Here is a 72,089-nt window from a genome sequence, read left to right as displayed (position 1 = left end):
AGGTGTTGGTATTGCCATTGAATTATAGTAACATTGAGGTCCACTTGTACAGTTCTTAGATCAAAATTCAAAAAGGTGATTGTCACACTTCACAACAAAGTCAATTGCTTGATTCAATGTTTGAGGATCAGGTAAGTTGAGCATTAATTTTTTTTACCTCATATTGTAATATATAGAAAAATTGGCTAATAAATGCAGCATCATCCTACTTGATATCAGTTGCATGTTGTCGAAATTGTGAAGCATACAACGTTACTGATAGATTGCCTTGTCGTAAAATACGGATCTTATTGGTTGCAATACGAATTGCATCATCTTTTCCATACATGGATCAAAACTTTGCCAAAAAAGCCTTTGAATTATCCAATATTGGATCCAATCGTTCAAGAAAATATAAAAACCTTGATAGTGTTGAACCTGAAAGAAGCATACCAATGAATCTAACTTGTGATCTTGGACTTGGATAGCTTTGGGATTGAAGTTCAATTACAAGTTGCACTTGATTGATAAATCCTTCAAACTTGGATCTGGTGCCATCAAACTTCTCGAGTAATACAATTCTTGGTTCTCTAACACTGGAAGGACATTCTACCATAAGAAAAAGGACATGATTTGGTGCAGATGTTGAAGCACCTCCAACCATTTTTATATCTTCACTTCCTACAAATCTTGTTGCTCCTTGTCATAGTAAGTTGAGTTGATGCATCGCAAACATTAACTCCCTCAATTGCTCTTGTATTTGTGCCATTGCACTCTTCATTTTAATAAGTTTTGTCACGATAACACTTAGAAAAGAAAAGATGTCTTATATCGCTCAAGACAAATAGAAGAGGGGACTTGAAAACAAATAAAATACTAAGGACAATATCAATTTAAAAGAGGGTAATCTACAACTTCTAAGATGCTTATATCTTATCAAGAAAAAGGAGTAATCCACTCTTAATCAAGATTAGACAAAGCTCTAATATTATAGGTATACTCTTCTCAATCTGTCAAGGACAAGACCTCGATGAAAAAGCAATTCAGACAAGTGAGCCTTCACTCAAAGAAAGGTAACAAAATATAAATAAATAAGTATGTATATTGAAAGAGAAACTGGAATGGCTATTTCCAAAAGATAAAAAAACTAGGGACCCTTGAAACTAGACTGGAAGCAAGAAAAGAGTTGATAAGAGTGAAGAAGGCTTCACTCTTGTCTCTATATATACTATTTAACTAGAGACTACGTGGCAACATTCTATAGGACCTCCAATATGTGTTGACTTTGTAGGACACATGCCTTGACTTACAAGGCAAGTTTTTCTACGTGTGGGCCACATAGTTAGCTTGGTCTTCAAGCTAAGAACATTTGTGGCACATTGCCAACTTGTTGACTACGTTTCTAATCCAAAAAGTCAATTAAAGATACCTATGAAGTCAAAGAAGCATCTATGAAGCTTCTAGGAAGCTTCCATATCATATACTATAGAATTAACTTGCTTTTATCTATTTTTACTTACTTCTACATATTTGTATATGTAATTATGAGTATGTCCGTGACACCTTATGACAAGTTAGACTATCAAAGACTTAGACTATTTTCTATTTCTGCACAAATCAATCCAGTTGCATATCGTTTATATCTATCGGAGTCATGAAAATCCATCCAGTATTCTATGTATCTCTTCTTAATCCATACAAGACAATGGACATACCAAGAAGAAGACAAGCTCCACCTCCTCCTACAGAAGTGGATAATAATGAAGATTTTGAAGTGGAAGAAGTCTTAGATTCAAGGCGGTGCCAAAATAAATTAGAATATCTTATCCATTGGCACGGATATAACATTAGTGAATGTACATGGGAGCGAGTAAAGAATCTAATAAATACAGCAAAGGCGGTAGAGGCTTTTCATCAACAACATCCATCAAAGCTAAGATAAAAATCTTCTTTATAAAAGAAATACATCGAGAGAAGGTAACATTCTACTTTTAATCCTTGTTTGTAGCTTCTTTATAGTTGTGATGCTAAGGAGATGGAGAACCAACAACCAGTGGATTCAATTCAAGAACCTTCATTTGTTGACCTACCGGACAAGATATTACGATTGTCATAACCTTCAAGACGATGCAATCGAGATAAAGATCTTCAAGAATGACATGTTCTTCCTCAAATAGATGGCAAGATACAACGCATTTGGTATCACGACCTCGAAAGGGACTCTCGATGTTTGGTGATTTTACTAGAAGTACGAACAACTTTTGATGGTGTTCCAAATGTTTTATTCGAAAGAAGTTATGAAGGCCTCAATAATGACCAAATAACTGGATGGTCTTCCATTCTTGGTATAGGATACTACCAATGGTTGAAAGGCCCTATCAATCATCTTCAAAGAGAACAAAGATCAGAGTATGTGGCGAATATAATTCGTCGCATCATAGATTTCGTCAACATATGATGACTGCTCCTCGTGGAACTTGTGTCTAGAAAAGGGGGTAATGTCATGGACATACTCATGTAAGCTATTAATTACATATATAAATAAGTAGAAGTAAGTAAAACTAGATAAAAATAAGTTAATTCTATAATATTTAATATGGACGCTTCCTAGAAGCTTCATAGATATTGCTTTGACTTCATATGTGTCTTTAATTGACTTTTTGGATTGGAAACGTGGTCAACAAGTTGGCTATGTGCCACACATGTTATTAGCTTGAAGACTAAGCTAACTATGTGGCCCATACGTAGAAAAACTTGTCTTATAAGTCAAGGCAAGTATCCTACAAAGTCAACACATATTGGAGGTCCTATAGAATATTGCCACGTAGTCCTTAGTTAGATAGTATATATAGAGACAAGAGTGAAGCCTTCTTCACTCTTGTCAACTCGTTTCTTATTTCCAGTCTAGTTTCAAGAGTCATCATATTTTTTAGTCTTTGGCAATAGCCATTTTAATTCAATGTATTTATCACCTTTGAGTGATTTCTAAATATTTTCAAGTGACACAAGAGTGTATTGAGATTTTCTTTCTTTGGAGTTCATGTCCTTGATATTACCTTCCAATTGACTTCTTAAAAGTAGCTTATGGTAATTTCAAAATAGTACATGATATGACCATAATAACTGACCTCCAACTAGAAGATGGTTATCATTACACTATCAAAGAACAAACTAGTACTTGTTTTGATACCAATGAATCGGAACTAAACTATCTTTAAGATCTAAGATCTTTCTAATCTATAGTAATATAAATTCCATCACAATATAGGATAATATAGATTTGAACAAAATTGAACAAATCTAAACATAATAGAATATAAAAGGTAAAATATAGCAAAAGAGAATAGAACAAAATTGAATAAAAAAGTGCAAAACCAAACTTTACTAAGAAAAAGGAACCAAAGCCATACTTGACCACGCATCTAAATGGCCTTGGCAAGTCCTATTTATACTTTGTCTAACCATCATGGAACTTTCTAGAATATTCTTAATGCTAGGCTCTACTTAGATAATCGCCTTAAGTCCTTTCTAGAATGTTCCATAGTGGATCCAACATAGACCACCAACCTAGTCTCAATTCTAGAAACTTTCCAAACATGGCTCCAACTACCTATCTCTATGCATTAACAATACCAATATGTTATCCATATTCCATTATACTATAAGATTTTACTACTTGCATATCTTTTATCTATGGTTTTTTATTACATATTTTTAATTAGGCTCTTCTATAATAAAATACTTTCTTTCTTCTTTCCAAAGCCAACAACACATACCTTTTGCCGATACTACACAAACCTACAAACGTGTGTGGAGATATACACACACCCGCACGCATGAGCAGACAAAACGTCTTGCTGAAAATATGTGATTTTTATTAAGAGAATAAAGCAGATATTAGAAAAGATGGGACCTGGAAGTGGCTCTCGGTGCACAATTCAACGCATCCTCTTCGGGAGAAAAGGGGATGACCTCCGAGAGCTTCCCAAGACTATCCACAGAAGAACGACGGAAAAGTGCATGAACGCCACTCGTCGCGCATTAAGACGTCTCATCGACCCAGAACCAACCCTAATCTGATGATACTGACAAAACCCACCCTGTGCTGATCGACTCCATGAATGCTGTCTTATCGGATTTACATCCCTCGGAAAATAGAAGCTACATCGACGGCGCTTGAAGGGTTCATCAACCAGCTGGCGAGCAAGTCCGCTCCCCAATTGTGGGTTCGCAAAAATGTCTCTTTCCCCTTTGCTCACGAAATGCGAGACTCTTGCCTCGGACTCAATCAGCTCCGCCCCATCTTCTATCTTCGCAAACCCAACCCAACTTTCAGTTCTCTGCTAATATTAGAGTGAGACAACGTGGAGCAGTATTCCGAGAGTATCTTTTGAGTAACTAGAGCCGAGTTCACACATCCGAAAGTTATCTCAGTGATGGAGAACTGTGAGTCTTTCTGAGGAATGTGGAGAATTTTGCATCCTCGGCACGTGTGTTGGTTTGTTTTTCCTATGTTTGCAGCGATGGTGGTATGAAGTAATTGTTTTCTAAAACAAATAATCACTATTTTAATGTCAATTGTTTTTTGACGCAAATTATGTCTTGGCATCACACACAAGCTATTTTTGCGAAGTCCCAAATGTAGATTATGCAATTTAATTACACAACATATGAAATTTTCATCCTTGTCTTCCACCGGTTGATCCGGTATTAGAGTTGTTGAAGGAGATGCAATTTTATTTTATTTAGAAATACAAGTTGTGCAATTATTATTATTATTATTATTATTTTCTAGGTGTGGATTATAATTCCATGGGGTTGAGCTTCTTGCAACCAGTGTAATCAACTTCCTATCTCATACTTAAGTCTTCAATAACTTTTTTAAGTACTTGGATTCTTTTAGCAATCTTTTATATATTAGGATTTTTGTTTTGCACCAATATTTTCCATAATCAATTACTATAAACCATAATATTTTTTCTATTTTTTAAATTATTACTTGCTAAAATGAATTTGTATTCCATTGTTTGTAGATTGTTCCAAAACATGTTTTAACAATTAAAATCCATTGAATTTGTATGTTTTTTTATATTGATAAGTGCTTCATTCAAAATTCCTTGTTTAAGTGTGAGTGTCAACTACAATTAATTTTTTGAATCTTATTTTCTATAAATAGTGATATTATATAATATATATTGCTATAAATAGAATTATTATTCCACTCTAATACTATTATTTCAATTATGTTGTAACTCTAAAATAGATAGATAAAATTCATTATGACATATTTATTCAATGAATTATAAATAAAATTAACAAAAAATGCCAAGGATTGTAATTTTAATTAAATATATAATATTTTTTAAATTCATATATGTTATATTTTTATATATATCTCTTATATCTTAAAAATATATTTGGTTAGTTGTATTTAATTTTAGTAGAGCTTTATTACTTGTCATTATTGGATATGTATTCTAAAAAGAAAATAATTAAAATTTTGTAAAAACAACCAATTCTATATCTTATAAACAGATCCTTGAGCTTTAACATGTATGTTTGAAGTTAATTTATTCTAAGCTCAATTAATTTAGTTGTAAAATTTAGATCTATGATTTCATTTAATAATTAAGAATAAAAGCTCATATAAAGTTTGACACCTATTGACCAAGTGCCTTAGATTTTAGCATGAAGTACAAATCTAATAGATTGTTAAATTCCTAATTTGCATCATTGTAGTCATCTAAGTATCAATTTTTTGAAATAATAGAACCAATTTTTCTTACAAATCTATAATTCTAAAAACTCTTTATGATTTGATTATTTAAGAGACATTTTACATAAGTTTGATCTAAATTAATAAATAGGTATTATCTTATTTTTTAAGAAATTATATTGTTGTTATGATATTTAAATAATTTAATTTTAATTAATTTATATTAAAATTAAAAAAATAAATTTAAAGAAAGAAATTATTATTCATTATCAATGCCATTTCAACCATGTCAAATTTTGTGAAGCACCAGTAGTCTAATTTATTTATTTATTTATTTTTTGTTATTTTTTGTTATTTTTATTTTTTATTTTTATTTTTATCTATGTTGTATGTCAATAATTTAAAAAATAATTATAATTAATTTCTTACCTTTGGCATCATTTTAAATTTTGATGTTAAGTATATCAAGATAAAAAAAAATATAGATCTAAGAAAAAAATTCTTATTATTATCTTTAACATGAACATACTCATTAAAATTCCAATTATACAAAGTATTACTTCTCTTTTTTTAATAATATTTCATTTTTATCTTAATTTTTTTAGATTAAAAATAAAATCCGTATATTTTTTATTCTTTAAAATAATAATAATCCTTAGACTTTATTATACTTATAAATTTTAAAATTAATAGAATTATTTAATTTAGGTTCATTTTTCTATAAAAATTATGTGTATTTTTCTTCGAGTGTCTTCATATAACTTTTATAATAGTCACCAAGTAACATAATAGAATTTTAACAACTAAAGTGTTTCTTATGACTTTTATTATGACTTTTATTATGACAATCTAATTTTGATACATATTATTTTCCCTTAACATTAGATAATAAATCTTATTCTTTCAAAGTAAGTGGTCAAATTCAATTACAACTAATTAAATGTTTATCTTGTAGAAAATCATGTCTACTTTAGAGTTTAATATTTTCTCATTGTTTGCAAATTTATTTGAATTATTTCACGTATTTTAGTGCAACTCCAAAAAGAACTTCTTTCAAGTTTGTTAATTAGAAATATTATTAATGAGGATATTTTATAACTCAACTAAAAATGATTACAGATATATTTTTTTTTTATAAATATCTCTAAAAAACACTTAAAAATATTAACCACTATAAGTCTTTGAAGTTGTTGATTCTTAAATCTTTAAATTTAATTTTAATTTTTCTTTAATATTTATTAGATACTAGATTATCAAGTGTTCTTATTGAAATATGAATTATACTATTTTTAAATTATTTTATTTATTTTCAGCTTCAATATATCATTTAGAAGTAAATTAAAGTGTGCAATCTTAAAAAACCATATTTAAATTATTTTTTCAATTTAATTCAAAGTTTTCTATTATACCATATTATAGACCGATTTTTTTTAATATCTAGACATACTTTCTAAGATATTTTAAAATAGAAACATATCTTACATATAAATATTTGACGTAGAATATTATAGAAATAGATAAAAGACTTTAATATAAGATGATTTAGCAAGACTACATCTTTTATAACTTTGTACAAATAAATTTTAATTAGAAGTAAGAAATTAGTTTCTACATAAAATTTGTAAAAAGTAGTAATTATTCTATCTACTAATAGTTCATATTTTTGTCAAAATCTTAAATGTCTATGAATTAAAAAATCTTTTTTCCAAATAAAATCTTAATTTAAATAAGTGTCATGTTTTTAATTCTTTTAAAATAATTTATCACAACTTAAATATTAATTATGTAGATTTTGAAATAATATTAGTCTTATTCAACAAAAATTACTACTATCTTTAATAAAAAATCCAATAATTTTTTATATAAATTTATTATATTTTAATATTCAATAATTAATATAATTTTTTTATATATATATGTTTGTATATATGTGTCACAAACATATATATTTGCTACAATAATAACCTAGATAATATAAGTATGTAGAAGTATGTAAAAGTAGATAAATAGCTAATATCTTGTATTGAAGCTTTTTAATAGTTTTGTAGATGCAGATTTGCCTTAATAAGTATCTACAAGTGATTTATAAATTAAAAAAATAGCCATGTGCTACATTTGTTGGCCACTTGTGGTATAAGTTTGACATGTAGTATACATCTAGGAAGATTGCTTTGTAAATTAAACACATATCAATGAAATCCCAAAGAATGTTGCCATATAATTTTTAATTAAATAGTATATATAGATGCAAAAGTGAGGCTTTTGTCACTCTTGTCAATTCTTTTCTTGTTTTTAGTCTAGTTTTAAGAGTTTTTAGTATTTTACTTTATGACAATAAATAATATATATATATATATATATATATATATATATTATTTATTTTATGTCTTTTTATAAAATATGTTATTTATTTATTTATTTATTTATAATTTCTAAGTTCTTATCATAAACATATTGACAAGAATTCTCTTAAAATATCAAAGTTTTGTCTTCTTTTGATCAAAAGTAAATTATTACTTTTTATTAATAAGACATAAGCACATTAAAAGTTGTATACTATTTACTTTTAAATTCATATTATTCTTAGAATTTTCTTTGTTTTCATGTCCTTTTTTCTATTTGTTTGAAGTGAAATTAGACATCTTATTTTTTTCTTTTGTTATTATAGCATACTACAAATAGCAACAAGATTGTAGGAAGTGAAGATATGAAAATAATTGGAGCTGATTTAATATCTACACCAAATTATATTATTTCTCCTATGAAAAAATATTTTTCAAAGAAAAGAAAAGCAAGACTTGCCTTACCTATGAAATTTAATGGTACAAGATCAAAATTTCAAATATTCATTAATCAAGCAAAAATAATAATTGAACTTCAACCTCACAATGATCCAATTCCAGAATCACAAGTGAGGTTTACTAAAATTTTACTATTAAGTTCTATATTATTAAGGTTTTTATCTTTTTTTAAATAACATAATCTAATATTAGATAATTTAAAATATTTTTTGGCAAATTTTTTATCCATGCATACGAAACATATTGTGATTTGTATTACAATCAACAAGATTTGTATTTTGTAAAAAGGCAATTAATTAATAATGTTACATGCTTCACAACTTTGATAAATTATAACTAATATAAAATGTAATGATGTTGCACTTATTAAAAAAATATTCTACAAATTATAATATGAGATAAGGAAATTAATACTAAAATTATTTGATTCTTAATAATAGGGTCTAACAATTGACTTTGCTATGAAATATAACAACAATATTTTTGAATTTTGATATTAAAGGTGTATAAGTAGGCTTCAATATTTTTATAATTCAATAGTAATACCAATATATTTTCAGTACATATATTTCAAAAGAAAAGTTACACAAATTGATGTGGTATGTTTTAAACTTTTTACTTAGCAATAAAAGACTCCTTGTTGTCAAGAAGGATTGTGGTTATATTTTGATGAATCTAAATACATTTTTCAACATTTTCCAAAGAAACAATACAACTAAAAAATAAAAAGTATGGCTTTCAAAGAAGATAATATATTGAAAAACAAGTTTGCTCAACTATATTAGGAATCATGCATTTAAAATCTTATACAACACCTGATAAAGGTTCTATTTTCTTCTTTAAATTCTTTATTTGTTTCATAATAGACATTTCTTTAGATCTTAAAAATAAAAAATGCTTCTAGCTTGTTAGATTTTTTTATACCACTTTTATAATATATCAAGTTCTTCAATGTATATTTTATTAAAAAAAATTCATTTTAACTTTGTTTTAGATGGAATATTTTTTTAAATAGAAGTAGATGCCAAACTTCACCTTATTGTTTTTTATTCAAGAAACTTTTTAGTAGCAGAGATTAACTATTAGATCTACAAGAAAAAAAATCTTATAATTGTATATTTATTTTAAGAATAGCATCATTATCTAAAGGGCACTTCAATTTTGGTGATTGTTTATATAGATAATAAGAACCTCAAGTATTTTATATTAGTACACATTTTAAATTGGAGCAAAGTGTATTGGAGCATAACTTTGTTAAGAGTTGAATTCAAAATCATGTATTAGCCATAAAAATAATAAATTTTTTTAGATGCCCTTTCTAATATTCTTATTTTGAGCCAAAAGTAAAAATTAGAGCTTCTAATTAAAAATAATTGATTCTTTTGAAGCTAAAATAATTTCATCTTTAAATAGTAGAGTTTATACTTATTATTAATTCAATTTGTTTTAACCAAGTCTAATTAAGTATGTCCTTAGATCCTATTTTTTTTTATTGTAAGAACAATTCTTCTAAGTCTCATGATATTTCTAAGTTTAAGTTTAAAAATAATCTACATTATTTTAAAAGACATCCATACATTCTAAAAATGAAGCATAGTTAAGTATTCTTCAAGTTTTTTCCAACTTTCTAACTTTATGGCATTTTGGATTAATTTCAACATTAATTTTATGGGCTTTTCCAACCATTACCTATACCAAATCAACACATTGCCTATACTACAACAAACTATGGTCTTTTCTTTCTATATATTTTATTATAAATCTTCTAATTTTAATTTCTTATAATTCTATATTTATGATAATAGGTTATTTTACTAAAATAAGAAAATTTTTACTATGTATAAAATCTATTACATGTGAAGAAATAACTAAATTTTTCCTTGACAATATTTATTATTATTATGGATTGCCAAACAATATTATATCCAATAGAATGATCTAATTTATATCAAGGTTTCAAAAAATCCTTTTTAAAATATTAATAATCAATATGAAATTATCTTTGAAAATTTATCTTCAAATTAATGGACAAAAAAAATGGATGAATCAAGTTTTACAGTGGTGTATGAGATATACCATCAACTATGATGAAGATGATTCAACAATTCTTTTGCCGTTGGCAAGGTTTTTTTTTTTTTTTTTTTTTTTTTTTAATAATAAAATGATATAATTTTTATTCAAAAAATATTTTTATTTGCTAATTATGATTATCATCTAAAATTTATACTTTTGACTTTTTAAAAATTAATAACTTCTGGCTTTTAATTTGGCAAATCATTTATTAGAGCTATATACATTAATAAAGGTAAAATTACAAAAAATTAATGTAAATGCTGATAGCAAAGAAAATATTCAATTCCACATTGGCAACAAGGTATAATTACTTCATTGTAATATCAAGACTAATTACTCTTGTAATAAATTGAATTACCAAGGAATAAGACTATTTTTAATTTAAAAATAAATAAATCAAGTTACTTATATTATAATAAAAATATATGATAAAAGATAAAAATATGGCTTATACTATAAAAGAACCTAGTTGAAAGATATAACAAGAAAAGATAGTTAAAAAATATAGAGGTAATAAAAATTAGTAATGCTAATATATTCTATTTACTTTATATTACTATAAATAAGGTAAAACAAAATAAATTAGAAAAAATAAAAATATAGTCATAACGAAAAAATTAAAAGTAATTTGTTATAGAAATTATCTTAAGAAACTAAGAATTGATGCATGAAAAAGATTGGTTATAAATCAAAATCAAAATTAAACTTTGAGGTACAAAATTATATATATATGGCGATTCTTAGGTTTTATAGTTGATTAAAGAGTGGATTTTGAGAGAAAACATGAAAAAACATTGATAAGTATTAATTTTAGATGATTTGAATTTCTAATGACTTTTTAAGGGTTTTACAAAGTAATTATTATTTTGGAGTAAATTTGGATTTTTTTTAAATATAAAAATTTATATTTTAGAAATTTTTGTAAGATTAATAATAGATCTATATGTGAAAATTTATAATTTAGTGAATATTATTGTGTTAAATATCTGTTGTAAATTTAAGCTTAATCAAATGATTTATTTAAAGATAATTTGAATTTTAAAAGTATTGTGATCTCAAAAATTGGAATTTAGGAAATCAATGAGCATCCCTATAATTTGCAAAAATCTGCCAATTTTATTAAAACAAAAGTCCATACACTAATAATTTACTTTATTTTCATAAACTATGCAAATTTTAGAGCCAATGGATGGTAAAATTAAGAGATATCTGTATTGGAAAATTAGCATTGAAGTTAGAAAAGGAAGTTAACCAACACCAAAGCTAATAATAGAGTTTATCTTATATTTGATAAGTTTTATTTTTTTCAAATTATTTAAGCTTATTTTCAACCAAGTAATTAAAAGGTGTAAAAATTTTGAGTTAAAATCTATGATTATATTATGAACTCTTAACATTTCAATTTATTATTAGGTTGATTAAAGATTTATTTAAAATTAAATTTTTAAATAAGATTTGATTAAAATTTATTTAGAATTATATTAGGATTTAATTAAGATTTAATTAGAACTAAATTTGAATTTAATTAGATTATACGTATAATTTATTTTAGGATTTTATTATGATTTATTTAATATTATATTAGGATTTTATAAGAATTTATTTAAGATTTGATTAAAATTTATTTAGAATATATTTCGAATTTTGTATAGTATTTTTTTAGAATTTTATTTTTATATTTTCTTAGAATTTTTTAATTATTATTTTAAACTTTTTATAAGATTTTTATTGACATCTTTATTATTTTTTAAATATTTATTTATGAATCTTTTATAAATTCTTTAAGTCTTTTTTGTGTTTGATAAAAGTTTGATTAGGCTTATTAAGCTTTATTTGGATTTTATTTAAAATTCTATTAGAATTGATAAAACATCGTTGTTATAATTTCTAATTTATCTTTTACATCAAATATTCAATACATTTTCAAGCAAGACTTTATAAAATATAACACTAGAATCTATAGAGATCCATCTTGTGTTTTACATGTCTCTTCTTAAGTCATATAAGATAATAGATATATCCAAAAAAGGAAAAATGTCACTTCTTTTTATAGGAAAAGATAATAATTGAGAATTTGAGATTGATGAAGTTTTAGATTTAAAATCATACTAAAATAACTTTAAATATCTTGTATATTAGCAAAAATATAATATAAATAAATGTACATAAGAGCCATCTAAGAATCTTCTAAATATAATAGATAAGGTCAAAGCTTTTCATCAATAACATCTATCAAAATTAAGTGGAAGAGTCAAGAAATTCTATACTTAAAAAGAAACAAGATTCAATAAAGATTGCATTCTATAATCTATACTTGATTGTGATTTTTTTTTATTTGTGATGATAAAGTTATAAAGTCTTTACAATCAATAAATTTAATTCAAGAGCTATTATTTGCTAAAATGATTGTTGTCAAAGCCTAGAAATGTAGAGGCTCTTGAAACTAAACTAGAAGCATGAAAAGAGTTGACAAGAGTGAAGAAGGTTTTACTTGTGTTTCCATATATACTATCTAATTAAGAGCTATATAGTGATGTTTTATAGGACCTCCAACACATGTTGACTTTATTAGATATATGTCTTTTCTTGCAAGGCAAGTTTTTTTAAATGTGTACCATATAGTTAGCTTGTTCTACATAGTTAGCTTATTCCACAAGCTATCAATACATGTAACATGTAACTAATTTGTTGACAAAGTTTCTAAACTACCAATTAATTATAAACATGTATAAAATCAAAGCAACATCTATGAAGTTTCTAATAAGCTTCTTTAGAAGATATTAAGAAATTAATCTATTCTTATTGACTTCTATTTAATCATACAGGTAATTATTGGAATAAATATGTATGTTCATGATACCTTAGAAGAGACTTTTAATGTTTGGTAGTATTATTGGAAGTAGGAACCACTCTTGATAGTATTTCAAATGTTTTATTTGAAAGAAGTTATAAAGACATCAACAATAATCAAATATCAAGGTAGTCATTTTTTCCTCATATAGAACACTATTTATAATTAAAATGACCTATCAACTACCTTCAAAAAGAACAAAGATAAAATTATGTGGCAAATATAATTTGTTGCATCTTGTTCTTCTTCAACATGTGATGACTACTCTTTCTAGAACTTATTTCTAAAAGTGAGGAATAATGTCACAAACATACATATTTATTTGAATAATTATTTAGATAATATAATTAAATAAAATTAATATTATCTTGTAGAAAAGTTTTTTAGAAGCTTTATGAATGAGATTTTGCTTATATACATGTCTATAGGTGATTGGTAGATAGAACATTTGGCTAATAAGTTGACTACTTGTTACACATGTGTCTATGATATTAATCTTGAAGAATCAAAAAATAAAAAAAAATCTTATATCACTAAAAAAAGAATAGATAATTATTTAATGATGGTATAATATTAAATTATAATAAGTATTACCAAAGATTCAAATAAAATTAAAAAAAAAAAAAAAAAAAAAAAAACTCTTGAAATAAGATTAATGACTAAAAAAGCATTCATAATATTGTAGTAGACTTCACTCTTGTCAATTCTTTTCTTGTTTCTAGTCTAGTTTCAAGAGTCTCTAATTTTTTAGTTTTTAGCAATAGTCATTCCAATTTCTTCTTGAATATAATTCTTTATTATTATATTTTTTTTATTTTTCTTTAATATTTTAAAATATCTTATATATTTTATGTAATTTAAAATTTTATTAAGATATAAAAATTTAAAATTTACTATATAATTTAATCAATTTTTTATATTTTTTCAACACAAAGATTATATTCTTAAAATATGATATTTTCATTTTTGGATTTCATATGTATTAAATAACCATCTTATTTATTTTTTGTAATAGCTCATTAAAACTACAAATATTATATTAAAAATATTTAATTTAATTTTAATATAGAATAAATACATAATATTTTAAATCATATATATTTATTTTAAAAAATATATTTATATAATTAATTTATATACTTATTTATGATAATAGAATGTATTTAAAATATTTCTTATAGAAATAATTACAGGTGGATTAAATATGAATAAATCATTAATTAATCTTTTTATATTATTTAAGTAAGAAACTTGATGGAAAATATACCATGCTTTGGCTTTTGTAAAATTTTAAGATCAATATTTATATCTCATGCTTAAAATATATTCATACTAAAAAATATTTAATAAGAATAATATGCTAAAATCTTTTTAAGTGACTCTATAGATATTATTCTTAAATTAAAATAATCCTATTTAATAAAAATATGATTGTGAAAATGCTTAATTTTGGCATAAATTATTTTTAATTTGTATTTGATTCTTAAAATAATTTTTTATTTTAGATTAAAAAATTAAAAGATTAAATTAAAAGTTTTAAAGTGTCTTATCAAGAGTCAGTTTAGTTTTATATGGATATTTAATTTTCTAGTATTTTTTAAAAAATATATTATTTTGAATTCTTTAATTAATTAATTAATTAATTATTCATAAAATGTTATTATAAAGAGTGAAAGTCGTCATATTCTAACAATCCTACTTCTTTCCTCTTTTTTAATTCTTTCCACATGTGTCAATACTTTGTAATCCTGATCTAATCTTAAATTAATACTTTTGGTGTTAAATCTTTTTTTCTTAATTCTTTAGAAATGCCTTGAATTTCATTCTGTTGCTATACATATATATATATATATATATATATATATAGTATTACTACTACCACTACAATTTTTGCTATTGTTGTGACCATTTCATGAAGATTTCAGCATTTTTTATTTTTTATTTTTTTTGACACTACAACCATTTCTTAGTGGATCAATTTATATATTGGAAATATTAACAAATTTTGAATGGAATAAAAAATAAAAATAAAAATAAAAACTAAAAAAATATGTTGAGAGGATAGTGAGTTGTTGTAGCAGCAACATAATTTGTGGGGAAATTAACAACACCCTATGTATGTATAAAAGTGTATATATACACACACACACACACATATATATATATATATATATAGATTGTGCATGCCTACTATATAATGAAGGAAAATGTTAGTTTGCAGCTTTTGTCAAGAACTATTTTTTACTCCAAACATAATTCCACTAGCATAATTGGATGCGGATGGAAAATAGAAGGATAAGAATCAATGAAAACTTGAACAAATGAAAAACAAAAAGGTGGTTGTAAAGATTCAAGTTCTGTTCGCCTTCATGACATGTTAAGGAAAGGTTGCCTTCTACATTTCTTTTTGGTACACAGTATCATACACTGAAGCAACCTTTTTCGTAAGGTGTGTACAGGGCCTCTGCACCACACTCCAGGAGATTCTGTTTGACTGAACCTAGTCGTTTGTTTATATAAATGTGAGAATCTAGAATGGCGCCATAACAGTGAAGGTGGAACTTTAGAAATCACAAAGATTGCAACAATTCAGCAAAATAATAGCATCTCGGTATAAATACATAGGATTGAATTGATAAAAGTCGCATTGGCACATGCTTGGTTTCCAAACGTTCTCAGTTTTCTTTTTTGGATGTTTGTTAGATTTGTCTTCCAGCTTTTTGTTTTGTCTTTCCTTGATAGTTCTGTGGAATTTCGACTTAACTTTGCACCAGTTGCTTTGTGATAGCGAAGCCTCGCCTCCACTGCAATCAACGTGTTGGATTGCACGATGAGTCCCAGTTCGGACAAATTAACGCAAAATTTCATACATAAGTCTTCAGCAAACCTGAAAAGCGCGGGAGAGTCGATTCTACAAATCGAAGAATCGATGAGTTTCTTCAAACATTCAACGAGTGATGGTCAAGAACAGACTGCGAAGTGATCATACAGTCGAAATGGTTTACTTGATTTTGTTTCTTTCAGTCCTCCAACGGAGGTGTATTTTTAGCCTTCAGCGTGCCGTAAAAGACTGGGGCCAAGTCTCTGGGCCAGTGGACAATCCCCAAGTTATGATCACATCATTAGACGCAATTTTTCTACGGGAAGAGAACGGTCTTTCGGTACACCTCACTATTTTAGAGCATCACACAAGCAACAAGAAGGAACTAGGAGAAACCCAATTCGCCAATATCCAAGATACGCAGCCCACATGTTCATCATCAACTCTAAGTGGAACATTTCAATATGTCAAAGTGTTGTGCAGGTACACCTTTAGTTGGGAGCTCAATGATTGCTAACCCTAAAAACATTTCGACATTGCAGTGTGCATCATGGATGCGTCACGGGCACAAGCTGGGGTCGTTCTCACAGTTGGCGCCTGGGTCGCTGTACTGATCTGTCAACTCTCGCCTCTCAAATTCTTCAAAGGATAATTCGTCAATGCTTGCTTGGGGCTCTGCTAAAGATGCTGCTGTTCCTCGGAGATAGAAATTTTGAGATGGACCTGGGTTGCACACATTCAACCCGGGTATATATTAGTGAGAAAAAAAGTGTATTGTTACAGTCGGTTTGCAGAAACTGGAAGGTTTCTTGAAGACAGCAGATAATTGCTTTGAGTTTCTTTTGGATGGATTGAAAAGTTGTGCTATTCACAGCTTTGGGTGATTCAGGAATTCGAAAGTGGTATCTAGGTTGAGGTAAAGGAGCATCGTGGACCGCTGACGATAGCTCTAAAGTGGGCGGGTAGAGCAGTTTACCTACGGCAATAGCCACAACGGTAGCACAGAAATTGTTTATCGACTCAAGCTTTTAAAAGCCTTAGCTGGAAGCTAGATCGGCGTATGTGCGTAAAATTTGGTTTAGAGCATGAAACTCGAAAAACATTGCGCCGTACTGAATGGTTAAAATTTACACCGGAACAGATTAGGTTCTTCTATCGATTATGACCAGACGCAAGGTAATACATGTCATGGATAGGGTCAAGTTCAGAAACCTGGAGTGCACATTAGACTGACCAGACGGAAATTCATTTGGTGAGGCAGCATGAAACGAGTAAATGGTCGCTAACATGAAACAAGAACCCGAGGCACGCCAGAGAGGGTTTAGAAGAAAACCAACGAGCGATAAATTCATGAAATTCGAGATTCAGGGGAGGCAAGTACCAACTTCTCCAGATGCCCGTTGCCGCTGTAGCTCCTGCGCGGCAGCAGAATCTGCTAAAAGAAGAAAGAACACGAACACGCCGCAAACGCAGAGCCGCCGCACGGAATTCCGGCACGGAGCCATTTTCTCTTCCACGCCAAGCCCTCTTCGAAACCCTTGCAACACAGTTCTTGCTCACAGTTTTGACGACAACCACGTTTGTTAATTTCACACCTGTTTGTGAATTCGTCGCTCTCGGGAGGTGCGACCCATCTCTGATAACAAAGGAAAACCTAAACGGCTGTCTCATGGATCACCAAGCAGAGAAACCTGTCCTTGCCCTCACCGTCCTCACACCTACGCCTACCTGTCTCTTCTTAACTCACCCTCCTCCCCAGTGTTGCCAGGAGCAACAACCCCGAGGTTGCCTAGCTGCTTCCGCGAATCGCTTCCACTTCCACAGATTTCCACTAGAGAGCTATCCTGGAGGCCGTCTCCTCCACCTGAAGGCCATGTGGAATGAAGCAACAACGTCCATCGTCGCGATCGTCAACGCCAATCTCTTTTTCGGGATCCCCACCGTCAGCTCCACATCGGCGCATCCCAAGTCATGTCGTCCTCCCCCGGGGTTTCGATTCACACCCAAGACGGTGCATTTACACCCAGCAGCAGTCCCGGGGGGATAGTTACGTAACGTTACTGCAAATGGGGTTTTGCTAATTCAAATCTCTGGAACTGTACAAACCATGCAAAAGCTCTGTAGCAAGTGACAACTGCCATAAATGAAATGACGACATAAGCATATGATATGCGTTGACCTGCTATAAAGAACAGCTGGGGGGGATGGGTGGGGCGAGCTGGAGTGTGGACCCCTACCGATCCGTTCTGTCGCCGAGGGCACCCCAACGAGACTCTTGGCGGGTCTAAAGTCTAAACTTCCCCCAAACCATGCCAATCCCGACGTCTTTCCGTGCTTTTGCTGGTAAGGGGGAGATTCTGTGGCAAGCTGCTCACCGCAAGGTAGGCACTTCGCACTGCGACAGTTGACTTCTATTGTGGGTGTCCAGTGCCACCCACTTCGGATGGGTTGTCTAAAGTTGTGCTATTTCCGTCACACGGAGTCGCGGATGGACTTCGATGCACGCTCCTGCCATGCATAAATGGTACCATTTCCAGTGTGTGTTTACGTGTGCATCGCACAAGTCAGTGCGTATTCTGTCACTCTTTGCCTTGTTTGTCTACTTTGTATCCTACCCTTTTCCTGCTTTGAATCATTCGTCCCCCTTTCTGTGGTTATGATTCAACAATGTGAGTATATAAATATGTGTATGTAAAATATATACATTTGCCAAGTTTTTATGAAAACAGAAGTCAAAATTTGACATGATTCTTCTCGCTCTCTCTCTCTCTCTCTCTCTCTCTCTATATATATATATATATGAATGGACTGAGTCATGCAAGCAAGTGTGTGAACAATTTGATTTATGTTAATTAAAGAACTACAAATATGTTTTAACAAACTATACAAAAATGAATGTATGGATTTATGCAGCAAAGATTGTTTAAATAAAAGTTGTTGGTACTGTTTTGTTGTTGTTGGCTTTGTTGTCTCTATGGTTTGAGGATCTGGTTACCATCCTCATATATGGTAAGAATGTAGTGGAACTAGTCGAGGTTACTATATTATTTTTTATATCTGATAGAATGAGAAAGATACACTAAGATTTTATATTTTAAAATTTTATTTATTAGAATAAAAATAATAAATAAAAAGATAAAATCTTTGTATTGATAACATAATTTAAAGATCACGCATTTTAATTACAAAAAGTTGAAATGTTTTCATAGAAAGTGCACAAAACAAAGATCCAAAAAAAGATAAAGGTTTATTATTTACATAGGCTAGACTTTCTGATTTAGGTCATAAGATTTTGAATGTAAATATATAAATAAAATTTTATAATAATAAAGAACAATGTAAATATAAACTTGTAGAAGATGTTGTTAGAGATTGAATTGGAGATATATTTATTCAAGAAAGAAGTTTAATAAATATCACTCAATTATATTATGTACAATTTATTTATGTAAAAAAATTAATAACTTATGTAATTACACAAGAATCAATGTTTAATAGAAACAAATTCTTGCAAAATAGATTTTTCTAAAGACTATATGTTGAAAAAGTATTGTAAATTCAGCTTTAATATTGATGTCTATGGTATTAAAGGTGGGCCAAATTACATACACCTAAATGTATTAAGGCTTAACTATATATATATATATATATATATATATATATATTTAAGTTAGAACATTATGTTTTCTTTTAGCTGAACCTAAAGAAGATATATGTTTATATGATTAGACAAAATTTGAGATTTTTATCATCATTAAAGAATAAAAAACATAGATGGAGAATCATAGTGATAGAAATGTAAAGTATTTGATATCTAACAATTAGAAAATATAAATTGAAGAAATTTAATTAATTTTACAAAGAAAAAAAGAATGTTCATCATTTTATTGTGATAAGTACTCTCTAATAAAATGAAGTAGAAAAATAACCAAATCAAATTTTGTTGGAAGAAGCATAAAATACAATAAGAAGTTTTGGACAAAACAAAAAAACAAAAAACCAAATAAAAAAATAAAAATAAAAATAAAACTTTTGGATTACAATAGTTAGTATAGATATTATTTTTATATCTTCATTCTATCTATTCCTACTAAATACATGAGGCTCAAGTAAATATTAAGTAGAAGACTTGCAACTTACTCTACTTTTTGAATTTTTGAGTGTCTAATTTATGTTCATGCTATATATATATATATATATAATAAAAATAATTATAAGAAAATAAAAATAGAAGATTTAAATATAATTCTAACTGTTCTTAGTAGAGATATTGTCATGGACATACTCATGTAAGCTAGTTATTACATATATAAATAGATAGAAGTAAGTAAAAATAGATAAAAGCAAGTTAATTCTGTAGTGTTAGATATGAAAGCTTCCTAGAAGCTTCTTAGAAGCTGCTTTCACTTTAAAGGTGTCTTTAATTGACATTTTGGATTAGAAACGTGGTCAACAAGTTAGTCATGTGCCACACATGTTGTTAGCTTAAAGTCCAAGCTAATTATGTGGCCCACACGTAGAAAAACTTGCCTTGTAAGTCAAGGCATGTGTCCTACAAAGTCAACACATATTGGAGGTCCTATAGAACGATGTCGTGTTGTAACATGAGTATACCGTGAAAATATAAAGAAAGGAGACTTTTATTAATGTTCAGTTACCTCGAATATTGGGAGCAACGACCAACTCCAGTGCAAATATTGAGTGGCCAGGTTCAGTCACCCCGTTACAGTCAGCTGGGGCATACTGAAATGCTCCGTTCGATTCCAATAACGGGAGTCAGCAAGAAGAGAAAGGATCAATTCACACGACAGGTGAGCCTGGTTCGAAGAGCCAATTGGATCTAATTTCAAGAATCCAATCCGGGTCCTCTTACCCAATATGAAACCTGAATTGGCCGGTCAACCCAATGCAGTCTAATTACGGGAAAATCCAGGTCTTACTATGGGCCTCAGCCAATCTGACGTGAAGGACCAATTTGATCCAATTACGAGGACATCCGGGTCTTACTACTGGACTCTTAGCCAATATGAGACCTGAACTGGTCGGGCGACTCAATGTGGGCCCGATTACGTGGTTTCAATTCTGTTTCAGGCTGTCTTGCTCTCTGTGCCGTTTCAAGGAACGTTGTTTTCGGTAAATGGATCTCTTAAAGGTAAAAACTAAGGAAAAAGCTGTGACAGTGAGAGCCAATTTCGGATCTAAGCCTTGATGGCGATAGCCAATTTTGGATCCAAGCTCTGACGGTGGGATCCAATTCCGGATCCGAGACGGAGGATTGAAAAAATTCCGAATGAAGGTTAAGAAATAGGAGGGGAGGTTTTGAAGGATGGAGAGGGCTAGCTTCATGCTTCGGGTGGGGAAAGAAGGGAGAGAATTGGGGTTTTTTTTTTTTCTTCATAGGGTTTTGGGAAGACTGAGGCAATCGTTGCTAAAGTCAGTGTTGTAATGGTGAATCGAGATTTTTAATGAAGTGGGTTTGATTACTCTTGACTGTTTTTGTGAAATCGAGTTACGTCTAAGATTGAAGAATTGAAAGGGTGTCTATAAGATTGAGTATGCGCAGTGAATGAAATTTATTGGGTTAATCTAACAAGACAGTCAGTGGATACAAGATTGTAAGTACAAAGCGGTATCGAAGATTAACAGTTTGGGTTGTTCGGGGTTCTTTGTAACGTTTAGAGACCTACCGGCCGGGACAAAAAAGGACTTCGGCGAGCAGTCGAAGGGCATCCGTATAGATTTACAATATATTCTTGCAGTCGTTTATATTTCAACAGTCAAAAACTGATAGACTGCTTGACTATTGGCGAATCTCCATACTACCTTCTACAGCAAGACGCCCGGCGCGTTCTCGAGCAAGAAAGTACGTAATACGACAAAAGTGGTGAACCCGACGTGAAAGCTTGAGGTGGAAGGTATTGGATATTGTTTGATTTTCTCTTTATTTTATGAAAACGAAAATAAAAATTTTGAAAGATTTTTGGGAGGAGTTTCTGGTGGGGATTCTTCTAAAGGACAAGGTATGCACATGGATCCGTCTATTGCTAGTATGTTTCAAGCCTTCTCATTATCAATGCAGCAACAGCAAAGCAATGATCGAAAGGAAGCTTTGGCAACCAAAGCATTGCAAGCAGTGGTCAATAAAATTGATCAATTTGCTGGGAGGAATATTTCAAGGTATTTAAAATGTTATGTTCGTGAAATGGAATTAAATCAGGTTTCTGAGAAGAAAATGGTTGAACTATTTGGACTTGCTACGATACCGGAGATAAGAGACCACATTACATCGATTACGGATCATTATGGGAATTCATGGGAGGTTTTTTCACATGCATTGAAAGACGAATATTTCTTGGAAGATGCTGATCGCGTTACTAAGAAGTTGTTTCTGGAATGGATTGAACGGCCTAATAAGAATTTGCAAGCAACAGAGCTACTAAGAGAATTTGAGAGGCAGTACTCTCAATTATCGAAGGTAGAAAAATTGACATTGGAGCCGAACAAAGTTGATCTATTTCTTCAAGCTGCTGATGGAGAATTGCAAGAGAAATTAGAACTCCTTCTTGAAGACAAAGAAGAAGATGAAGGATTGACAACGAAGTGGAAGAACGTTGAAGATGCGGTGGAGTTGCTTACAAAAAAAGAAAGGAGGAAGGATAGGAGCAATATTCCGAAAACAGTACAAGCACCCAAAGCTCTAGTACGTACAACACCACCAACAATGCCTACAGTTCAACCTTCAACATCCTTATCGAAGAAAGCAGATATGGGGATGGAAGAAATTATACAAGGAATGCGAGATCTTCAAATCAAATTGACAAGACTTGAAGAGAATACTTCTACAAATAATTCGAAGAATGTTTCAAAACAAGATATGTACAAAGATGCATTTGGTGTGATGATGCTTCACACACTAGAAAAGATTGCAATGAATTTAATAATATGATACGACAGGGAATTATTTGCTGGAAAGATGGAAAGATAGCATTGAAAGATAGGGAGGATCTTCTTCAAACCAATTTTGGCAAGGGAGGAATGAGAGCATTAGTTCAAGATTACCTAAAAGAGCATGAAACAACAACACGAGAAAGTGCAAGTTATGGTGCTAGAGTAGATGATGAAATTGGTGGAAGTACGAAAACTAGTGAGTTTTGGGCTTCTTCCATTTCTATAATACAAGAAGGGAAATTACCTCGAGAAGCGTTGTTGAGGACTGCTGCTACAATATGAGGTAGAACAAGTTAGAAGGATCCTGTTGAGTCTCTTTCAGTTCATGCATATATTGCTAAGAGCCAACATGAAGCTTTGATGGAAGAAAAGAGACGAGGAAATTTTGATGATACTAGAGAAGGAAATTCTTCTAAGAGGCAAACTCGAGGAGACTAAGTTCGGGAGGCAGCTTCACAAGAATTGCCTGTAAAGGATACCTCAGCATCATTGGGAGAAAATACAAGGGAGACAAAAGATTAAGGCAAATCAATTGCTTATAAGCTACTTTCTGACATTGAAGCGGCAACAAATTTGAAAGGGGTGTTGGAAGAACGTATATTAAACGCTAAAGTGGAATTCACATTGAAAGAAGTCTTGGGAATTGCAAAGAAGGAGTTTCATGATGTTATCATTAACAGCATTAATCAAAAGAGGCAATTAATGGACGAAACTGGAATGAGTCATGCTATTGATGCAAAAATATATAAAGATGAAGAAGAGGTTGATATTGGTTACAAGCAACCAACAAATGAAAGGAATGGGTATAATCAACGAGTACGTTTCGAAGATTCTAGTGACAAAGAAATGGAAACTTTGAGCCATTATACTCAAAAGCATTGGGCAAGGGCAACTACTGAGGTATTGGTGAAAGTAGGAGATATAGAAGAACCAATAGTTTCTTTACTCGACCATGGTTCTGAAATAAATCTCATGTCTAAAGATCTTAATAAGAAGCAAAAATGGCCAATTGATATAGAACATGGATGGGCAATACGAGGAGCTAATAACTCACGAGGCGAATTATATGGAGCTTGTCCAGATGTCAAAATTCGGATTGGGGATGTTGCGACGGAGCAACATTTCTTTGTTCAAGATACAACGTCTTATCCGTTGATTTTAGGACAACCTTATATTATGGCAACACTGATGGAAACAAAAGTACTTGACGTTGGTTCTGCCTATGCTAGGATACGGAGCGAAGATGGGAGGAAAGCTGTACAATTTCTAACAGTACCTCCTAATCATGAACGGAATTGAGATACGTTGAGGGAGAAACCATTGCCAAAGATTGTTGAAGGATTTGAGGATTTTGGGGAAGTACCACTGTAAAGCGAGATTATGGAGGTACAAAAGAGGAGGTACTCTTGCAAGATGAAGGTGTCTTTGATGCGAGTTTTATTGGTATTTTGGAGAATGGAAATATTATATATATGAAAGTTGATGATTTTAAAAGAAAAGAAAAAAATAGATAATATGATATTCAAGGACAATTATGCAAGTTAGGTACATTGCAAAATGATGAGAGGATTTTAGGTGTTTATGAAGAAAATGGACTAGAAGATTCATTGGAATTGATTACATCTATTGGGTTAGGGGATAATGATAAGATTGTTGAGATTCATTCAAGAGAGGTTTATACCATACTTGAATCTTTTCAAGCACCAGAAGTCACTGTAGAGACGAGATATAAAATGGCAGATAAGAAGGTAAAGCCTGTTGCCGGACCATTACCAGAAGATTCTAAAGAACAAATGGGAGAAGCATCAAAAGAAGCAAGTTTAAGAGATCCAATGAGTATTGGACATCAGTTTACTAAAGAGACTTTTGAAGAATTGAAGATTGGTTCTGATGGTTCTTTATTGCCGGAGGAAATTACTTGCTTCAAAAAGATGTTGGCTAAACAAGGTAGATCGTTTGCTTTTGAATCTCATGAAATTGGGTGTGTGGATCCAAATATTATAACACCTATGGTTATCTTCACTGTACCGCATGTACCTTGGAATCTAAGACCGATTCTAATACCGAGGACACATTTACCTAAATTGGTGGAACTATTTTAAGAAAAGATAAAGATGGAAATATTATATTCCTCGTTTGTGCCGTATTCTAGTCGATGATTTACGGTACTTAAGAAGAATGGGTCACTACGGTTTATTCAAGATATGCAACTGGTGAAAGCAGTAACTGTCAAGAATGCAGGAATTGGACCTATTGTGGATGAATTTCCTGAGGCGTTTGCTGGAAGGGCGATCTATGGAAAGTCAATGGATGACTAGTGTTCAGGTTATGATCAATTTCAACTTGCCAAAGGAAGTAGAGATATGACAACAATGGGGACACCACTTGGATTGGTTAGAATGTGCACTCTTGCTCAAGGCGCGATCAACTCAGTTGCGCATATGATGAATGGGATGAATAAGGTATTGAGAGATTTTATTCTGGAAAAGATTATGCCTTTTCTAGATGATGTTCCTATAAAAAGGTACAGAGAAGGAGACAAAGATGAAACTTTAGATAAGAGGGGGTGTCGCAAATATGTTGCTGATCATATACAAGATTGTGAAAAGATTTTAACTGGACTTCGAGAAGTTCATCTTACATTATCGGGTGTGAAGTCCGTATTTGGAGTATGAGAGGTTGTGATTGTTGGACATTTATGTGGATCTTACGGAAGAAAACCAGATCCGACTAAAGTTGATGCAATTGGAAGGATGAAAGAGGATTGTGATTCTTTAACAAAGGTTCGCAGGTTTTTGGGTGCATGTGTATTTTATCGAATCTGGATCCCTCATTTTGCTCACATAGCGGATCCATTATATGAACTGTTACGCAAGGGTTACCGATTTAAATGGGAAGAAAGGCATATTCAAGCAATGCAAAGATTGAAGAAATTATTGATGTCACCTCCAATATTGAGGAAGGTTGATTATAAGTGCAATAGACCAGTGATTCTTACTGTGGACGCTAGTCCAATTGCCATTGGATGGGCTGTGGGTCAAGATGATTCAAATGGGAATAGATTTGCAGTTCGATTTGGGGCTAAAGTTTTAAGTATTCATTAGCGTGCATATTTGCAAGTCAAAAGAGAACTTTGGAGAGTTGTTTCAGCTATGAAAGCTGAAAAGGACTATTTGATTGGGGCAGTAGTAGTAATTGAAATAGATTGCTTGCCATTGCTTGGAATGATTATTAACTTTTCAACTCCAGATATTGCAATGTTGAGATGGATTGCTTATATTAAGTCACTAAATCCAGAATTTAAGCATGTTACTGGGAAGGACAATTTAGTAGCAGACATGCTATCTCGAGCAAGATACGAGAGGGAGGACAAAATGGTTGAAGACATTGATGATGTTGGATTGAAATTCTATTCAATATCAAATCTCAACAGAGAAGACAAGCTATTTCTTGAAGAATCTTATGAAGGAGAATTATTGGATATTGGTCATTACTTGAATACCTTGACTAAGCAGGGAAATTGGTCTACAGAAAAATTCAAATAAATAAGAAAAAAAGCATATGGATTTTTACTTCGAGATGGATTCTTATGGAAGAGACCGAAGAAAGGAATTGGGATGCCACGACGAGTGATAGGCAAAAAGGAAGAAAAACTAAAATTATTAAAGGAGTTTTATGATAATTTATGGACAGGGCATAGAGGAATCTGGGCTACTTTTGCTAAACTCAAGGAACAATATTGGTGGAAAAATATGTATCGAGATGTGCTCTGATTTGTAGAGTCATGTGAAATCTGTCAATCGTATTCTAATATCCGACATCGAGATGGTCTTCATCCTACGTATCCTCTGGCTATTCATTTTAAATGGGTTGTTGATTTGGTTATTATGCCGGTTGGGTTATGGCAGATGAGATATTTGGTTTTAGGTCGCGAAGATTTATCAAATCAAGTAGAAGGAAGAGCATTGAGGACAAAATCTACATAGGAGATTTGTAGGTTTTTGCTTGAAGATGTCATTTGTCGCTACGGATGCATAAGAAAAATCACTGCAGATCGTGGAGAATTAAATGTACAAGAAGCTCGTAAGTTCTTTGAAAGATGTGGAGTTAAACTATCACTGATTACTGCTTATAATCCGGAAGGGAATGCAAAAAGCGAACGCGGTCACCCACTGATTGTCAAAGCATTAGTTAAAGCTTGTAATGGGAAAGTTAAAGAGTGGCCATGGCTTTTGTCATTTGCATTATGGGCTGATCGAACAACACTTAGTTTAGTGACAGGATATATGCCAGTGGAACTTATGACAGGTCGAAAACCAATTATGTCGATTGAAGAAAGGGTACTTACTTGGAGTATGCTACTACGGGAAGATGGATTGTCAAGAGAAGAACTTCTGGCTATTAGGATTCGACAATTGGAGCAAAGAACGGAAGATGCCCAAATAGCATTGGAAAGGTTAAAAAGAGCAAGGTTACAAAATAAGGTGCAATTCGATAAGCAACATCGATTGAGATCAAAAGCAATCGAAGAAGGTGACTGAGTACTTGTTTATGACAATAGTCTCGATAATCAACATAGTACTTTGCGGAAATTTTCAAAACGTTGGTTTGGACCATATGTGGTAAAAACTGTTTATGATAATGTGACTTGCTCGTTACGGGAGTTAGATGGTACAAAATTGAAAATACCAATTGCAGGAAAGCAAGTAAAAATATTTAAACGAAGACACGCAGAGATGAATATGGAAGACCTTAATGAAGGTATAGAGATTCCGCAGCAAGAAGATGAAAGTGATTTGGATAATGAAGGTGACGAAGACAAACAGGACAAAGACGTAGAGACTATATTCTGAATCAAATAGCAATTGGGTAAATTGGTGCATACCGGAGGATGCACAGGTTCAGAGGGGGTGGATGTCGTGTTGTAACACGAGTATACCGTGAAAATATAAAAAAAGGGGACTTTTATTAATGTTCAGTTACCTCGAATATTGGGAGCAACGACCAACTCCAGTACAAATATTGAGTGGCCAGGTTCAGTCATCCTGTTACAATCTGCCGGGGCATACTGAAATGCTCTGTTCGATTTCAATAACAAGAGTCAGCAAGAAGAGAAAGGATCAATTCACACGACAGGTGAGCCTGGTTCGAAGAGCCAATTGGATCTAATTTCAAGAATCCAATCCGGGTCCTCTTACCCAATATGAAACCTGAATTGGCCGGTCAACCCAATGCAGTCTAATTACGGGAAAATCCAGGTCTTACTATGGGCCTCAGCCAATCTGACGTGAAGGACCAATTTGATCCAATTACGAGGACATCCGGGTCTTACTACTGGACTCTTAGCCAATATGAGACCTGAACTGGTCGGGCGACTTAATGTAGGCTTGATTACGGGGTTTCAATTCTGTTTCAGGCTGTCTTGTTGTCTGTGCCGTTTCAGGGAACGTTGTTTTCGGTAAATGGATCTCTTAAAGGTAAAAACGAAAGAAAAAGCTGTGACAGTGAGAGCCATTTTCGGATTTAAGCCTTGATGGCGATAGCCAATTTTGGATCCAAGCTCTGACGGTGGGATCCAATTCCGGATCCAAGACGGAGGATTGAAAAAATTCAGAATGAAGGTTAAGAAATAGGAGGGGAGGTTTTGAAGGATGGAGAGGGCTAGCTTCACGCTTCGGGCGGGGAAAGAAGGGAGAGAATTGGGGGTTTTTTTTTTTCTTCATAGGGTTTTGCGAAGACTGAGGCAATCGTCGGTGAAGTCAGTGTTGTAATGGTGAATCGAGATTTTTAATGAAGTGGGTTTGATTACTCTTGACTGTTTTTGTGAAATTGAATTACGTCTTTGATGAAGAATTAAAAGGATGTCTATAGGATTGAGTATGCGGAGTGAATGAATTTTATTGGATTAATCTAACGAGACAGTCAGTGGATACAAGATCGTGAGTATAAAGCGGTATCAAAGATTAACAGTTTGGGTTGTTTGGGGTTCTCTGTAACGTCTAGAGACCTACCGGCTGGGACAAAAAGGACTTCGACGAGCAGTCGAATGGCATCCGTATAGATTTACAGTATATTCTTACAGTCGTTTATATTCCAACAGTCAAAAACTGATAGACTGCTTGACTATTGGCGAATCTCCATACTACCTTCTACAGCAAGACGCCCGGCGCGTTCTCGAGCAAGAAAGCACGTAATATGACAACGTCTCTATGTAGCCCCTTGTTAGATAGTTTATATAGAGATAAGAGTGAAGCCTTCTTCACTCTTGTCAACTCCTTTCTTGCTTCGAATCTAGTTTCAAGGGTCTCTAGTTTTCTTGGCTTTTTGACAATAGCCATTCTAATTTTTTTTTTAATATATATATCAAGTTATTTCTATTTTTTCAGCTTTCTTTGGGCAAAGTCTCACTCGTTTATTTGTCTTTATCTTGTTCTTGTCCGTGACAAATTGACAAGAGTCCACTTATAATATCAAAGCTTTGTCTAATCTTGATTATGAGTGGATTATCTATTTTTTTTTATAAGACATAAGTATATTAGAAGTTGCGGATTATCCTCTTTTAAATTGATATTGTCGTTAGTATTTTTTTTATTCTCAAGTCCTTCTTTCTATTTGTCTTGAGCAATATTAGAAATATTTTCTTTTCTAAGTATTATCCTGGTAGAACTTGCTGAAATGAAGAGTGCAATGGCACAAATGCAAGAACAATTGAGGGAGTTAATGCATGTGATGCATCAACTCAATTTACTACCACAAAGAGCAACAAGATTGGCAGAAAGTGAAGATTTTGAAATGATTGGAATTGCTTCAACATCTGCACTAAATCATATCCCTTTTCCTATGGTGGAATGCCCTTCCAGTATTAGAGAACCAAGAATTGCCCTATCCGAGAATTTTGATGGCACCAGATCAAAGTTTAGAGGATTTATCAATCAAGTACAACTTGTGATTGAACTTCAATCCCAAAGCTATCCAACTCTAGGATCGTAAGTTAGATTCATTGGTATGCTTCTTTCAGGTTCAGCATTATCATGGTTTTCATCTTTTCTTGAATAACAAGATCCAATATTGGATAATCTAGAAGTTTCTTTGGCGGAATTTTGATCCATGTGTGGAGAACATGATGTTATTTGTATTGCAACCAATAAGATCCGTCTTTTACAACAAGGCAATCAATCAGTAACGTTGTATACTTCACAATTTCATCAATTTGCAATTGATATCAAGTAGGATGATGTTGCACTCTTTAACCAATTTTTCTACGGATTACAATATGAGGTAAAATAATTAATGCTCAACTTACCAAATCCTCAAACATTGAGTCAAGTAATTGACTTTGTTGTGAAGTGCAATAATTACCTTTTTGAATTCAGATATGAGAATCGTACAAGTGGACCTCAGCATAACTATAATTCAATAGCAACACCAACATCTCTTCAACACATACATTCGGAAGTAGAGGATATGCAAATTTGATGCAGTACATTTCAAATCTCTTACAAAGCAAGAAAAGACTCGTCGTTGTAAAGAAGGTTTGTGCTTATATTATAGAGAATCTAAGCACACTGATCAATATTGCCCAAAGAAATGATGCAACCATAAAATGAGGAGTATGGCAATCAAAGAAGATAGTATGTGAGAAATTGAATTTGTCCAGCTATAATAGGGACCATGCGGCTGGAATCTTGTACAATACCTAGCGAAGGTCATATCCTCTCTTCAGAACCCTCTCCATATTTTACAATAAATATTATTCTAGGACCTAAATATCACAAAACCTTTGCCTTGCTAGATTCAAGAGCCTCAGCATGTTTCTTAGATGAAAAATTTGCTAAAAAGACATAGCATATTTTTAGTAAAGAAAACTAAACCTGTTCATATAGAAGTCATAGATGGTCATCCGTTATCTTCAGGAGATGTTATTCATGAAATCCTTCCTATAGAAATAGCAACCAATGGTCATAGTAATTTTATAATATTTAATACCATTAGATCTCCTTTCAATCCAGTCATTTTAGGTTTATCATGGCTAAAAAAATATAACCCTAAAATAGATTGGACTTCTTGTAGTCTTGACTTTTCTAAAAGTATAACTAAGAGTGTAGTTAATCAAGTAAAAAGTCATAAGTCTAATATAAATAAACCTATATTTATAGGTACAAGTGCTTTCTTGTATGCTGCAAAAGAAGGATCACCTTGTGTCATTTATGCCACATCTATTTCTATTGGTGGAAAGACTTCAAGTGGCATTCCAAGCCAATATCAAGATTTTCAAGATGTATTTGAGAAAAAGAATGCTGATACTCTTCTAGAACATTGTTCCTATGACTGCTCAATTGACCTTCAAGAAAGAACACAACCGCCATTTGGACCAATCTACAATTTATCTCAAAAAGAGTTAGTTGAATTCAAGGAGTATATTGAAGAAAATTTGGCCAAGAACTTCATACGCCATTCCAAATCTCCAAGAGGAGCTCCAATTTTATTTGTGAAGAAAAAAGATGAATCATTGCGGATGTGTGTTGATTATCGAGGACTCAACAAAATTACTATCAAAAATAAGTACTCGCTACGTTTGATATCTGGACTTCTTGATCAACTAAATCAAGCTAAGATCTATATAAAAATAGATCTATGGGGAGCATACAATTTGGTACGCATCAAAGAAGGAGATGAATAGAAGACTGCATTTCGAACAAGGTATGGACATTTCAAATACAATGTCATGCCTTTTGGACTTCAAAATGCACCAGTAATATTCCAACATCTAATGAATGATGTCTTTTGGGAGTTTTTAGATGATTTTGTTATCTGTTACCTAGACAACATCTTAATCTATTCTAAGAATTCAAAAGAACATGAACTTCATGTTCGCCAAGTATTACAAAAACTAAGAGATGTAGGACTCTATGCCAAGATAGAAAAGTGTGTATTTCACACTACTCAAGTTGACTTGTGAGGATACATCATTTCAAATGATGGGCTTTTGATGGATCTTAAGAAAGTTTAAACTATTATAGATTGGAAGATCTCAAAAACAGTAAAGATGTCCAATGCTTTTTGAGATTTGCCAACTACTATCGGATCTTCATCAAAGACTTCTCTCAAGTTACAAATCGACTTACACGTTTGACTTGCAAAGACAAACTTCAATGGAATCAAAAAGCAGAAGTAGCACTTGAAGCTTTCAAGACAACCTTTGTTTCTGCATCTATCTTGTATCGCGTCGATTTTTCTAAGCTATTTTTTATCGAAAAAAATGCATCATACTTTGTTTTCGGTGTTGTATTGTCACAAATCGGAATAGATGATAAACTTCACCCAATAGCTTTTCATTCTAAAAAATTTTGAGCAGTCGAAATCAATTACGAGATCTATGACAAAGAACTTCTTGCAATCATGGATTTTTTTTCAAAAATGGCGCCATTATCTAGAAGGTGCTTCTAACCCAGTCACAGTATATACGGATCACAAGAACCTTGAATATTTTATGTTAGTACGTGTTATGAATCGTGGCCAAGCCAGTTGGAATATGTCTTTGTCAAGATTCAAATTCAAGATCACTTATCGACTAGGAAAACAACAAGGTTTGTCAGATGTACTCTCTAGACGACCTTATCTTGCATCAAAGGAAGGAGATGCTTCTTTCGATCAACAATGGACAAATCTCTTGAAGCTAGAGCATCTTCATCTTCGAGTATTGAAATCAACACTAACTGTTGATTCAACTTTCATTAAGCAAATTCAGTCAAGTATGTCTGTTGATCTTCTTATTCATGATATGAAGGGAAATCCTTCAAAGTCCCATGATACTTCGAAGTTTGAATTCAAGAAGAATCTACTATATTTTGAGGCATGTCTATATGTTCGAAAAGGTGAAGCTCAATTACGTGTTCTTCAAGCTCATCTTGACTTTCCAATAGCAAGACATTTTGGGTACAAAATAACTTTAGAACTAATATCCAGGGATTTTTTGTGGCCGAAAATGTGGAAAGCAGTCAAAGATTTTGTACAATCTTGTGATGTTTGCTCTAGATCTAAAACTCCTCATCATCAACCTTACGGACTTCTTCACCAATTATCCATTTCAGAACAACCATGGTCTTCTATTTCTATAGATTTCATCACGGATCTTTCAATCTTAGGTTCTTATGACTCTATATTTGTAATAGTGGATCATTTTACGAAGATGGCACATTTTGTATGATGTACAAAATCTATCACAGGTGAAGAAATAGCTAAGATCTTTTTTGACTATATCTACAACTATCATAGATTATCTAAGGATATTATATCAGATAAGAAAACTCAATTTGTATCAAGATTTTGGCAGACTCTTTTCAAGTTTTTAAAAGTGGATATAAAACTATCTTCGGCATTCCATCCTCAAACTGATGGACAAACAAAGCTTGTTAATCAAGTTTTAGAGTAGTATTTAAGATGTACCATTAACTACCAACAAAATAATTGGACAACTCTTTTGCCATTGGTAGAGTTTGCTTAGAATAACACAGTACATTCTTCTACAAAACAAACACCTTTCTTTAGTAATTATGGTTATCATCCATGACTTGATACTTTTGACTTTTTAAAAGTTTATAATCTTGCTGCAAAAGATTTGACAATTCATTTATCGGAGCTACATGCAACGATGAAGGCGTAGTTAAAAGAAACTCAAGAACAACAAAAGGTCAATATGGATGTCTATCGAAAAGAACAACCACCATTCTACTTAGGTGATAAGATATGGCTACTTCATCACAATATGATGACTACTCGTCCTTGTAATAAGTTGGACTATCGAAGGCTTTGACTATTTTCTATTTCTGTACAAATCAATCCAATTGCATATCATTTACATCTACCGGAGTCAATGAAAATCCATCCAATATTCTACATGTCTCTTCTTGAACCATACAAGATAATGGACATACCAAGAAGAAGACAAGTTCCACCTCCTCCCATAGAAGTGGACAATAATGAAGAAGATGAAGTAAAAGAAGTCTTTGATTTAAGGCGGCGCCGAAATAAATTGGAATATTTTATCCATTGGCACGGATATGATATAAGTACATATACATGGGAGCCAGTAAAAAATCTTGCAAATGCAGCAAAGGCGGTGGAGGCTTTTTATTGATGACATCCATCAAAATTAAGTTAAAAATCTTTCTTATAAAAGAAACAAGATCTACGCAAGATAACATTCTACTTTCAATCCTTTTTTGTAGCTTCTTTGTAGTTGTGACGCTCAAGAGATGGAGAACTAACAACCAGCGGATTCAACTCAAGAGCCTTTGTTTGCTGACTTGTCGGACAAGACATTACGATTGTCATAACCTTCAAGATGATGCAATCGAGATGAACACCTTCATGAATGACATGTTCTTCTTCGAATAGATGGCAAGATACAACGTGATTGGTATCACGACCTTAGAAGGGACTTTCGATGTTTGGTGATTTTACTAAAAGTAGGAACAACTCTTGATGGTGTTCGAAATCTTCTATTCGAAGGAAGTTATGAGGGCCTCAACAATGATCAAATAATTGGGTGGTCTTTCCGGCCTGGTATGACACACTATCGATGTTGTATTACGTGTTATTTTGCTTGAGAATGCACTGGGCATCAAGTTGTAGAAGATAAAATAATATTTTGCAAGTATCGAAGTAAGCTAGTGGATTTCAACCATCTAAATACAAACTATTTCGGATTTCAATATAAAAGCTTAATCTCAATACAAAGTACTTAGAAACACTATTTACAATAACTTCAAGATATTATAAGCACAAAGTCTTTTGTTATTTGTTAGTTGTTATTTTTTATTTTTATTTTATTTTATTATATTTATAATCCTAACCCTAGATAGCAAGCTTCGAGAAGCTCTAATTCTCAATCTGATCGTCGGATTGTTATAAACTTCTACCACTAGTGTCTTTGCAAGCCTTCTCAATGTTCAAGAAGTTTCAATCAGATCTAACCTATAGGTTGCAAGAAAATGCCATTAATCTACACTGATGTATCTTGACCGCGACCTAGAAGTCTTCAACTTACCACACCAAAAGTCACCTTATTGCAACCAGTAGATCTCCAGATATTACAGAAATCCTAAACAATCCCAGTCTACTAACTTCCGATACCTCTTTACACTAATGGTCAAATATTCTCTATTTGTTCTATCAGATTAACACAAATTTTTGCATGCACTCGACATACAAAACCCTTTAGACACCTCTAAATTTCAATCGCAAAAGTTTCTCTAATTTCAAAAAAAATATTCAAAGGTACCAATCGTTGCTTTATTGCAAAAAAAAACCCAATTCACCAATACAAACACTGACTTTGAGCAACGATTGCAAAGTCCTCCCAAATCTTATGAACCCAATTCACCAATACAAACACTAACTTTAAACAACGATTGCAAAGTCCTCCCAAACCCTATGAATCCAATTCACCAATACAAACACTAACTTTGAGCAATGATTGCAAAGTCCTCCCAAATCCTATGAATCCAATTCACCAATACAAACACTAACTTTGAGCAATGATTGCAAAGTCCTCCCAAATCCTATGAACCCTATTCAATACCTTTTGAAAGAGCTTGAAGCTAGCTCTCCGACTCCAAAATCTCGATCTCTCGAGTGCCCCTTTCTTTATCCTCTCTTCCTTTTTAACTCCGTGTGGTTCTCTTTTCTTATCCTCTCTTCCCTTTTAACTCCGTGTGGTTCTCTTTTCTTATCCTCTCTTCCCTTTTAACTCCGTGTGGTTCCCTTTTCTTATCCTCTTTTCCCTTTTAATTCCATATGGTCCCATTTTCTCCTGCCCTGGACTCCGAATTGGAACAATTGACTGCACTTCTCCAAAATTCCTGTCTCTAAGATGATCTTTCTACGTAAAAGGACGTTTTTCCCAAAAATGGCATAATGAACGGAACAGCTTGAAATGGAACCGAAGCCTCCATATTCGGGACCTCATTGGATTGCTCAACCAAGTCAGGTCTCATACTATGTAAGAGGCCCATACTAGGACCTAGATTGGATCTCTCCGTAATTGGATCAAATTGGCCCTTCACATCAGACTCACCCGAATATTCAATTGATCGTTTCTTCTTTTGTCGACTCTTGGTAAGAACAACTTGGACTCATTCCACCTGATTTATTAGAGAATCTTGAGAACCTTGATTTATCTCCTCAAATTTTCTTTGGCTTTGGATCTGTTGATCCCGTTTATTGAAATTAGACGGAGCATTACATTGCTGATAAGTATGCCTCGTCTACTTGCAATTCCTATACATTGGCGTATAATCATCATTGGCTTTTGGATTGGAACATTCACTAGCATAATGACCAATCTGTCTGCAATAGAAACAATGAAGTAGTCTTCCTGCACCTTTATCATGCATATTGGGTGTTTCCATCAGTATATACCTACTAGGCTTGTTGCATGTGGGGTTGGAAAATGATCTTGGTTGTCTCGTTGGTACGAAGGGTACTTGATTCGATGATGCCGGTGGGGTGACATTAACTGACCCTGAATAGTTGCACTAGAATTGGTCATTGTTTCTAACATCCAAAATGATTAAATATTAATAATATCTTTTTTATTTATATTTTTACCATATAATCATGTTACAACTTGACATCTACCTCCACTGAACTTGTACATCATCTGGTATGCACCAAGTAATCGAGTTGTTGTTTGATTCATAATACGTTCTTCAAAACTTCGTCTAAATCCTCTTGATCATTTTTGTTATCCATGTCAAATTCATCTTCTTATTGAGGAATATCTATATCTTCACCAAGGTCTTTTATATTTATTTTTGTCTGTCTTTGTTTAAATATTTTTACTCGCTTCCATGTAATTGATATTTTTAACTTTGTTCCATCTAACTCCGACAATGAATAAGTTACATTATCCTGAACAGTTGTTACCACATACAGTCTAAACCATCGTTTACAAAACATCCTTAAAGCACTATGTTGATTTTCCAAGCTACTATCATAGACCAAAATCCTATCACCTTCTTTAATTGCTTTAGGCCTAAATCGATGTTGCTTATGAAATCATGTCTTATTTTGTAACCTCACTCTTTTTAATCTTTTTAATACTATTTGCACAACTTTTGATCTTTGCTCTAATTGTTGAATTCTAATAGCTAGAAATTCTTCTCTTGTCAATCCATCTTCCCATGGTAGCACACTCTAAGTAGGTACTTTTTCTTCAATTAGCATAATTGGTTTTTGGCTTGTCATAAGCTCAATAGGCATATATCCCGTTATTGAGCTATGACTTGTTCGAGCAGTCCATAATGCAAATGACAAAAGTCATGGCCATTCTCTAATCTTCCCATTACAAGTTTTAACTAATGCTTTCACAATCGGTGGGTGACCAAGCTCACTTTTTGGATTTCCTTCAAGATTATAAGCAATGGTCAATGATAGTTTAATTCCACATTTTTCAAAGAATTCAAGAGCTTCTTGTGCATTTAATTCTCTATGATCTAGAGTGATTTTTCCTACACATCTATAATGGCAAATAATATCTTTAAGCAAAAATCTATGAATTCCTTCCATAGTTTTTGTTCTCAATACTCTTCCTTCTACTTGATTTGATAAATCTTCACGAGCTAAGACCAAATATCTCAATTGTCATAATCCGATTGGCACAATAACCAAATCAACAACCTAATTAAAATGAATAGCTAGAGGATATGTAGGATGAAGACCATCTCGATGTCATATATTAGAATATACTTGAAAAATTTCACATGATTCTACAAGTAAGTGCACATGACGATACATATTTCTCCACCAATATCATTCCTTAAGCTTAGCAAAAGTAACCCAAATTCCTCTATGTCCTGCCCATAAAGTATTATGAAACCCCTTTAATAATTATTATTTTTCTTCCTTATTGCCTATTACTCTTTGTGGCATTCCAATTCCTTTCTTTCGTCTCTTCTATAAGAATCCTTCTTGAAGCAAAAATCCATATGTTTTTTTTCTTATTTCTTTAAATTTTTTTGTAGACCAATTTTCTTACTTAGTTTAGGTATTCAAATAATGACCAATATCCAATAATTCTCCTTCATAATTTTCTTCAAGAAATAGCTTATCTTCTTTGTTAAGATTTGATACTGAATAGAATTGTGATCCAACATCATCAATGTCTTCAACCATTTCATCTTCTCTTTCATATCTTGCTCGAGATAGCATGTCTGCTACTAAATTGTCCTTTCTAGCAACATGCTTAAATTCCGGATTTAATGACTTAATATAAGCAATCCATCTTAACATTACAATATCCGGCGTTGAACAATTAGTAATCATTCTAAGCAATAGCAAGCAATCTATTTCAATTACTACTGCTGTACCAATCAAATTATCCCTTTCAGCTTTCATAGCCAAAATAACTCCTCAAAGTTCTCTTTTGACTTGCGAATATGTACGTTGATGAGTACTTAAAACTTTAGCTCCAAATCAAAGTGCAAATCTATTTCTACTTGAATCATCTTGATTCACAGCCCATCCAATATCAATAGAGTTGGTATCCACAATAAGAATTACTTGTCTATTACAGTCATAATCAATTTTTCTTAAAATTGGAGGTATCACTAATAATACCTTTAGCTTTTGCATTACTTCAGTATGCTTTCTTTTCCATTTAAATTGATAATCCTTATGTAATAGTTAATACAATAGATCCGCTACATGAGCATAATGAGGAATCTATATATGATGAAATACACAAGCTCCTAAAAACGTGCGTACTTCCATTAAAGAGTCACATGAATCCTTCATCTTTCCGATTGCATCAACTTTGCTTAGATCTGGCTTTCTCCCATAAAATCCACACAAATGTCCAGCAATAAGAACTTCTTTCACTCCAAATATAGATTTTACTTCTTAAAGTATAAGATGAACCTCTTCTAGTTGAGTTAAAATCTTTTCACAATCTTGTATATGATCAACAACATATTTGCGATACCTCCTCTCATCTAAAGTTTCATCTTTTTCTCCTTCTTTACATCCTTTGATAGGAACATCATCTAAAAAGGGCATAGTTTTTTCAAGAATGAAGTCTCTTAATACCTTATTCATCCCATTCATCATATGTGCAATTGAGTTAGTAGCACCTTATAGGAGAGTATACATTTTAAGTAATCTAAGTGGTGTTCACATTGTTGTTAGATCTCTACTCCCATGCACAAGTTGAAATTTATCATAATCTGAATATAAATCATCCATTGAATAAATTGCCCTTTCTGCAAACGCTTCTGCAAACTTGTCTACTAAAGGTCCTATACCTGCATTTTTTATAGTTACTGCATTCATTGGCTGCATATCTTGAATAAAACGTAATGATCCATTTTTTTTAGGCACCGTAAACCAATGACTAGAATATGGAGCAAAAAAAGGCTCCAAAATTTTCATTTACATCTTTTCTTTCAATAATTCCACCAATTTAGGTAAATGTGCCCTCGGCACGAAAATTGGCCTTAAGTTTCAAGGCAAATGAGGTACTGTAAAGATAATCATAGGAGCAACAACATTAAAATCTACACATCCTATTTCACGAAACCCAAAAGCAAATGATTTACCTCGTTTAGCAAGCATTTTTTTAAAATATTCAATTTTTGTTGGAAATAAGGAACCATCACATCTAACCTTCAATTCTTCAAAAGTCTCCTTTATAAACTGATATCCAATCTTCTTTGGATCTCTTAAACTTTCTTTTTTTGATACTTCTTCCATTTGTTCCTTAAAATCTTCTAGTAAAGGTCCGGCAACAGGTTTTACTTTTTTATCTACTATTTTATATTTTGTCTCTATAATAACTTCTAGTACTTGAAAAGACTCAAGTATAGAATAAACCTCCCTCGAATGAATTTCCACAATCTTATCATTATTTTCTAACCCAATAGATGGAATTAATTCTAATGAATCTTTCAATTGGTTTTCTTCATAAACACCTAAAATCTTCTCATCATCTTCTAATGTCCCTAACTTGCATAATTCCTTTTCAATATTATATAATCTTTTTCTTTCTATTCTTTTAAAATCATCAACTTTCTTATACACAATATTTCCATTCTCAAAAATACCAATAAAACTCGCATCAAAGGTACCTTCATCTCACAAGAGTACCTCGTTTTTTATACCTCCATAATTCCACTTTATAGTGGTACTTCCCCAAAATCCTTAAATCCTTCAACAATCCTTGGCAATGGTTTTTTCCCTCAATTTATCTCGATTCCATTCATGATTAAGAGGTACTGTCAGAAATTATACAGCTTTCTTTTCATCTTCACTACTTACCCTTGCATAAGTAAAACCATTGTCAGGTACTTTTATTTCCATCCGTGTTACTATAATATAAGGTTGTCCTAAAATCAATGCATAAGATGTTGTATCTTTAACAAAGAAATATTGTTCTGTCACAACATCTCCAATCCAAATTTTGACATTTGGATAAGCTCTATATAATTTGCCTCGTTTGTTATTAGCTGCTCGTATTGCCCATCCATGTTCCATATCAATTGGCCATTTCTACTTCTTATAAAGATCCTTAGACATAAGATTTATTTCAGAACCATGGTCAACTAAAGCAACAATTAGTTCTTCTATATCTCCTACTTTCACTAATACTTCAGTAGTTGTCCTTGTCCAATGTTCCGAATATAATGGCTTAAAGCTTCCATTTCCTTATCACTATAATCTTCAAAATGTACTCATTGATTATATCCATTCTTTTCATTTGTTGATTGCTTCTGACGATTATCAACTTCTTCTTCATCTTTATATAATCCTGCATCAATAACATGACTCATTCCAGCTTCATCCATTAATTGCCACTTTCGCTTAATGTTGTCAATGATAATATCATGAAACTCCTTCTTTGTAATTTCCAAAATCTCTTTCAATGTGAATTCTACCTTAGCATTTAATATACGTTCTTTCAACCCTTTTTTTAAATTTGTTGTCGCTTCAATATCAGAAAGTAGCTTATAAGCTATTGATTTACCCTTATCTTTTGTTTCTTTTGTTTTTTTTCTTCCAATGATGTTGAAGTATTCTTTATAGGCAATTCTTGTGAAATCGCCTCATGAGCCTCGTTTCCTCGAATCTGCCTCTTAAAAGAATTTCCTTCTCTTGTATCATCAAAATTTCCTCGTCTCTTTTCTTCCATTAAGGCTTCATGTTGGCTCTTAGCAATATATGCATGAACTGAAAGAGACTCAACAAGATCTCCCTAACCTATTACACCTTGTATTGCAGCTGCAATCCTCAATAACGCTTTCCAAGGCATTTTTCCTTTTTACATTGTGAAAATAGTAGAAACTCAAAATTCACTAGTTTCTATACTTCTGCCAAAGTCATCATCTACTCTAGCACCATAACTTGCACTTTCTTCTGTTGTTATTCCATGTTTTATTAAGTAATCTTGAACTAATGCTCTCATACCTCTTTTGCCAAAATTGGTTTGAAGGAGATCCTCTATATCCTTTAATGCAATCTTTCCATCTTTTCAACAAATAACTCCTTACTGTATCATATTATTAAATTCATTGCAATCCTTTCTAATATGTAAAGTATCAACATACCAAATATATCTTTGTACATGCCTTTTTTTTGAAACATTCTTCAATTTGTTTGTAGAAGTATTTTCTTTGAGTCTTATCAATTCGATTTGAAGATCTCGCATTCCACGTATAATTTCTTCAATCCCCATAGCTCCTTTCTTTGATAAAGATGTTGAAGGTTGAACAATAGGCATTGTTGGTCATGTTATATTTATTAGAATTTTAGGTGCTTTTACTGCTTTTGGAATATTATTCCTATCCTTCCTCCTTTCTCTTTTTGCAAGCAAATCCATCACATTTTCAATATTTTTCCACTTTGTTGTCAATCCTTCATCTTCTTCTTTGTCTTCAAGAATCAACTCCAATTTTCCTTATAATTCTCCATCAGCGGCTTGAAGAAATAATTCAACATTGTTCGGCTCTAATGTCAATTTTTCTACCTTCGATAATTGACAATACTGCCTCTCAAATTTCTTTAGTAACTTAGTTGCTTGCAAATTCTTATTAGGCCGCTCAATCCATTCCAGAAATAATTTCTTAGTAACACGATCAGTGTCTTCCAAGAAATATTCGTCTTTTAATGCATGTGAAAAAATCTCCCATGAATTTTCATAATGCTCCATAATTGAGATAATATGCTCTCTTATCTCTGGTATCATGGCTAGTCCAAATAATTCAACCATCTTCTTCTCAAAAACCCGATTTAATTCTATTTCTCAAACATAATATCTTAAATACTTTGAAATATTCCTTCCATCAAACTAGTCAATTTTATTAATCACTGCTTGCAAAGCTTTGGTTGCTAAAGCTTCTTTGCAATCATTGCTTTGTTGTTATTGCATAGATAATGATAAGGCTTGAAACATACTAGCAATGGATGGATCCATGTACATACCCTATCCTTTAGAAGGAACTCCACCAGAAGCTCTACTTGAAGCTCCTCCCAAAGATCCTTTAAAATTTTCATTCTCGTTCTCCATAAAATAAAATGAAAATAAACGAAATCCAATACCTTCCACCTCAAGCTTTGACGTCGAGTTCACCACTTATGTTGAATTACATGCTATCTTGCTTGAGAACGCACCGGGTGTGTAGTTGTGGAAGATAAAACAATGTTTTGCAAGTATTGAAGTAAACTAGTGGATTTCAACTATCTAAATACAAACTATTTCGAATTTCAATGTAAAAGCTTAATCTCAATACAAAGTGCTTAGAAACACTATTTTTAATAATTTTAAGATATTATAAGTACAAAATCTTTTGTTATTTGTTAGTTGTTATTTTTTATTTTTATTTTTATTTTATTTTATTTTTAATCCTAATCCTATACAGCAAGCTTCGGGAAGCTCTAATTCTCAATCTGATAATCCGATTGTTGTAAACTTCTACCACTAGTGTCTTTGCAAGCCTTCTAAATGTTCAAGAAGTTTCAATCAGATCTAACCTATAGGTTGCAAGAAAATGCCATTAATCTACACTGATGTATCTTGATCGCCACCTAAAAGTCCTCAACTTACCACACCAAAAGTCACCTTATTGCAACCAGTAGATCTCCAGATATTATAGAAATCCTAAACAACCCCAGTCTACTAACTTCCGATACCTCTTTACACTAATGGTCAAATATTCTCTATTTGTTCTATCAGATTAACACAAATTTTTGCATGCACTCGACATACTAAATCCTTTAGACACCTCTAAATTTCAATCGCAAAAGTTTCCTCAATTTCAAAAAAAAAATAGTCAAGGGTATCAACCGTTGCTTTATTGCAAAAAAAATCCAATTCACCAATACAAACATTGACTTTGAGCAACGATTGCAAAGTCCTCCCAAACCTTATGAACCCAATTCACCAATACAAACACTAACTTTGAACAACGATTGCAAAGTCCTCCCAAACCCTATGAATCCAATTCACCAATACAAACACTAACTTTGAGCAATGATTGCAAAGTCCTCCCAAATCCTATGAATCCAATTCACCAATACAAACACTAACTTTGAGCAATGATTGCAAAGTCCTCCCAAATCCTATGAACCCTATTCAATACCTTTTGAAAGAGCTTGAAGCTAGCTCTCCAATTCCAAAATCCCGATCTCTCGAATGCCCCTTTCTTTATCCTCTCTTCCCTTTTAACTCCGTGTGGTTCTCTTTTCTTATCCTCTCTTCCCTTTTAACTCCGTGTGGTTCCCTTTTCTTATCCTACTCCTCCCTTTTAACTTTGTATGGTCCCTTTTTCTTATCCTCTCTTCCCTTTTAACTTGGTGTGGTCTCTTTTTTTTATCCTGTCATCCCTTTTAACTCCGTGTGGTCTCCTTTTCTTATCCTCTCTTCCCTTTTAACTCCATGTGGTTCCTTTTCTTATCCTCTCCTCTCTTTTAACTCCGTATGGTCCCATTTTTTCCTGCCCTGGACTCCAAATTGAAACAGTCGACTGCACTTTCCCGAAATTCTTGTCTCTAAGATGATCTTTCCACGTAAAAGGACGTTTCTCCCGAAACGACATAACGAACGGAACAGCTTGAAATAAAACTGAAGCCTCTGTATTCAGGACCTCATTAGGTTGCCCATCCAAGTAAGGTCTCATACAAGTTAAGAGGCCCATACCAAGACCTGGATTGGATGTCTCCGTAATTGGGTCAAATTGGCCCTTCACATCAGACTCATCTGAATATTGAATTGGTCCTTTTTCCTTTTGTCGACTCTTGGTAAGAACAACTTGGACTCATTCCACCCGATTTACCGGAGAATCTTAAGGACCTTGATTTATCTCCTCAAATTTTCTTTGGCTTTGGATCTGTTGATCCCGTTTATTGAAATTAGACGGAGCATTATATTACTGATAAGTATGCCTCGTCTACTTGCAATTCCTATACATTGACACATAATCATCATTGGCTTTGGGATTGGAACATTCACTGGCATAATGACCAACTTGTCTGTAATGGAAATGACAAAGTGGTCTTCATGCACCCCCATCATGCATATTGGGTGTCTCCACCGGTATATACCTATTAGGCTTGTTCCATGTAGGGTTGGAAAATGATCTTGGTTGTCCCGTTGGTACGAAGGGTACTTGGTTCGATGATGCCGGTGGGATGACATTAACTGACCCTGAATAGTGGCACTAGAATTGGCCACTGTTTCTAACATCCAAGATGATAAAATATTAATAATATCTTTTTTATTTATATTTTCACCATATAGTTGTGTTACAACATGACACCGATGGTTGAGTGGCCCTATCAATCATCTTCGAAGAGAACAAAGATCAGAGTATGTGGCGAATACAATTCGTCGCATCATAGATTTTCTCAACATATGATGACCGCTCCACGTGGAACACGTCCCTAGAAGAGGGGATAATATCATGGACATACTCATGTAAGCTAGTTATTACATATATAAATAGGTAGAAGTAAGTAAAAATAGATAAAAGTAAGTTAATTCTATAGTATTTGGTATGGAAGCTTTTTAGAAGCTTCATAGACGCTGCTTTGACTTTATAGGTGTCTTTAATTGACTTTTTGGATTAAAAACGTAGTCAACAAGTTGGCCATATGCTACACATGTTGTTAGCTTGAAGACCAAGCTAACTATGTGGCCCACACGTAGAAAAACTTACCTTGTAAGTCAAGGCATGTGTCCGACAAAGTCAATACATATTGGAGGTCCTATAGAACGTCGCCACGTAGCCTCTAGTTAGATAGTATATATAGAGACAAGAGTGAAGCCTTCTTCACTTTTGTCAACTCCTTTCTTGCTTCGAATCTAGTTTCAAGGGTCTCTAGTTTTCTTGGCTTTTTGGCAATAGCCATTCTAGTTTCTTTCTTAATATATATATCAAGTTATTTCTATTTTGTCATCTTTCTTTGAGAGAAGTCTCACTTGTTTATTTGTCTTAATCGTGTTCTTGTCCTTGACAAATATGTAGCTTGATAAAACTTTTATATTAAAAATGTACAAAATTATAGATACTACAACAAAGACAAATTGCTTTCAATAAATTGATTGTATGTATATTATAGCATTTATTTTATTTAAAAATGGTAATATTTTATATTTTAGTAGTTTATATAAAAAAAATACAATCAATGTTGGAAAAAGGTAATAATGAATAAAAAGATAGAATCTCTTTAAAAGAATCAAATAAAAAATTTGGTATAGTTATCTAAGATTTGGTTGAAATTATTAATTATGAAAAAAATTAAATTAAATTTCAAATATATTATAATATTAATAAAAATAGGATCAAAATGATATAATTATTAAAAAAACATTAACTGTAAAAGAAATCTTCTTACACATTGGAAGAATTACTTTTGTTTTTATGTTTTTAACAATAATCACATAATATGATTGAAAATTCAAGTAGCTATATGTCACTATTAATTTATTGTACTTAGAATTAAGATAAGAGATCAAGATACTTCATAACAAAAACTTCAAGAGACATTAGAAGGAGATTTCATATAGAAGTTGAAAAAATCATCTTTTGCACTAAAGCAAAATTTAAAGTCATAGTACAAACAATTTGATGTGTTTATGTTGAAGTATAGATATGACATTAATAAATTTGAATGTTGTGTAAATTTCAAACAATTAGAGATGTTTGGTTTATACAACTATATTCTATTGTACGATGTTAATGTATTAATTGCAATCAAGAAAAAGCTTGACATTGATAAGAAAAAATAATAAATAAAAAAAGGAATAATTTACACAAAACATTTAATACATGCTAAGAGAATTTTAGATGCTATTATCTACAGAGATTTTAGAAGAAAGACAGATATTGAATGTGTTTTGAGAGGCACATTATGTAGATATAGACGGACTTTAACATCAAAAAAGAAAAATTAAAAAGTACTCATTTGACCCAGTAACAAAAAACATATGGTAACCACAATAGCGTCTAGGGATACAATGTGGTAAATTAACTCGTCCATAACACAACGTGTTACAATTTTTCTTAACTTAGACATATGCTAACACATGTGTAAATTACAACGTAAAATTCAACAGAATTCTTCATCAAGCCCATTTTTTTGTTGCCAATACTATTGTTGCGTACTCTGCCTAATAATAATAATAATAAAAATCATCGCTCATGCTCTTATACAATCAGATTTTCAACTTGTATTTTTCTAAAAGAAACATCCCCATCTTGTGAATATATGATCGGGTTTTAACGATGGTCATATGACACACCGGAAGTTAGATAAAATCATGCCTCTTGTTGTGAATCAGCAGGCGCCACAGACACCGCAACGACCAAGCCTGCGGGTAAATCAGCAAAACTAACCCACAAAACAGGGAAAATTGGTAAGAAAGCTGTGGTCGTCGAAGATTCACCCCACACTGGCACACCCCACCTCACGTTGACCTGATAATATTCAATAACATTTGCTATATGTAAGCGCTGCATCAGAAAACCCCGGCTTGTAAACGGGCAAAACGGAGCGCAAGTTGCTTGAAGCAAGGATTCTGCGCGAAATAGACGGAGGAGGAAGTGGGGAGGAAGAAGAGTCTTAGAGCGATGAGGTGGCTTTGCAGGCGTACTTAAGGTAAGTCAAACAGGTTGTTTCATGTTGCCGATTGTCTTCACTGCCTGTTCGACTCTCTCTGTCTGTGCCTTCGATCGAGTATCCGCCACTGCACCGCACGAGGCTATGGCATCCGGTCGCAGTGCTCTCGCACTGCTCTGCGTCTGCAGTTCCCTCTGCTTCTTGTTCCTTGCCGGTGTCAACGCCGCTGACGTCGTGACTGAACAGACTCCGAAAACGGACCTTGCAGGTACCGCATTCCGTGCACCTGGAGTGTGTCGTTTGTCCGTCACCGGGTTCTAGTCCTTTTCGTCTCAGTACGTCCGGTGACTGCCGTTTTTTCTACTTGAATGTGGTTGCTTGTTGCATGGTTTCACTGCTCGACTCTGGAGGGCATGTACAGTTTCGAGAATCGCTGGAATAAGAAATGAGCGAAAGTGTTGTCCCCTAGTTTACAGAAGTGTTTCGTTCTTCTTAGTAGGGCTCAACATAGGCTTCTTCGTCGTTTGCGTCTATGTCATCTCTTGAACTACGTGGGTGGTCTTGTAATGACTGTTGGCTCAGGGTGCCTACTTCTCCATCGATCGTTTTGTTCGGTTACGCAGACAGTTCGATAGAGATTCCTTTCGTGCTTAGATTTTTTCTGAAGTCTTGTGCTGAAAGCTTGTTGTTGTGTGCAGCATCGTCGAAGGAATATTACTTTCGAGGTAACCCTACCATGGTTGCCACGGAAACAACCACTGAGGTCTCAGAGAGCGAACCCTCAATCAAGGACGTAGAATCTATTGAACGTCGTGAGTTGGAATTTCATATAATGATGGATTACACTCCATCTGCGAACTGCAAAAAGAACTGCATTCCTTAGAGGCTATCTCAGCTGTATCTGTTTCGTGACTCGTTGACTAGTGTTCAGAGTAAACCAGCCGTAGGTTCTCTCGCACCCCCACGTTGTGCGAAGTAGAACTTAGAGGGGAACTTTTCAGATAGGGTATTTCTTAGCGCAGAACCTTGATGTGCAAGTCGCTTCAGGATGTCATGCTGTCATATCTGAAGAAAAGTGGCCAATTGCAGCGTGAACCTCGTTTTGTACATAATATCATGACATCTCATTCGTTAATGCTATGTGTTTGTCTGGGTATTGACAATAGTGGTCTGGTTGATTCTTTTAGAGATGACTGGACTAAGGTTTCATGATGTTGATGGTGTGAAGCAGCGTGTAATATCTGATGCTGTGAACTTCGTGTTCACAGGACTGCTTTCACCCAAGGTTTTTGGACATGTTCATATACTTGCAATTTTCATTATTATCTTTAATCTACATCGTGGAAAAATGCAATAAAAAAATTAGGAATACTGTGCTATAGTCTTTTTTCACTGTAAAGAAGCATCATTCAACATTATTATCAGATTCGTTGTCTAACAATATGTTACATGTCATCTAACGTCTTCTCTAACTCCGTCACTCGTCTACTTTTCTCCCCGTTCAAATTCCATAATCTACATCTTCCATCATGCTAACGTAGAACGGACACATATTCGTTGACATGTAACTGATAAAATTAGACGATACTTTTCTCTGCTTGCAGTAAGTACTTTTCCCCAAGCTCTTATCCTTATCACCACGTGCGTAATTAGACTAACGAATTGCAAAACAAGTGAACATTCTTTGACATCTAACCGTTGCAGCGGGTATCAGCCAATAAAGAAAACTATGCACATAATCGTTCACATGCGCGTCATCGAAAGCTGCGGCGTCTCCGTGGGCGAAGCCTGCGCTAATAAGATGGACGTATTTGAAAACATCATAGTCCGCCCCGTTCTGTCCTGGTCACAAAGGCCTAACACTGATAACACGAAGCCAACGATTGGCAAGGAAGAGGAATTGCTTTTGCTTTCTCGTCTTTAAGATAGCGCCAATATGCCAGTTCTATTAAAGTAACTGATAATTGCCCACTTGGCAAATTGATCCCAAGTGACACTGCAATTCTACAGAATCCTTTCAGAAAAGAAACTGAATGAATCAGGTTGAAATCGAATGAATCAAATTTTTGGAGTTAGGAGCTGCTAGATCTAAAATCAGTTGGAAAGCGGGAAATTCTGCCACTTCTCCCGTCAGTGTAACATCTAGTACCGAGATCCAATGCTCTCATTTCCATGTAGTGCGTCAATCAGCAAATGTCCAACGATTTCTCACTTCGCTCGTTATTATCCAGAGGTGGAAAGATGTGAACAACATTTCCATCGCATCAGTGCTGGTTATTCTCATCCGTCAGGACCTGATCAACATGATCCCGATTCGCACACCAAAACTAGAGATATAGGAGCAAAAATGTTAGCTGGGTAGGGGCGGCAAAGGTCCAACTCCTAAGGTCAGTTACACCACATTTTATGTGTCGTAACCTTAAAGAAGGATGATCTTGTAACCCTTGTGGGTCGCCACGTAACTGAGCTTTTCTGCTGGGGGTGCCGATGACTGCACTGCCAATAAACCCAATTTAGCAACGAAGAGGCAAGATCCCAGTTGGGGACCACCACTCCAGTCTCACAAGTAAGCTACTAACGCTGAATGGAGAGATGTGTTCGAGCAGAAGAAACAGCGCTGGACAAATGGCGCCGATGCACGTCAAGAGAGACAATCTCGTGAGTAGATACTGGAATATATTTTGTGCTCTTCACAATCCTGCATGTGGCATCCAAGCAGTGGGTGCATTTGGTTACTGTTGACTTTCAGGTTTGTTTTCTTGATGTGTATTTTTTTAAATTATTATTGTTATTATTATTTATTGGAGCATTAGGGTCAACTCCTGATGTCAACTTCATTGTTGGCTGATTAGTAGTATAAACGATACAAGTTGGGACTAATGTTTTTTGAGGCTCTAGATTTGAGTGACAGATACAAATCTTAAGTGATGGAGAGTAATTCCGTTCAAAGGAGGTGGCTGAATAAAATATGTTGATTTCATCTTTCCAAACCTCAAATTTTCTAATTCTTTAAAATATTTTAATTCATATTTTTAGCACCTACAAATTACATTAAATGTTTTGTTTATTTTTTTGTGATAATGCAACAATCAAGCAAAGTCACATAGATTATTTTTTAAAGATATCTTATTCACCCTATAAATATCTTAAGATCATCATGTTACACTTTTGAATATTTAGGTAATTTTTGTTTTCAAAAGTTAAAAACTTACATACATGTATAAGTACAAATGTTTTTATCATCTATCTAATTGCTAATGTATTTGAGGTTGTTTTAAGATTAAAAAAATCGAGTCCAGTATTCGATATGAACTGGTTAAAAAAATGATGTAAGATCTAAGTTCTCATCATGTGTTTTTTTTTTTTTTTTTTTTTTTAATTATTTATTTATTTATATAGAAATTCTTTGCAATATTTTATGTAATCTTTGCAACCTTTGAAGAATCTTTATTTGATAAAATTGACGTAAACAATACAAACTACAATAAGGTGTCTTATTACCAGAGTCCACTTGATTAGGATGAATCAAATAAAGCACTAGTATTTTAAAATTCATTACTTTTTTAATTAAAAAAATCTACCGTTTTAAAGTTTAATTATTATTTTTAAAAATTATATATATATATATATATATATATATATATTATTGGATCACTTTCACAAATCTTTTTCTACCTAAGAAAGCTAAGACATGCAAGACCACTACAATATTAAAGCCTATAGACTTTACTAATTATTAATCAATATTACAGCTATATTATAGATAAGACTATAGGCTTTAATATTATTAAAAAAATATTTAATTTGATTTTTATATAGATTATCAAAAAATAAAAAAATATTTACCTTGGCAATAAAAAAAAGTGTTATATATAGCTACTTGATAATAAATTTAAGGTTGAATTTTATAATTATTTCTAATATAAATAAAAAGAAAAAAAACTATATTTAAATTTATATTGAATATATATTTTTTTCTTTTAGAGATGGAATATTATTAAAAAAATTAAATTCTTTTCTATTTATAATATATAGTCTTGTTATCTTTTGATAACCAAAATTTGAAATCTTTTGTAGATTCAAAAGAAAAATTTAAAAAACACATTTTTATTATTTTAAAATATCTAATTCAAAAATTATGTATTTTTATTTGAATATGTTTATAAATAAATTATCTTATAGTTTGGTAAAATTATTATCTTAAATTTATTAATATCATACTTTCAGTTTGATTTTATTTGTATATGTGTTTTTTAATTATTATTTTTATTAAATAAAATAAAATTCTTAATTTTAAATAATTAAGAAATAATTTATTTTAAAAATTAAAGATCTAATATATTAAAAATATTAATAAAAATATGATAAATATATAAATAATAATTTCAAAGATAATTTGTTCTACAATATTTAATAAATTTAAATTATTTATTCATTAAAATAATAGTAGTAGTATTAATAATATTGTACATATGTATATTGATAGATTAAATTTCTATTAAATTTAGAATTAGATTCTTTGTGAAAAACAAACATCTAAAGAAAAATCAAAGATAATATTTTTATGTGTCACTTGAAAACAAAGAAAATAAATAAATAAGAAATAGATATAAGATGTTGAAAAAACATTCTATTGCTAAATATAAAAAGATTAGACAATCTTAAAGCTAGAATAGAATATAATAAGATATTGACAAACTTGATGACTATCTTACTTTTGCTTCTATTCATACTATTATTTTATAAATAAGATAACATTATAAGAATTTAAACATCTACTTTCTATTTTAATAAATTTAAAAATATTTCTTAATAAAATTATTATCTATCTATTATGTTTCTGTCTACTTCTATTTATTTGTATTTATTTAAGTGATATAGACATTAGTTATACTATCATCTTTTTGAAAATAATTGATAAAATAAGCAATCAAGTTGTTTTATAAATTGATTAAGTCCACTATTTATTAAATAATACTAGCAATAAATTTTAATCTTTATTCTATACAAAGCTAATTGATAGGTCTTTTGAAAAATTAATAATATTCCATATTCGAATAAAAAGACAACCAAGATATTTGATCATTTTTTGAACCTTCATGATTACCTTCAAACAATACATTTTAAATGCTACAAATAGTAATATATATCTTTAATAGTATCATTAAGAATAAAATATCTCTTCTATGATAGTAATACCAAACATGTTCTATCTTACCATCTATCTGAAAAAAGATACGTATTTCTTAAGGATCTTTATTTTAATTTTAAAAATATGAAGGTTTGGACAATTTAAGTATTTTTTCTACCTTTTTTTCAAGTAAAAACACTTAATATAAAATTTTCTACTATTGATTCTTTATCTTACATAAAAATTTCTAAAATTTGATCATTATTTTTTTTTCTTGCTTTGTATCATATTATTATAAATGATTGGTCTATATTAGTGTCACCAATATATCTTAATTAGTGAAATTATTAAAATTTTAATTTTAAATTATTTAAATATAAAAATTATTATAATTAGTTTTTTTAATATTTTAATATTTATTAGAATTTAGTAATGTTAATAGGATATAAGAGTCTTATAAAAAAAATTTAAGAATAGAATCATAGTAAGTCTTAGTAGCAATTATCTTAGTTGGTTTAATAATTTAGTTTATTATTAAGTATTAATATTTAATTATTAAGACCAATATCTATATTTTTCTTCTATCTACATGTAATTCTTATAAAAAAACTATAAATACTAATTAGTAGTGAATAAAAATATGAAAAAGAACTTCATATCTTTTTAATTATTTATATTGTAAATATAATTTTTAATTAGTTTAAATTTATTTAATTACTATTTTTTTATCAAGATAAGAAAATATAGTTTTGAATTAATACTAATATTATAAAAGATTACAATAATTTTTAGAATTTACTCAGAATTAATTTAGGGAGTTGTTGAGAAAATATCAAGACTTTATTAAAATTGAATTTTACCATTTAAGGAGCTAGTATGAAGAAATAGAACAAGATTTGAAGGCCATACAAGGTTTTTAAGCTGATATGGTGTTTTTAAATACCATATTAAAGTTAAAAATGCCAAAAAAATAATTCTACTAATAGAAAATGAGAAGACTAATAAATAGTTTAGTCCTTGAAGGAAGGAAGGTGCAAAAGTTCTATATGGATTGTAGCACTTTGGATATAGATAAGAAGATAAGACTAAGGCATCAAGGCCTCTCTAAAACACCTTTATATATTACATGTGAGCCTTCGTAAGCTCAAACTCTTGATTTATGAACAAGTTATTTTTGAAGTAAAATATTTTCACTTAATATTTTAATTATTTATTAACCATCTTCAAACCTTTATAATTCATTCATAGTAAATTGGATTTATATTTTTTTATGTCATTAAAAAGATAATAAAATTATTTTTATAAAATTATTTTTTAATTTTTTAATTTAATTTTTATTGAATAAAAAATAATTGAATAGATTATAAATTTAGAATTTAATTTTATATCTTCACATTCTTTGTTACAAACTTCCAATAAGAAGATTTTAAAAATATTTTAAAAATATTCTATCAAATTTTAGAAGGTTTCAAAAGATTTAAAAAATATTTTAATGAGAGGTTTTAAAAGATTTCAAAATATTTTTATAGAATATTTTAAAAGGTTCTAAAAATATTTTTATAGAATATCTTAAAAGGTTCTAAAAATATTCTTAGAATATTTTAATAGATTTTAGTTAGTTTTAGGAGGATTAAAGATATTATTATATTTGATAATTCAAGTTTTTTTGAACCAATTTGTGCAGTATTAGCTAAGGACTCATTAATTTTTAATATCAAGCAACATCATAACAATGAAAAGTTTAAATTCATGGAAGATCATTTGTATTTTAAAGATTATTTATATATTCCAATTTTTATTTTTTAGATTCAAACTATTGAAATTAGCATATAAATTCTCCTTACTGTATTTTAAATAAAAGAATATTTGTCAATTTCTTGCTAACTATGTGCATTAATGTTTTTTTTGGTAAAAAATAAAAACATCTATACAATGTATCTAACAAGGTTTTTTCAATTTTTCAATTTTTTTGAAACAATATATAATATTACATAGAAATTTAAATATAAATATATTTTAATATGCTTGAAAATGATTCAAAACACTTAATAATATAAGATAATTTTAATTCTTATAACTAGTGTAAAAAATAATTGAATTAGAAGTGCTTTTTAGATAACAATGCCATTCTTGACATAAGTTCATAAGAGCCAAAAGATTTATATTATAAATTTCTATTTAAAAATAATTTCTAGTTGTTGTGTATTTTAAAAAAATATATTATTTAAATTTATTTATAATAAAGTGAAATAAAGAGAATATTTATTTATTTTATTTATTAATAAATAAATTTTAAAATTTAAATAACATAAAATATAAGGTATATTGAAAGTTGCTATCATATCTTGGAATATTATATTTTTATTTTTTACTATTCTAAGTTATCTTGACTTATAAGTTTATAATTCTAAACTTATATATAAGTTTAAAGTAAAAACTAAAAGACTTTTTTCATAAATATGTTATAATATTTTGTAAATTTTAGTTTTTTTTGAAAAATATGCATTCTTATTACAGTTTTCTAATACATAATAGTTGGTGTCCTGTTAGACCTAGTTTATAAAATATTATTTACGATGATATATTCCAAATACTTAGCTTCAATTATCTTTACTTTAAACTCTTTTATATATATATATATATATATATATATATTCTTAGCATATAATCTTGTATTTTTTTAGTTTTTTTAATATAAGAAAAAAATTATTCATATATTTCCATGTTCTTTAAGAAGATAAATATTTTATCCTAATAGAAAAAAATAATAAGAATCAAAAAAAATTTACAAAATTTATCATTTTTTAAAAATTAAATATAAAAAATAGTTCTTTAATTTTTATAAAGGAATTAAAAATTAGTCCTATATGTAGTTGATTATTTTAAGGATAAATTGTTGAATTATAAAATTTATGTTTCAAAAAATATATAAATATTTTTTTTCTTGAGTATATCTTAGTATTCTTTATATTCTTATAGGACTTTTCTACAACCCCTATTTGAGTGATGATTTGGTGTTATATTGATAAAGAATGCATTTATTATTTTGTTTCTCATATAAATATGCTTGTTCTAAAACAGAATGATTAATCTTTAATCATATAAGACACACTTCTTGTTTTGATTTCTTTTTAGATAAAACAAGAAGAAAAGTAAAAGTACAAGTTATCCATCTACTTAAAGATTGTTTTTCTTTTTTCTATTTTTAATAAATCTAAAATAGTAGATTTGGTTGGAAATTTTATAAACATTTAATGATATATATATTTTTTTATCTTTAATAACTACTTCTAATAGTAAAGCTATATAAAGACATTGCTAAAAGATAAAGGAGATTTTATCTATGACTTCTTTATTTACACGTTTAAAGTCTTACACCAAAAATATCTTATAATAGTTAGCAATTTTTTTATAAAAAAAAAAAACAAAAAAAGACGCCAAAATATATTTATGAAAATATAGAACTTGTAGGTTTTTAGATCCTATACAAACGTATCCATATATATATATATATATATATATATAAAATAATACAATAAACTTCACATTATGATATTATATAAGAATTTAGCAAGAGTGTTTTTATTATAGCTAATTTAACTTATTTTTGGATGTTTTATTTTTTATAATTATAATTATTGATTTGTAATTATGCCTTATGTTAAATCAATATTAAATGGTGAATTTTAACATTTTACAATATACATACAATCATTATTCTAAGTATCCAATTTTTTATTTTTATTATTATATATATATATATATATATATATATATAATTGAAAGAAATGTATATTGTATAAAATCAATGTACATATCTTTCATATTTAATTGTGTAACTTGACTAATATAAGTAACAATCAGAAAGATTATAAAAATATAAAAGTATTATCATACAATTTTTTGCTTGAAGTTTAAAAGGTTTATTTTTTCATATGACAAAAAAATTATTTTTGTGACTTAATTCTTAAAGATTGAATATAACAAATAACTATTTTTACATCATATGTTGCAATTTAAAAAAATCAAGCATACCATTATTTCACTCATCACCAATTGATAATTGTCAAAATTTTGATGGATATGCAATCACAACAAATTTAATTCTTGTGAAATCCAAAAAAAATTGGTAATATGAAATTTTGTTATTTTATTTTTATATAAATAAAAGAAAATTAGTAGAAAAGCATCCAAAATTTTTAATATAAGAACTTATAGTTTTAAATTATTTAAAAAAAATCAAATAAAGGTATTTAATAATATATTATTTAAATGCTTAGATTGGATAAGAAAGATGGTATGACTTAGCAATAAGTTGTACTTAGTTAATAAATCTTTAAATTTTGGATCTAATACCATCAAAAGTCACTAAGAAATTAACTCGTTGTTTTCTAAATAATATAAGTATATTTCTAAAAAATCACTTAAGATAATAAAATTATTGAAGAAATTTTTATTATTTCTATGTCTTTTTAATTAATAACTTTAAATATTAGTTAAGGTAGTAGATAATGCTGATTTATAATAAGCATCAAATTTCTTATTTTTTCATATATGTATATATATGTATAAAAATATATGTGTGATGGTACATTCTTTCTTTTTATTTATTTTTCTTTAATTAAAAAAATTAATATTAATAAAAAAATATCAAAAAAATTAAATTAGAAGGAGAAAATTTGAAACCTTCACAATAATTTAATTTAAAATAAATAAAATGGTGGTCCACTCTTTATTAAGATTTATTAAGTTCTTACATTATGCATGCTAATCTTGTCAAACTATTAAGGACATGAATCCACACAAGCATTTTTAATGTCAAAAAATTTATATATAATTGATAAGAAAGAAAAATAACAAAGAAGTGATATAGGCTAGAATAACTATTGCTAAATACAAAGAAATTTAGAGGGTCTTGAAAAAATACTAGAATACAAGAAAAGAACTAAGAAGAGTGATGATGGCTTTAGTCTTACCTCTACACAATACTAGCTACAAAGAAGGCCATGTAGAAGCTCTTTATGGACTACAAAGCCTGTTGCATATATGCTTAAGTTGTAAATTGTTTCTATAGAGATTTTTTGAGTCAAGAAAATTTGAAGAGAAGATTCAATAGCTACATGGTACATCAAAAAGATTCTATAGATCTGATTAATGATTAAGATTCTATCTAAATATTTCTTGAGAAAGACATTATCCACATAAAATATTTATATTGGCTACTGTTTATTTATTTATTTATTTATTTATAGTTTAAGTAAAACACACATTTGTTACATGTATAGCTAATGTTCCTTGCATCTTTATGTTGACCTTTCTTTCTTTATTCTTGCAAAAATCAATTTAGATAAAATAAAAAGAAATAAGAATAATTTTATGTTTCCTTTCAATTACTAAATTTCTTATATACTATATTTCACAACCATCCATCTAATAAATTATTTTTTGTGATCAATTGCTCTAAACTAATTTATTAGAATCCACCTTCACTCACTCTTTTCAGAACATATTTCCAGTTGTAAGTTTTACAATATTCAAATTTTATGAATAAAAATAAATAAATTTGAAAAATTTAACATAAAATGTTATATCTTTATTGGTTATAGACGTTGAGGTTTAATATTTCAAAGTTAGAACCTTCATATAACAAGCATGCATAACTTTTGGAGGTTCTATGTTCTATTTTTGTTTGTTCTAGAATCTTCTTTGCTTCAACTATCAAGAATGAATATCTGATCTAGTAAAAACACACCATTTTAATTCCATAAATTTTACTCATAGTCATCAACTTAATCTCTCCTCACTTGAAATATTTTTTTTAGATGAAAAATATCAACTAAAATTCACATGAAATCCATGCAAGATGTTTTCAAAGTCAAAAATCAACTATTCAAATCTAATATTTTTTTTATTTCTAAAAAATTGAATAATTAAATCCAATCATAAATTTTTCCTCTGCATAAAAGCTACACATGATTATCGAGAAATAATTGAATAAACAATTCTTCTCAACACCAACTCTACCTTGCGGCGAAGAAAGCGTGACGTGAGTTGCTCAGGAATATGATTCGGGATCGAGGAAAGTGCGTCGGTTCGTGATGCGATCGATCGTCGGACACTGCGACTGGAGTAGCGGCCGGATCACGTCTTTGCGGAATTTCGGCAGATGAGTACCATTGAGAGGCGCAATTTCAGAGGCATGTGCATCAATTTCACACCGTGTATCGTAGTGTCGCCGAAATGGGAACTGAAAATGAGCAAGAGGCTCGTCTGGGCATTCTGGCGACATGCTTTTGCGTATGGGTTGTGGTCGCTTGCGAGGTGGATGCAGCAAAGCTCGATGGTAGCACTGATGACCAGGATGCAACGCAATTTTCAGCGAGAATTGAATTGCCGGGATTCCGCCTCCGTTTCAAAGACGGCGCATCTGCGTTCAAGATCGCCATCTTCGCCGACCTGCACTACGGGGAAAATGCTTGGGACGATTGGGGGCCTCGGCAAGAATTCCACGAGTGTTCAATCCTTCCTGCTGAATCGCGAAAGCCCAGGTGAGCGTAGACTGGATTTCTCGTGGATTTTTCACGTCATTTGGATGCATCTCTTGGAGTTTCACAGACGGAAGTGTTTATTTACAGACTTTGTTGTGTACCTCGGGGATGTGATAACTGCAAACAACCTCCCTTACCATGACGCAACTGTGCATTGGCGAGAAGCAATTGGGCCAGCAGTGCAGATGGACATCCCATTCGCTTCAGTGTTTGGGAATCATGACGACGCGCCCTTTGAATGGGATCCAGATTCAGGTGCGCCTGATTCTTTCAGCTTATATATCCAATACACGCAATTTCTAAATCCTGCCATTGTTTCCAGGACTGTGAGTAGGTCTGATTTGCTAGTACGGCTGTCCCTTCAATCAGGCATACCTCCTGATGCACCCAAGCAAACAACATCACGGAAGGAGCTAATGGAGTTCGACACAAGCTTGCCCTCTTCATTCTCTTTAGCAGGACCAAATACGCTATGGCCCAGTGTTTCCAACTACGTCATCCCCATCACTTCTTCAGGCGGTACAATGACAGTTGCAATAATGTATTTTCTGGATTCTGGCGGTGGCTCAATGTCGGAGGTCATTTCGGCGCATCAAGCTGCTTGGTTCACAGCCACCGCTTCTGAGATCAACCCCGACGCATCGTATGAATTTTCAGCTTGAAGACGGTGACATTGGGTTGCGTATGCGAATTCTATCTTCCATTTCGTTCCTTCAAATTGATTATTTTAAATTCTTCGATTGTGAAGACTGAGTTTCAGAGCTAATGGAAACAGTGATTGATTCATTTCGCACTTGGTGATCCAGAATCCCTGAACTTGTGTTCTGGCATATACCAAGAATCGCGTATAAGCAAGCCGGACCCGGAGCAAATATACCGATCGAAGCTCCTTGCGTTGGGTCTATCAACGACGAGAAAATTGCCCCACAGGAAACTGAGGGTGGCATCATGAATGTTCTCCTGACCCGCAAGTCAGTCAAGGTATTTTGATAATATTCTTCTGAAAATTCTGCATCGCAATTTGAGCCACGGTTGTCAATCTCAGGTTCTTACACTAGTTTGGCTTCCTTCATGATGTGACTAATTTGTAATGCCACGCAAATTTCAAGTATAGGCAGTCCTTGTAGGACATAACCACGGACTCGATTGGTGTTGTCCTTACCACAACCTGCAACTCTGCTGCTCGAGGCATACCGGTTATGGTGGCTATGGCACATGGAAACGAGGAGCACGGTTTGTGGAGATAATGCAGGAGCCGACGTTGCGGATCATGACTTCAGTGATCCTAGAGGATGGAAGCGTTGTCTCCGAATTGCAGCTTGTGTGACATGCCGCACTAAGGTAGCGAGGTGGTGGATTGGAGCGCGTCAGAGAGCAAGATTTTCAAACAAATGATGGTGTTCCTTTAAATAGATTTGAAATCGGGGGTTTAACATGAAGTGATACTAAAATAACAGCACACTCTGACCACTATACAAAACGAGACTCCAACCAAAAAGTAAAATGTAGGGTAGCCGACATCATTCACAGCTTGATCATGTAAATACATCAAAGCTGTAATATGATGTAAATGTATTTGTTTCGGTGTGGAATCACAACGTGATATCGTAACTAAGAATTTTAGGAGTAATTCGACTGATTCAAAGAAACCCAAACAATTGAGATCGAGCTATAACAGCTAGTTACTGCACAAAGCTATTTGCGAGTGACTTGTGCAGCTCAACAAGGATGTGAGATCTAGAGAATGTATCAAGAAAAGAGTTGCAGTGGTAAACTAGAAACTACATCCGAGGGCAGGTTAAGACTCTGGTGATTACAGTGATAATTGTAATAATTCTACTCTACAATTTGAAGGGCTGAAATACCTTAAACGTTGAGCACATCTGCTTTTCAGCAGCAAAAGGTAGTGCTTAACGTACATGCTATTTTTCGTCATAATCTAGCAGAAGACAATGGTCTTGTTCGTGCTATATCGCATTATTCGTTGCTCGCAGTAATATTTGATTGCCTTCGCTAGGCACTGCTTCTCAAGATTCTCTGATCTCGTAGCAAACGTATGGAGACTGTCCCTATGTGATACCATATCCACCTGTCCGCCAAAGTGTTAGTAACGGTTCTTTGAAGATTGCGCAGAAATAGCTACTCTGTATACATAAATATACACCATTTGGTGATGCTAAAACATTGGAAACCAAAAGAACTCTCACGATTCTTAAAGAAAGAATACTAGGATACTGTAACAGAAGGAGAACAACACTATCATAGATCATGGCTTCACAGTTGAGTTGATCAACACGTGGTAGCATACCATTTGTTCTATGATGGGACCATCATCAAGTTCCTCAGTGACGAAATGGCTTGTGGCACCTATTAATTTCACTCCAGCTTCATAAGCCTACATTTATAAAGACAATGTCCAATCACACAATCAGTTATTGCGAAATTCAGAAAACTATGAATAATTGTACGAAATTAAAATCAAATAGAGAAAACGGTCTCTGTTAAGTGAGCCCATTCATAAGTTACTGCAGCCTCAGCAATAAAACCCCTGTTCTCCATTGATCTCCACCCGCATTCTGAAAACTCACTTGAGTTGCACAAATAAATGCAAGAACATTCTGCTCAACCTGTCTGTAAGGGTTTGCTCCTTTGAATGAAGGCAAGAGTCCATGATGAATGTTGATGATATCCTTCTTGTACCCTTTCAGAAATGTTGGTGACAAAACCTGTCGAAGAAAGACAATAACATATCATTCTATTAGCTGCAAAGCACTTAAAGAGGTGGTAAAATAGAAGAATCTGAATAAGCGAACGGAAGTACCGTATTTCGAAAGCAGCTGTTCACTTACAAGCGCCAAAGAGGCTGTACACTTCATAATTAAATGCAAATCGAAAAATTCAATTTATTCCTAGACTGAAACATGTCGGTAATGTGACCAGCCTAGGATGAGTCTAAGAAAACAAAACCTTGGGTCAAGCCAGAAGGTTTACTCCCTTTTATAAAACGTATAGAATAAAGACCATTAGCATCAAGAACTTTGACGATACCGTTGTCGTTCACGTTCTTTTTAGCAGAACGAGGAAGACGTATTCAGTGGAATCAGAGGATGATGACGAACACCTCAGATCGCATTCTCATAACTATAGAATGCTTCGGTTGTTGACAACACAATACAAAGCTAAACTACGTTACTCTAGTCTTTGTGTACCATTTGCATACCTATATAATAACCACTTGCGATGATCCAAAAGCGATGATAGAATACCTGCATGTAGCGAGCAAGTACTAGAAAATCGGTGCCTGAGACCAAGTCAAGAATCTCCTCTTCACGCTTATTACCTTTGCTTGTGGGAAGATAATGATATGGTATTCCATGCCTCTCAAGAAATCGTAGGACATGAGTGTTTGGTCCACGATTATGATTGCTGACGAATGTAGTGCACCTGGGTTAGTCCTTTAGTTACATTTAGAGGTCAAGAACACAGTAATATTGAAAAGATTATTGCAGCCTGATCTTACCCACAGGAGAAAATCAGAGGAAAAATTTATGTAAAAAAGAAAAGAAAAAAAGAAGAAGAAAACATGGTATTGCGGGAGTTATAAGAAATTACATATTGTTTACTCGTAAGTTAAAAATAATGTATCATACACAGATAAAAAAGAAAAAAATACTAACTCGAAGACTCAGTATTGAATGCCAATGTTCTTAGTATTTAAATAAGAAGTTCAATGCTCAAGAACTAGAACCGAAAACATGCAATTGACGGCAAAATACCTGATGACACAGCTTAGATTAGCCGGAAGCTCCCCCTCTTGCCATCGGTGCAACAAATCAATCAAGCAATGATCCTACACACCCAGTTCAACACCCTGACTTCTGAGCTTCAGCCTCTTTGGATGCACACAGGAAAAGGAATCTGTCTTGTTCAACTAGCACACCTGCCAGGACGCGAGGACGGCCAGCTTCAAGTCCGGATCGCTTCCTAGAACTCGCACTACGGATTTCTCGGCCTTGAAATGGTGGGCCAGTTCTGCGAAGTCCTCGTCCATGACAGCACGAGGCCACTGCAATGGATTGAATGCAAACTCACTGAACAAAAGCGTGAGCCTAGATCAACAGATGAAGAATCACTCGCATCCTGTCTAACGACATTCATACATTCAACCGAGAGATTCACGTCAGAAAGCTACAGTTTCAAAACCAGAAAGAGAATTTAAGCTCACGAGCTCAGGAGACTTTACCTTCGTGCATAAAAGATTGGAGACTGTTTCTTGTCGTCGAAGTCGATGTAGAGATCTACATTTAGAATATTGGCTCCACGCAATGCAATGCACTTAGAGATCCTAGCAATGATCCCAAGCTGGTCCTAGAACACACCGCGGACAAATAACCATGCCTATGCTTGGATAAAACAAGTCAAAATTTGTAATCTACTGACCCTTGCTAACAAAGCCCATGTACCTATCTACGCTTTCCCTACTGCGATCATGGAAAGAGGATGCCATGTGAGCATTGGTCATAACTGAACACGACATTGGCCGTGACAAAGTTTACGATCTCTCAAAAAGCCCACTAAACGGATAAATTTGAAGAATGTAAATGAGGTTTAGCGAGCAAGAATAAGGGTAATCTCAAAAGAATATGGCAAATCAGAGGGACTGGGTACGAGTATTTGGGAAGCAAATTGATGGCTTACAGCGCATTGAAAGACGTGAACTCCGTGAACCTCGCCCGGAGAACCACCTTCGCATTCTCCTTTGCCTTCATAACACCGGGCACGCCTGGATTCATGCGACCCAATAGCGTTGCAACCATAGCTACGACGCAATTCTCTCAGCAAGCCGAGGCTGCAGCTATTCCTTCTAGCCCAAACGTCTCTCAAAGCCTTCCCAAGTAGCATTATGCCTCGATCACGCACATTCAACCATCCAAAACCCACCCACCCACTCACTCACACCCAACCCTCTCAAACAGAAAACATGAAAAAAATATGATTAAAAACCCTTTGCAAACCTCCAACATCAACTAACGATTTCCAACCCAAGAAGGCAAAACCCAGCAACAAAAACCTCCCAGGAGAACGAATGAGCCACATTCACTACACAGCGAAAACAGTAGAATCTATCGAGGACACCAACTATGAAAATTCCATGACGCATACAGCCCGCTATACTTGCTGACGATTTCATCAGGCGATTCGATGCGACGACGCTGGAGCAGAAATTAAGTCAGCGAGGTTGACACGGGAAAAAAATAAAATAAAAAAATCCGATGATTTATTGCTATTCCACCGCGGGCAACGACACCGTCGCAAATGAAAAGGATCGAAAGACAGCGAATTCCAAGCCTTTCCACCGCCGCGGCGATCGGACCGGGCCGAGCATAGTCTCCCGTGAGAGTCTTGTGGACATTCCTATAACGGGATCAAATCTCCGTGAAACGGTTATCAACTGATCCGGTCAGCAACCAGTGCAGGTCAAGTGCCAACCAAAAATTAACTTATTTTTAAATTGGGTTTTCTTTTTCAATATTTTCATTATTTTTATTTTTCCTTGAACTTATTTGGGTTCTAAATTTCCTATTTCTGGAAATTTTGAAACCACTTTCTTAACCAGGTTTCCATAATGAAGAAAAATTATGGAAGGTTAAGAAAAACAATAATGGTAAAAATCTATCTACATATACATACAAAATGTAATTTTTTCTTTGAATTTTCAATTAAAAAATAAAAATAAAATTTAAAATTTCATATATCATTTTGGCAAATTAGAAATTTTACAAAATATTCCTATATTTGATTAAAAAGGTACATTTAACAAAAGTAAATGTATTTCAAAATTATGACAATTTTTTCTTAATGATCATTATTTCATATTAAATTACTTAACTTCATAAAAATATGTCCAAGATATGTAAATTTATAAAACATGCCATACTTTTTAAAGATATTAATTTATAAAACAAACCATCTTTGATAAACTATTTAATATTTTTACAAATACAACAAAGTTTTATAAGTGACAAATATTATGGGTATAAATAAGAACTAAAAAAAGACTCTATTGGATATTAAATGGAATTGATAACTATTTATATTTAAGTGTTTTATCATATTATATACACATATTGATTAACAAGCTTAAGACAACTTAGAATAATATATATAATATCTATAAAGAGAGAAACAAATAAGCAATTGCAAGGATAACAAAAATTTGAGGCATAAAGATTTTGTAATAATCAAATACTTTTTAACAAAGATATGAAGCAATGTGATACAATAAAGTCTAAAATAATATTAAAATACTACAATCTTAGAAGCATAAATAATTAATAGAGCATTTGTTTTCAAGTAAAGAAATAAAGATGCTTTAAGAAAAATCCATACTATAATTGTAGAAAGAAAGAAAGAAAAAAAAAAAAAAAAAAGTAAAAAAATCATATGCACACATATTTAAGAGAATTAAAGAAGGAATTAGTTGCAAAAATATTAGCTAAAGGCTCTACTTAAATAAACTTTCAAGTCATGTCAACAACACAAGTTATAAGAAATTAGATAAAAACCATATTTTGATTATATATTTTTTACATTAAATAAAAATCAATAATAAGAAACAATAACATAAAAATAAAAATAAAAACCAAAAAATATGTATTACTCAACAGCAATACTTAAAAAAGTTCTAATATTGATAAGATTGTCGCAAAGCAACAAAGAACTCAACACTTAAAGATTGATAGTTGATGTTAGATTAAATAGCAAGGGCATTCTTTTAACACAATACACTACAATTTAAAGGGGTTTGGTATAAACAACACAAAAGACAAGATAAAATAATCTCAATTTAAACAATAAGAAGATAAAATTATATATTTTTTGATCTTAGAGTAAGAAAAGATAATAGTCTTTAAAGAGTTACAAAGTAAAATATTCTTTATAAAAATTATTTTAAAGGATCTCTAATCAACAAATATTTATCTCAAAGATATAAGCTTTGACATCAATAAGTTTAAGAATTAGAGAAAATACTATTATATTAAACAAAATTTTATATTTTTAAAGCAACTATAAAAATATATTAATAATTCAAACAGAGCAATTGCAAAAAGAATATAAATTTTAACTTCTTCTTAAATTAAGCATACAGTAGTTAATATATAATTAATTATATTTTTATAATTTTATGGATAAACCTAAAAGATTTTTCCATAGATCGATTGGGAGTGATATTATTTTAGATATTAAATAAACTATAAAAAAATATATAAGCAATAGAATAAGCTAAGACATTTATTACAAAAAAACATAATTTTGACTATTAGAACTAATTAAAGAATCACTAAAGAGTCTAATTTTGTAATTATAAAATAATGAATACTAAAAAAAATCAATACTTCTTATTTTAAAATAAAGATGGAATTTCAAAATATATATTTTTAGTAAGTAGATGTTTAAGATTCTTATAGAATAATCATAAAAATTATATTTGAGTATTAGCAAAAATAAGTATATTTTATATTAGTAGCTTAGCTTATAACCAAAATATTGCATTAAGTTAATAAATCATTAGAGATGTTGTCTTATTAAATCACTTATTGAACCAACTATTTTTTTAAACTAAAAATAATATTAAATTTTAGACTATCATTATTTTAAAGACTAAAAAATTAAAGTTCAAATTTCTTAAATATAGGTTTTAATTCAAAAAATAAGTTCTTTTAAATATATAATTTAATTTTAAAAATAATAAATTAAAAATATATTATTTGGAAATTTTAAAAATATATTTTTAAAGATTCCAAAAAGCTAAATAAGAATTAAAATACAAAGTGATGGCATAAGAAGCTTATAATTTTTTTTATAATGATCTCTAAAATATGTGTTCAATAAAGTATTAAACAAGTCTAGGTGCATTTAGCAAAAATTGAAGATTAAAGAGAAGAATATGTAATTTCATCAAAAGTAAAATAGAAATTAGAAAACAAATTAGTATAACTTATATTTCTTGATAGTATCTAAAAAATAACTTAATCTTAAAGTTTAGTTTTTTTAATAAAAATAAAAAGTTTCAAATAAAATAAAATAAAAATTAATATTTTATTTAAAAAAAATACTAAAATATTTATATTATTTTATATCAATGTTATAAAAACATAAATATGCATTAAGAGACTTTAGAAAATTTATTAGAAATAATTTATTTTAAATTTATTAAGCTTAAAAAATATAATCTTAATTACAATATTAAAATAAAAAATCTATTAAATATTCAAAAATATTGAAAATAAAAAATATCAAATTAAATTAAAGTTTGGCTAAAATTCTTTAAAAGAAATTAATAATTCATTAAAAAATCTTTATTATTTATAATGATCTAGTTAAAAGAAATTTCTTAAAAATAATTATTAAAAAAAATAAAAATTATTCCTAAAATTTTCTAAAAAATCAAGAATATCTTGATATTCTTGATAAATACACATATATCCCTCAATCTTGTTAAAATAAAAAATCTACTTCTATATTTAATAAGTTATTATAAAATCTCTAATTTTAGGTTAAAATGGGATCCAAGCTACAAGCTACATGGTATTTTTTTAGTTTTTTTAATCATCATTGTGATTATCTCTCAAGAATTAAGCTGCAACGTGCATTCTTTGTTGCAATCTTTGTTGCCACTACTACCATGCTTGCACCATTGTCGTATTACATGCTATCTTGCTTGAGAACGCACAGGACAACTGATTGTGGAAGATAAAACAATGTTTTGTAAGTATCTAAGTAGGCTAGTAGGTTTCAACCATCTAAATACAAACTATTTCGGATTTCAATGTAAAAGCTTAATCCTACTACAAAATACTTAGAAACACTATTTTTAATAACTTCAAGATATTATAAGCACAAGTCTTTTGTTATTTGTTAGTTTTTATTTTTTATTAATTTTTTATTTTATTTTATTATTTTATTTTAATTTTAATTTATTTTATTTTATTTTTAATCCTAACTCTAGACAGCGAGCTTCAGCAAGCTATAATTCTCAATGTGACTGTCCGATTGTTGTAAACTTCTACCACTAGTGTCTTTGCAAGCCTTCTAAATGCTCAAGAAGTTTCAATCCAATCTAACTTACAAGTTGTAAGAAAATGTCATTAATCCACACTGATGTATCTTGACTGTCGTCTAGAAGTCCTCAACTTACCACACCAAAAGTCACCTTATTCCAACCGATAGATCTCTAGATATTACAAAAACCCTAAATAACTCCAATCTCTTAACTTTCGATACTTCTTTAGACTAATGGTCAAATATCCTCTATCTATTTCGTCAGATTAATAGAAACTTTTGCATGCACTCGGTATACTCAATCCTCTAGACACCTCTAAATTTCAACCACAGAAGTTTTTCCAATTTTACAAAACAGTCAAGAGTACCAGCTGTTACTTTATTGCAAAAAACCCAATTCAACAATACAAATACTAACTTTTAGCAATGATTGCAAAAGTCCTCACAAATCCTATGAAAAATCCAATTCTACACCTTTTGAAGGAGCTTGAAGCTAGCTCTCCGACCCCAAAATCCTGATCTCTGAATGCCCCTCTCCTTAACATCTCCTCCCTTTTAACTCCGTGTGGTCTCCTTTTCTTCCATCCTAGACTTCGAATTGGAACAGCCGACGGCCCTTCACTAGAATTCCTGTTTCTAAGAGGATCTTTCCATGGAAAGGATGTTTCTCCCGAAACGACATAGAGAACAAAACAACTTGAAATGGAACCAAAGCCTCCATATTTGGGACCTCATTTGGTTGCTTAACCAAGTCACGTCTCATACTGGGTAAGAGGCCCATACCAGGACCTGGATTGGATATCTCCATAATTGGGTCAAATTGGCCCTTCACATCAGATGCATCCGAATATGGAATTGGTCCTTTCTCCTTTTGCCGACTCCTAGTAAGAACGGCTCGGACTCAGTCTACCCGATCTATTGGAGAATCTTGATGACCTTGATTTATCTCCTCAATTTTTCCTTGGCTTTGGATCTGCTGATTCCGTTTATTGAAATTGGACAGAGCATTACATTGCTCATAAGTATGCCTCGAGTGCTTGTAATTCCTTCACACTGGCATAATGATCAACCTGTCTACAACAAAAATGACGAAATGGTCTTCATACACCCCCATCATGCATATTGGGTGTCTCCATTAGTATATATCTACTAGGCTTGTTCCATGTAGGGTTGGAAAATGATCCTGGTTGTCTCGTTGGTATGGAGGGTACTTGGTTTGATGATACCGGTGTCATATTACGTACTTTTCTGCTCGAGAACGCGCCGGGCGTCTGGCTGTAGAAGATAGTATGGAGATTCGCCAATAGTCAAGCAGTCTATCAATTTTTGACTGATGGAATATAAACGACTACAAGAATACATCGTAAATCTATACGGATGCCCTTCGACTGCTCACCGAAGTTCTTTTTACTCCAACCGGTAGGTCTCTAGACGTTACAGAGAACCCCGAACAACCCAATTTGCTAATCTCCGATACCGCTTTATACTCATGATCTTGTATCCACTGACTGTCTTGTTAAATTAACCCAATAAATTTCATTCACTCCGCATACTCAATCCTATAGACACCCTTTTAATTCTTCAATCACAGACATAACTCGATTTCACAAAACAGTCAAGAGTAATCAAATCCACTTCATTAAAAATCCCGATTCACCATTACAACACTGACTTCAGCAACGATTGCCTCAGTCTTCCCAAAACCCTATGAAGAAAAAAAAACCAATTCTCTGTCTTTTTTCTCCTTCCCGAAGCATGAAGCTAGCTCTCCCATCCCTCAAAATCCCTTCTAAAACTTCCTCTCTCCCCCTCTCATTTCTTAACCTTAATTCTGAATTTCTTCAATCTTCCGTCTTGGATCCGAAATTGGCTCCTACCATCAGAGCTTAGATCCAAAACTGGCTCTCACCGTCAGAGCTTTCTCCTTTGTTTTTACCTTTAAGAAATCCTTTTATCGAAAGGACGTTCCCAGAACGGCATAAAGGACGGAACAGCTTGAAACGAAATCGGAGTCCCGTAATCGGGACCACATTGAGTCGCCCAACCAATTCAGATCTCATATTGGATCAAATTGGTCGTTCATGTCAGATTGACTAAGGCCCTTTTTATGTCGATTTAAGAAAAGGTACTTACTTTTTTGCATTCCCTTCTGGATTATAAGCAGTAGTCAATGATAGTTTAACTCCACATTTTTCAAAGAACTTACGAGCTTCTTGTGCATTTAATTCTCCACGATCTGTAGTGATTTTTCCTACGCATCCGTAGCGGCAAATGACATCTTCAAGCAAAAACCTACAAATCCCCTATGTAGATTTTGTCCTCAATGCTCTTCCTTCTACTTGATTTGATAAATCTTCACGAGCTAAAACCAAATATCTCATCTGCCATAACCCAACTGGCATAATAACCAAATCAACAACCCATTTAAAATGAATAGCCAGAGGATACGTAGGATGAAGACCATCTCGATGTCGGATATTAGAATACGATTGACAGATTTCACATGACTCTACAAATGAGAGCACATCTCGATACATATTTTTCCACCAATATCGTTCCTTGAGTTTAGCAAAAGTAGCCCAGATTTCTCTATGCCCTGTCCATAAATTATCATGAAACTCCTTTAATAATTTTAGTTTTTCTTCGTTTTTGCCTATCACTCGTCGTGGCATCCCAATTCCTTTCTTCGGTCTCTTCCATAAGAATCCATCTCAAAGTAAAAATCCATATGCTTTTTTTCTTATTTGTTTGAAATTTTCTGTAGACCAATTTCCCTGCTTAGTCAAGGTATTCAAGTAATGACCAATATCCAATAATTCTCCTTCATAAGATTCTTCAAGAAATAGCTTGTCTTCCCTGTTAAGATTTGATATTGAATAGAATTTCAATCCAACATCATCAATGTCCTCAATCATTTTGTCCTCCCTCTCGTATCTTGCTCTAGATAGCATGTCTGCTACTAAATTATCTTTTCTAGTAATATGCTTAAATTCTGGATTTAGTGACTTAATATAAGCAATCCATCTCAATATTGCAATATCTGGCGTTGAACAGTTAATAATCATTCCAAGCAATGGCAAGCAATCTGTTTCAATTACTACTACTGCCCCAATCAAATAGTCCTTTTCCGCTTTCATAGCCGAAACGACTCCCCAAAGTTCTCTTTTGACTTGCGAATATGCACGCTGACGAATACTTAAAACTTTAGCCCCAAATCGAACTGCAAATCTATTCCCATTTGAATCATCTTGACCCACAGCCCATCCAATGGCAATTGGACTAGCGTCCACAGTAAGAATCACTGGTCTATTGCACTTATAATCAACCTTCCTCAATATTGGAGGTGACATCAATAATTTCTTCAATCTTTGCATTGCCTGAATATGCCTTTCTTCTCATTTAAATCAGTAACCCTTGCGTAACAGTTCATATAATGGATCCGCTATGTGAGTAAAATGAGGGATCCAAATTCGATAAAATACACATGCACCCAAAAACCTGCGAACCTCTGTTAAAGAATCACAATCCTCTTTCATCCTTCCAATTGCATCAACTTTAGTCGGATCTGGTTTTCTTCCGTAAGATCCACATAAATGTCCAACAATTACAACCTCTCGCACTCCAAATACGGACTTCATATCCGATAATGTAAGATGAACTTCTCCAAGCCGAGTTAAAATCTTTTCACAATCTTGTATATGATCAACAACATATAGTACTGATATATCTTTAGCAACTACTACACCAAAATTCAACTGTAAATTCGTCTTGGATCTTGTGATATCTTGAAAACCCTAACTGTAGCTTCAAACCCTAGCTTTTTTACACCCGTGTATAACTTCCTTCATATCTCACAAAATAATTATTCAAATACTATGAAACTTTGATCTCAAGCTTTTTAACCCAATTACACACACTTGTGGAAATTTTGAGCCAAAAATTCGTCTAGAAACTCAAGATATGGCTTCACCCATAACTAGCAACAAAACGATATACTTACTGCCTTCAAATTACAAGTGCTGTCTTCAATGCCTCGTAACTCCTTCA

The 72,089-nt window shown here is 31.8% G+C and overlaps 3 protein-coding genes and 1 long non-coding RNA gene across 8 annotated transcripts; 2 read left to right on the top strand and 2 right to left on the bottom strand.

The window, feature by feature from the left end:
• Positions 1-16,673: 16,673 nt before the first annotated feature.
• On the bottom strand, positions 16,674-17,942 carry LOC112272792 (uncharacterized). The gene is made up of 2 exons (XR_016506029.1): positions 17,623-17,942; positions 16,674-16,964 (listed from the first exon to the last, which is right to left on the bottom strand). It is a non-coding gene; the product is annotated as an uncharacterized LOC112272792 (long non-coding RNA).
• Positions 17,943-47,375: 29,433 nt separating this feature from the next.
• LOC112279125 (uncharacterized) lies at positions 47,376-48,435 on the top strand. The gene is made up of 2 exons (XM_024513267.3): positions 47,376-47,568; positions 47,999-48,435. The coding sequence occupies exons 1-2, from the start codon at positions 47,445-47,447 to the stop codon at positions 48,181-48,183; spliced, it is 309 nt and encodes a 102-aa protein (XP_024369035.2). The 5' UTR covers positions 47,376-47,444; the 3' UTR covers positions 48,184-48,435.
• A 10,137-nt stretch (positions 48,436-58,572) lies between these two features.
• On the top strand, positions 58,573-60,586 carry LOC112291214 (putative inactive purple acid phosphatase 16). Its single transcript, XM_024538383.3, is given in 6 exon segments — positions 58,573-58,931; positions 58,933-58,979; positions 59,067-59,234; positions 59,349-59,622; positions 59,786-59,960; positions 60,094-60,586. Coding segments are annotated over 6 exon segments (1,137 nt in total). The 5' UTR covers positions 58,573-58,671; the 3' UTR covers positions 60,307-60,586.
• LOC112291285 (formyltetrahydrofolate deformylase 1, mitochondrial) lies at positions 60,479-64,110 on the bottom strand. Of its 5 annotated transcripts, none has more exons than XM_024538508.3 (8): positions 63,678-64,110; positions 63,223-63,347; positions 62,920-63,070; positions 62,756-62,829; positions 62,246-62,423; positions 61,607-61,705; positions 61,288-61,374; positions 60,479-61,068 (listed from the first exon to the last, which is right to left on the bottom strand). In XM_024538508.3, exons 1-8 carry the CDS (start codon positions 63,879-63,881, stop codon positions 60,919-60,921), a joined length of 1,068 nt encoding a protein of 355 aa, XP_024394276.1. In that variant the 5' UTR covers positions 63,882-64,110; the 3' UTR covers positions 60,479-60,918. The 5 variants fall into 5 exon arrangements, with proteins under 5 accessions (XP_024394276.1, XP_024394370.1, XP_024394459.1 ...); XM_024538602.3 differs by having other exon boundaries at positions 62,246-62,405; XM_024538691.3 differs by having other exon boundaries at positions 62,920-63,011; positions 63,223-63,277; positions 63,678-63,997.
• Positions 64,111-72,089: the final 7,979 nt, after the last annotated feature.

The sequence above is a fragment of the Physcomitrium patens genome, chromosome 1 (genome assembly GCF_059467195.1).
Source record: "Physcomitrium patens ecotype Gransden chromosome 1, ASM5946719v1, whole genome shotgun sequence".
NCBI lineage: Eukaryota > Viridiplantae > Streptophyta > Bryopsida > Funariales > Funariaceae > Physcomitrium > Physcomitrium patens.
This window is presented reverse-complemented; position numbering and strand designations above follow the sequence as displayed.

Bases quoted from the DNA above. Each gene is read 5' to 3' on its own strand.
- LOC112279125 (XM_024513267.3), top strand. From the start codon at position 47,445: ATGGCATCCGGTCGCAGTGCTCTCGCACTGCTCTGCGTCTGCAGTTCC. The intron at 47,569-47,998 runs GTACCGCATTCC...TGTTGTGTGCAG, and splicing joins TCCGAAAACGGACCTTGCAG to CATCGTCGAAGGAATATTAC.
- LOC112291285 (XM_024538508.3), bottom strand. From the start codon at position 63,881: ATGCTACTTGGGAAGGCTTTGAGAGACGTTTGGGCTAGAAGGAATAGC. The intron at 63,071-63,222 runs GTAAAGTCTCCT...GCTTTTGTTCAG, and splicing joins CCAATCTTTTATGCACGAAG to TGAGTTTGCATTCAATCCAT. The intron at 61,069-61,287 runs GTATGCTACCAC...TTTGGCGGACAG, and splicing joins GTCCCATCATAGAACAAATG to GTGGATATGGTATCACATAG.